Consider the following 72,089-nt stretch of genomic DNA (forward strand, 5'->3'; position numbering starts at 1 on the left):
ATTGACAACAGTTGAGGACCGGATTTACATGGAGCCCAGTCCCCCCTCCAAAAGCTTTGTATTATAGGTTTCCCCCATCAAGGGAGACATTTTACAATACAATTCTTTGTGTTCCTTCAATAACTAGCTAGTGCAATGAAGATGGAAACTTCAAGCGCTAAGCAAACGCTTATAAAACATAACATCAATTCCCTCACGGTCTCAGACCCAAGACCGCACACACCTTTGAAGATGGTGAGAGCTAGCGGGGTATGAGAGTAGATTGAGAGGAAGAAGGAGTAGTCTTACAAGAAAGAAGTATATCTCCTCACATAATTACTCATAATAGCTTAGCATAGCTTAGTAATTAGCATGGTAGAGGAGATGAGCATGCATTGAAGCTTGGATCTTGGTTGGATTTGCATCACAAAGCCAAGAGTTGTTGGTGTAGGCCTCCCTTCTCACAAGCTTGAGTAGATGACGAGCTTTCCATTAAAGCTTGAGAAGGAGAGAGAGAGTCTTCTTGCTTCACACATGAGGTTGTGTGAGTGTGTGATAATGCCTTGCCAAATCAGCCCCCTCTCCCTCTTGGTCAACCCCTCTTTCAATTTACTCTTGCTGGCACCCCATTGGACCCTGCAAAGCTTAGCCAATCATATTTGAGAAGCATAAGTGATGGCCTTGTGAAATGTGTCCCTCTTTCCCCTTTTGTAAGAGCTTTAGGTAATTAGATAATGCAACTAAACTCTCATTGGACCCCTTGTCTTCTGGCCAATAGGAATTCATTAGCAAAATCAAAGTTATCAACATTAATTTCACTCTCTTTGCTACTCCTCTTAACCCCTTTAGAAAAGCACTCAAGCTCCTGTACCCGTGGCTCGAATATCATTAATTGCAAGGAATAGAAGAGAGGGTCTTTCACCACCAAAACAGTACCGGCTCTGCTGTCAAGATTCTAATAGCTCAATAGTGGTTAAGGTGTAGGAAATCCTCGTAGGACTCCACTATTAAGACCATAGCTCTCAACTGTGATGCCCCATCATCTGCACAAAGCAGGCGCACTGCAAGGCTGAAAAATCCCTATTCTACTTATTCAACTGCAATTAATAATACCAACCATTCATAGTTAGCTTGAGGACCTCTCTTCTTGAGCAAGAAAAGAGAAACCTTGGGCTCTAATACCAATGTAAAATTTAATGGTCTAGTAACTTGTGTGTAGCGGAAAATAACATAGACATAGTGAGCATTTCATTAAAATAGATTCCTAATGAGCATAGCAATAGTGCTTGGATGGACAGAGCAACAAAATCATAACACTTGGTTAGATAGGCATGAACAATACTTCAAAAAGAGAGAGAAATTAAGCTATTGACAACACTTGAGGAACGGATTTACATGGAGCCAGTCCCCCCTCCAAAAGGCTTTGTATTATAGGTTGCCCCAATCAAGGGAGACATTTTAAAATACAATACTTTGTGTTCCTTTAATAACTTGCTGGTGCAATGAGATGGAAGCTTCAAGCACCATTGAAAACACATCATCAATTCCCTCACGGTCTCAGACCCACCAAGACCTCACACACCTTCAAACATGGTGAGATCTAGTGGGATATGAGAGTAGATCGAGAGGAAGAAAGAGTATTCTTATGGGAAATAAGTATGTCTCCTCACATAATCACTCATAATAGCTTAGCATAGCTTAGTAATTATGATGGTAGAGGAGATGAGTATGCATTGGAGCTTGGCTCTTGGTTGGATTTGCATCACAAAAGCCAAGAGTTGTTGGTTTAGGCCTCCCTTCTCACAAGCTTGGAGTAGATGATGAGCTTTCCATTAAAGCTTGAGAAGGAGAGATAGTCTTCTTTTCTTCACACATGAGCTTGTGTGAGTGTGTAAGTGATAATGCCTTGCAAAAATCAGCCCCCTCTCTCTCTTGGTTGACCCCTCTTGCTATTTGCACATGCTGGCATCCTATTGGACCCAACAAAGCTTAGCCAATGACAATTAAGAAGCATAAGTGATAGCCTTGTGACATGTGTCCCCCTTTCCCCTTTTGTGAAAGCTTTAGTTATTTAAATAATTCAATTAAACTCTCATTGGACCTCTTAGTCTTCTGGCCAATAGGAATCAGGCAAGCCATTCGGCTGCCGGATGCTCGTTGGACCCCTTGGGAGATTGTCCAATAGTCTTTTAGAGAGCTTAATTTCTATTGGTTATTTTATCAAGTGTTTTTAAATGAATTAAACTAAATTTACTCTAGCCTAATTCTCATTGGTCCACCTCTATGGCCATCCAATAGAATTTGAATGCACCTTGGGGGCAACTGGGCTAGGGAGCTGGCATGTGTCCACTATGCCCTTTGTGTAAAGGGAGCAAGAGTGTGTGTGTGTGTGTTTCTCTCTCATCCCCTACTAGTAAGGCTCACCCCCTCAAGGATAGGGATGTGGGAAGACTTGAATCTTCCCACAAGCATCCAATTTACCCTATAAGGACCATTGGACATTACCTTTGAATTTTTGAACCTTACTATTTTGGAAGTCTTAATGGGCTGAACATTAGGGTCTTTGAAGCCCATTAATGCACATTGCTCTTTTGAAAATGCCCCCCCCTTTGCATCCCTATTTTCCATCCTTTAAATCCCTACTGTGACCGGTCTGCCAGCCTAACCAATGTTCTGGATTTTTTCTCCCCTAGTACTTCCCTATATTCAATGATCAGTTTAACATGCCAAAAAATCATTTAGGAGAATTAGATATTAGTTATTATGACATAAATCATCTCAAAGGAGCTCCTTGGGAGCTCAATGTGTGGTCAGCCATGGCGTTCTGCCTACACTACGTGGGGCGGAGCTGCCGGCCTTTGTGGTTGTGGTCGGGTGCTGTTGATGTTATATTTCTAGTTGATTGACAACCGTTGACAGTGGGCTTGGTGATGAAACGGTGTGCTGTTGGGGGCCGTTCCCGCTCGCCTTCAAAAGGTGCTAACACTTTTATTGAACGGAGATGTCCAAAGGGGGTTTCTTGATTGTAATCAAGAAACCAGAGACCTTGAGTCATATTATCAATATTTCTTGACCTTTTTCAATTAGTCTCCAGCAAGAATGACTCAGGAAGTCAAAGTGGTACGATTTGTTCTAGTTTACATAATCCTATCAAGAGTATACTTCAAAGTCTTTGGCTTATAAACTTTGCAGCTGTTCTTGATGTGGGAAAGCCTATTGAAATGAAGTTATCAAATAGTGGAAAGCAAAAACAAGAGCCTACTCCTATTTGTGAAATTAAAAGACCTCGTCCTAAAGATGAGAAAATATCTAGGAACTCACAACAAAGAAGATAAAATTTATATCCTATGAAGGATAGGCTGGATCGTCTATGCTATAACTGCCTTGATCCTAATCATCAGTCTAGAGATTTCCCATTCAATAACTCAAGCTTTACAGGGTTGGTAGATAATTATGAGCCTAGAAGTCAAAACCCAAACCAAAAATTTAGGAAATTTAGACCAAGATCGACAAAAATTCATTTGGTAGAATTTCAATCAGAATCAGAGAATCCTGTCAGCACCCTATCGAATATGCTATGAATGAAGGGCCAAGTGTAAGCAATGTGGAAAAATACCAAAAGAATCCCCCTTTACCTCCTTTTCTTTTGTTTTTTTGGTAGAGTAGCTCCCTATAAGAGTCATTTTGGCAAAGTGTAAGCGGACTTTTGGAAGCCAAGGCTTTTGGGCCTTTCTTTTGGGAGGTCTTTGAATGTGAAGGAGAAGAAGAGTAGGATGAGTGTGCCTTGCATAGCATGGTGGTGCTTTTGTAATGGTCTTTTGAAGTCAAGCTCGCCATTGACCCCCCTTTTGTGTGTGGTTCCCTGCTCTCCTTTCCCTTTTCTTTTGTGCTTTGCTTAGTGTTGTCGGTGTTGGCGTTGTTGAGTGCAACCACAAACTGAGGTCTATGTGTACAAAGTGACTAAAATAGAGAGAGGATTGTGTGTGTTTGCAATGTGGAATAGAGGTGTTGGGTGTGTGGTATATGCGGGAGCTTTCTGAGAAGTGTATGCGTGTGTTGGTGTGTCAAAATGGTGGTTGTGCAAGTGAATCATTGTCATTTTGAAGGTGAAAACTAGTGGTTAGGGGTGTTGTGTTTACCCTAGGCTGTAGAGAGGCATACATTGTGTGTTCCAAGTGTGTATCCCCTTCCCCCTTTCCAATGTGTTCAATAGTACCATTTGGACAATGCGCAAAATTGGGGGAACAATGGAGCTTTTCTTGGATGGATTCTTGAAGAAATTTTCCAATTGGGTCACCAAAGAAGAAGAGAGGGAAGAATACAATAGGATATCTTGGATACCTATTTTGATTTGTTGCTTGATGATTTGAGACTAAAGATTTCTTAGAGATACATTAGTATAGGGTCATTCCTACACCATTTGGGATGTATAATGCTCCACAATGCCTTTCCTTTTATTGTTGTAGAAGATAGGTCATTCAATTCTTAAGGTTCCATAGAAGAATAAAAAGAGCAGGAGTGATTCAAGAGAGTAACCACCAATAACTACTTATGGCACTAGATTTCAAAAAAGAAGGTGGGATCTTCGCTTGATTCATTGCAGCAAAGATCAAATAGGAATTAAATTATGAGACTCTTCAAGTAGTAGTTTTCACAAGCTTCCCACCATTAGTTGAGGGGAAAAATTTAGGATGAAATAGCCATACAAGGAAAAGTACAAAATAGGAGAGAGGGGAGAGTTATTCACCCAAGCCAAAGGCCAAGGAAGAACCCCACAAGCTCTTGCAAGGGTGATCCACCAATTGGTTGGGGTCCAAGGAGTCCACCAACGTTTAGGGCAAGAAGATAGTTGTAGTTCACACCACTTTAAGTACCATTACCACCTTTGCCACCATTAAAATTTAGGCCATTAGGAGGTCCATTACTCCCTCAACTACCACACCCAAACCCTAAAATAAGGGCATCAAAATTCAATGGGAAAGAATCCGAAGATATTGATGACCATGTGGGCAATTTAAATCCAAGTGGTCTGCAAGTGGGTATGCTAGCATTGGTTAACAATGCTAGCAGGAAGAGCACTTTGCAACAACATTGCAGGGGAAAGCCATGGTATGGTTTATACAATATGATATAGTAACCTTTGCAAATTATGATAATCTAAAAATAAAATTTTATTTAGGGTAGAGAAGAAGATGTACTGAAGAAGATCAAGAGAATTAAACAAAAGAGTTAATGGTAGAAGACTATGCCCAACCATTTAGAAACCTAATGAAAAGATTGCAAGCAAACCAAAGACCCTCTTGGAAGTAGTTGGGTGATTACTTTTGTAGGGGAATGAGGAAGAAACTAAAGAGCATTGTTGCATGCCATGCACCTCTTACTTTACCCCAAGATTTTGGCAACTTGGTATATGCAGTCATGAGACTTGAGAGAAGGTATGGAACAAGTGAACAAAAGAGAAGGAAAAAGAAAAATCCAAGGAAAATTTAGATTTTGATGATGATGAAGAAAAAGATTCAAATACTGAATCTCATGAAGAATCACACTACAAGAGGTTCTTCACACTTGTGACGGCCTTAGGGATGAAAATACATGGGGACATTTTTATCCCCGGCGTTGCTATAAGCGTCGCTATACGCATTGCAAAGAAAACGTCTCTATCAGTGTCGTTACATGCGTTGCTATATAGCAACTCATGTAGCAATGCGTTTAGCGACCAGATAGTTCTAAATTTAGCAATGCCTATAGCAACGTTGTAGGTCCAAAAATAGCGACGTTTATAGCGGCGCCCGTATTTTTTGGTGACAGAACATACATTGCCCTGCCACCTTATCAACCATATTGAACATAAAGTTTCCAATATTTAGATGAAAATTTGACAAAATTATATCGAGAGGAAAGTGAATTGACAAAAGTAAACTGTCAAAATTATACACATCATAGGCAAAATCATTTGATTGTTAAGCTTTGATCAAAATGTATTAGTTATAACACAATTGTCATTATTGGAAAAATACATTGTTAACCAATAGTTACAAAATCGACGTACACACGTCATCTCCTAATACATGCTATGAAAAAATAAAACTAGTGCTAGCTAGCTACGGCTAGTCTGGCATCGACTAATATGACATCTCATCATGTCCCAACGACGTATCCGTCGAATTTTGCAAAAAAAACAATAAGACTTTTTATCATTATAAACATATAATTACAAAACAATCTAATTTCTAAATTATTATTAAAATACAACAAATGTAAGAGCATAAACTTAAATACTAACCAAGCCGGAGAGAGAACTCAAAATGTCCATAAGGACATTTAAGCCCTTTCAGTTTGCATACTCACCCTCGTACGGTGTGGGGCCACGTCCAATCATTGATCACTATTCAAAACATACAAAGAAATTGTTATGTTAGAATTTAAAATTAAAATATCCATACTTATCAAACCTAAAGGGCAATGCAATAACACTTACAAAGTTGGCCTCAAATGATGTCCATCCGTCGCTCTCCAAGTGGTATGAGCTCCCTGATTCTACTCGCGCTCTGACTGCCTCCTTTTGCTACTTCCACTTGTTGAGATTCTCACGTGCCGCATGCTTTACATTCTTCCAATATTCTTTGGCCAGCCAATTTGGCTTGCTCCACCCATGCTTTATTACTTTCTGCACTTCAGAGCGGTTGTGCTTGCAATACTCGCGCATCCGCACCTTCATCAAGTCTTCATTGAAGCGTTCATCCCAATTTGACACGAGAAACTCGTCATGCAACATGTTGAATACTTTGTCTTTTAATTCATTTGGCACTTCACTCCTTATGTTTAGTATGTAGTGTTGAAACACCTGAGAGCAAAGGCCAAGAATGCAGAAGATCACCTTCTTGCCACCGTCATCCAAGATGATATTGTTTCTCATGTCAACCAAGTACGGCAAGGTCTTTCCTGTGACACGTGAACATGGGTGTCACTGTAGGCGTCTCAAGTGGAATCTTGATGGGGGTACGGGCTACAAGTGTCTCCACTGGATTCTGGGTCCCAAAGGGAGGAGTGTCAAGTGGGGTGATTCTCAGAGGAGTAGCGAGTGGTGTGTAGCCAAGAACGGCCGATAGCTGCACAAAAGCTAGAGTAGAGGGTGATGCCGTGTTCAGTCTGGGGGAGGGCATAAAAGGGGGAGGTAAGGAGCTTTGATGACTACAAGGAAGTGTGGAAGCATCAGCGGCGCCTCCTCCACAGTAGCCACCACCACTAGAGCGTCGGTGTGTGTAGATCGTCTAGTTGACACTAAACTCTCGGAGTGCGCTGATCATTTCAAAGCATACGGAGACTCTGAAGGAGTGAAATGATGCGAATGTGAACCAGAGTTGTGGTGGCCCTCGTACCACCTCCTCTGCTTGGGTCCAAGGAAGCAAGATTGATCATCATCCATACTTGCACTTTAAAAAAAAGAACACATGTTAATGATGAATGGAGAAGAAAATCCGAATCAATTATAATTTGATTCACAATTTAAATTTTGCAAGTTTAGCATAGAGACAAGAATGGAAAAAACTGCACTTGAATATAATATATATGACAAAAGGGAGCAAAATTGCTCAGATACAATGTCTATGGCTTTAAGAGGTCTCTCTCTCATCCTCACATAACTCAACACAACTCCCTATGTCTATATAGAGCTCTTCATCTAGGAAAATATCCTCTGTTTCATTTAGGAGGTCCTCCGCATGCATCCCTATTTCAGGAGCAACGCTAGGCTCGTCTGGCACCAGATATGTGGCTTCCAAATCAGTTTCCTCTTCAATCTCATCCATAGATGCCAAGGTGATTGGCAAATTGTAGTCCTCATACACCTATGCACTCCAAGGGGCTACCTTTATGACATACCACCAGTTTGGTTGCAACTTTGTAGGATGGAATACCACCTACAAGAGCCACATAACTTACATAAGTGGTCAAGGTAGAAAGAAAGGGAGAACGAGAGAGATAGACATAAAGAGAGAGAGAAAGGTAGAGAAGATAGAGAGAAGAGAGTAGAAACTCATTTCTAAACTCCATCATTTTCCACATAAAGAAGCTCTTTTTCAAAGCACTCTACAGAAGTGGGAGCACACTCGCACTACAAACACCACAAAGCGGTGGCTTCACTTACAACCATTGCTCTTTACTTCCTCACCTCAAGACATGTGTAAAGTAACTCTCTCTCTCTCTCTCTCTCTCTCTCTCTCTCTCTCTCTCTCTCTCTCTCTCTCTCTCTCCTTACTTAAAACTTTACTTTCACCTGATCTACCATCAATAATGCTCTTTTTTGAGCCCACATCCATGACTCAAGCAGACAAAGAAGGCCCGCAATGTTTTGATATTCAAAAAAATCATAATCCTAATTTGTTAGCTTGTAAATTAGGATTCCTAATAATCTTAATGAGGGGTCTCTAACCTATAAATCGGCCCCTCTCCTTCTTGTAAAACAACCTCCAACATCTCACATAGCACCCCAACACTCTATGCGTGAGGAGAGACTTAGGTGTAGCAACCACTTGTGAGCTTCACTCTTGGTGTGAGAGAAGCCTTCAAGTTACACATTGCAAGTGAGAGAGCATGAGTTCCACAAATCTCAAAACCACTATTGTACATGCTCCTTCATCATCAATAAATTGAGGTTTGGTGCATCAAAGGCGTGATTCGACGTTCAAATCTTCGTCCTTCCATTTGTGCAATACGGTTTGGTGAATTTAAGGCGACTTGTGTATTTTGAGTTTTTATCGATTGATCTTGATTTTAGAAAGTGTTTTAGTGTGTTTTTCATTGCCAGTTTTGTGTCCATTGTAAGAGGGTATTGTGGTGAGAGGTCTCCCACACCCTAAGACAGTGTGTGTGTGTTTTGGCAATGTTTAGCAATCACTAAGCATTGAGTGAGTTTTGTGCAAGTTCTACGATAGCATCATAACAAACCATCTCCATTTGCAAGTCACAAATAAGGTGTTACACAAGATCCATTCCTCTCTCTCTTCCCTTTGCTCTAGATCTCTCTAGTCCATTTTGTGTGTGTCTTGGTGTGAGGTTATTTGTGTGTGTTTTTTTTTGTGGTGTATCTTCTTGGTTGTGACAAAATCTCTCTTGCGTCCTAGTTCGCATACCATAACTAAGTGGTGCCCCTATCTTGTTTGGGTTTGGCTATGGGTTTGTTGTTGTGTTGTGCTTGTGGTTGCCCCAGCCCCAATTGAGCAGCACGGGAGCCTTGAGGGGTGTTTAGAGGTCGCCTCTCCTGTTGCCCGCCCCGGACCGCCTCAATTTTGGTGCCCCCACTGAGGAGCGATTGTGTGCTTATTGTTGTTGTATTGCATGAATGCTTGAATTTCAGCATAATCAAGTAGATTATATGAATCATGAAAACATGTATGACCGAGTTTAATTTCAAGGAAACAAAATTGATCTAGAATATGGTTCGGATTATGCATAACATAAGAAAGGAAAAAAACATTTTCACATAAGAATCTAGAATTCATGCTGAAAGACCTTTCAAAACTTTGTGTAGTTAGTTGATGATTGTTTGGAACTAATCTTTGTGTGGTTCTAGCATTGAGAGACTATGACACGCTATACCTTTGAGGATATCCCAATCTTCTTCGGGAATCTAGAAGAAGATGTTCATGATTTTCTTGCTGATTTTAGAATGGTTTGCCGTATCCTTGGTAAAAGGGATGACATTGAAAAAGGGGATTTTCTATTGCTATGCCTTAGAGGCAACGCTGAGCAATGGTTTTGGAGTATGTCTTCTCAGATTGAAGATGGGTATACCCAAATTTCCAAAGCTTTGAAGACCAGATTCTCTAAAATTCCAACAACAGAGACAGCATGGGCTTCATTAGGGAGACTTCAACAACATGGTGAAGACTACTATGCTTATGAGGATTTTTTTTCTCGTCAATGGGGAGGATGTGGGTTTAGTTCTACATTTCGAGATTATGTAAAAATGGATCAATTTATTTCGGGTTTGTCTCCTTTCCTAAAGACTAAGGTTACTTGTAGTGGACCCTCTACCTTTGAAGAAGCGGTCACTATTGCCCGAAGGAAGTTTCACAAGTACTTCTATATCAAAAATGGTTTCCATCATGCTGGAAGAACCAACCATCATGAAAGTGTTTCTATCAAGGAGTCATCTCCTTTGCCATACTTGTCTCCTTCTACTCCAACAAATGTTGAAGAAGTTACTTACATGCCAACTGATTATTCAAGTGCTAAAGTGTGTGGCCAAGATTCAAATGTGGAATCTCTTTCTTCTACCTTTATCACAAGCATGCAAAAATCGACACAAGATATCTCAAATGGCATTGATGATTCAATAATGGATACATCCAACCTTTTGGTAGAGGATCAATTTCTAGTCTGTGCAGACGAAGCTTTTGTGCAACATGACTCTATGGAGAATGAAGACCTTGAAGGTAACCTTGATCTTATGGAATGTTCTGAGAGTGTATCTTGTCTAAAAGAAGAGAGTGAAGAAGAAGATGAAATCATAGGTGGAGAGATCATAGACCACATTGATCATAAAGAGATGATTGTGTACATGGAATACCAACTCCAAAACAAAGTAGAAGAGTGTGAGTTGAATCCATGTGAGGATAATCTTGAAGAAGTGTTTGAGGATATTGCAAAGCATTGGTATGACCCATGTATGTTAAGCATGGAGGAACCTATCATGCAAGAAGCCAAATGTTTCAGAAAATCAAACAGTAATCCATCAACCTTTGAAGTGGTACGATGTGAGGAGTTACAACCTTGCCAAAGGGGGGGCTTAGAAGGGGATGAAGAACATGGGAGAGTAGTAAAAGATAAAATCATAAAAGAAAACTATCAGAAGGGTATCATTCTCTCCAATGGTGTTTTAGTGGGTGGCTCTTCATTCATGGGACAATCTCTTAGCAAGGAAATCCAAGCTTTTGAAGCCCCAATCATCTTCATATTGGGTTTCACCTCTTCAAAGTCAACTTCTCCTCTCTTCACATATACCTTTCATCGGGGACACCGTACCTTCTTAAGCGGAAGAGGACATGAATACTTGGTGATAAACGGATGTTTCCAAATCTTCTTCATTTGGTTCTTTGGTGTATGGAGGTCTCACATTGTGATGCTTCTGGTCTTCATCATACATGAAAAACTTGTTGATTGCTACATGTGGATATTTCATCAATCAATACCAAAATCTATTCTCTTCCAATGTGTTGGAAGTAATAGAAACCTTCGTCTATTATCTACTTATGTGGTAAACTATTTGCAATATCTTCCAATAGCAGCTAGAAGCATGGATCAAGCTTTCCTAAATCATGAAGGTCATAGAATTTTTTACTTGTTGATGAGCCTACCCAGGTTGAATGAATTTTATGAGCTACAGTTCATGAATTTTCTCATACAAGCTCTTGAAGATCGTAGCAGATACATGAACTTTACACAGGAGGAAGAGCAACCAATCTTTTATATCACATTCATCGTGATAGATGCAATGATGGACAACATTAAAATCTACAAGTTTCTTCAACCGAAATCAGTAAGTGATTCCATACCATACATCTCGCTTTGGGAAAGATATTTCAAGATCTTTGATCCTGGGGGTGCTTATGGAAACTTTCTCAATGGAGGAGGTTTAGTCAGTCACTTCACTACATCCTGCTATTGGCTCTGAGAACCTTTCATATCACACAAGGTTTCTTAATCATACAAAGATGAAAGCAGACAAAGACAGACGTTACACAATCTACATGTGGTATGATCGGATAAATGGTACATGAATGTACCATTATCTAAGGGGGGGGCTAATGATAGCCGTTTTTCGGCTCTCCGTAATTGCTATAGCAAGATACCTCACCCTACCAAATTCACCCAAACACTATGGCTATCCCTACCATTTCACTGTACATAGGCGTGTGTGAGTTACGGGACTTTTTCCATATCTCCTTAAAAACCCTTAGCTAGCTAGTCACTGAGCTAGTTGAGCCAAATAAATAAATAAAATCAATAAAATAAAATATATTATGGTCCATTTGTGTGTAAATATTTCATTATATATATGGCCTAAATATAGGGATTTTTATAATTATTCTGGTAATTTATTTAAATATTTCTACTTAGGTGTGTGTTTTATTAAACCTATGTACACCTTCTTTCATCCTCTTACACCATAAGTATATTTTTTGCCAATATGTACATACTCTAACCTTATATTTTTCCTTTATACAAATCACTCCCACATTTTCACCCTCACCCTCGTGAAAACAAAAAATTGATTTCTACTCATTGGTCACGTTTATTATATTATTTACTTGCATACCTTTTCCTCTTTCACCCAAAATAATTCAAAGAGGGACCATATCATATGATTCCAATATCTTTCCATATCCATAACTCCTTCATATTTTTATTATTATTTTTACTCATTATTCTAACACCATGTGCTCATTGAGCTAAAGTCCATGAATAGTCCATACACTAGTCCCACCCTGTATATATTTCTTTATTCACCAATAATCCTCCTCCATGCATGTATCAAGGGCAACTTGGATGCTTTGTATTATGATATGACAAAGGAGGGGCTCACTCTTGGATGCATTGTACAAATTCAACAAAGGAGGGGGCCACTAAAAGACTTTTGCAAGCATAAAAACAGGCTTTTTGGTGAGAATTTTGGTACCTATCTCCACTCCGAATTTGGAGCGGTGGTCAAAAGTGAAAATGTAGCCCACGCTTTGAATAATCACCTCAAATTTTTTCATGATTTTTGGAGTAACCACCGGTGAGATATGAGTTTTTGAGTGGACCCCAGCCTGTCCACTTTTCTCAGAAGTAGCCCATAGTCTTGTCTCACCTCTTTCCACACTTCTACACACACACACACACACACATTCCTCTCAATCCCTCACTTCTCACTCAAACCTGCACCTTCAATGGTTTCTCTCACCTTCTTCACCATTAACCTCCCCTTTTACTTCCATAGCTCTCATATGAGCTCTCCATGTACATACACCATCTCTATGCCTCTCTCTATTATCTCCAAAGTACAATTCCATCTTACTCCTTATATATATACATACATTCAGCATGTGTAGCATGCTCTACCTCTGTAAATCAAGAGATCTCATCAACGGAATTACCATTTTCATCACGATAATCAACCTTGGCGGCGGTGGCGTAAAGAAGGGAAGACGAAGAAGAAGATCGATAGTCATTTTGAGAACCTATACAAGTAAGTCCAAAACTTCTTCAAGCTTCACCATCATAAGGATTTGCTCACTTCATTCAACCATCTTACTTCAACCATTCCCCCCATTCTACCCATTGTAAATATATCATTAACTTTCTAGTGATTACTAACACTAACCACTAACATACTAACACAAAATAGCCATTGACCTAACCATAAAAGACACCTCACCTCAAGACATGTGTAAAGTAACTCTCTCTCTCTCTCTCTCTCTCTCTCTCTCTCTCTCTCTCTCTCTCTCTCCTTACTTAAAACTTTACTTTCACCTAATCTACCATCAATAATGCTCTTTTTTGAGCCCACATCCATGACTCAAGCAGACAAAGAAGGCCCGCAATGTTTTGATATTCAAAAAAATCATAATCCTGATTTGTTAGCTTGTAAATTAGGATTCCTAATAATCTTAATGAGGGGTCTCCAATCGATAAATAGGCCCCTCTCCTTCTTGTAAAACAACCTCCAACATCTCACATAGCACCCCAACACTCTATGCGTGAGGAGAGACTTAGGTGTAGCAACCACTTGTGAGCTTCACTCTTGGTGTGAGAGAAGCCTTCAAGTTACACATTGCAAGTGAGAGAGCATGAGTTCCACAAATCTCAAAACCACTATTGTACATGCTCCTTCATCATCAATAAATTGAGGTTTGGTGCATCAAAGGCGTGATTCGACGTTCAAATCTTCGTCCTTCCATTTGTGCAATACGGTTTGGTGAATTCAAGGCGACTTGTGTATTTTGAGTTTTTATCGATTGATCTTGATTTTAGAAAGTGTTTTAGTGTGTTTTTCATTGCCAATTTTGTGTCCATTGTAAGAGGGTATTGTGGTGAGAGGTCTCCCACACCCTAAGACAGTGTGTGTGTGTTTTGGCAATGTTTAGCAATCACTAAGCATTGAGTGAGTTTTGTACAAGTTCTACGATAGCATCATAACAAACCATCTCTATTTGCAAGTCACAAATAAGGTATTACGCAAGATCCATTCCTCTCTCTCTTCCCTTTGCTCTAGATCTCTCTAGTCCATTTTGTGTGTGTCTTGGTGTGAGGTTGTTTGTGTGTGTTTTTTTTGTGGTGTATCTTCTTGGTTGTGACAAAATCTCTCTTGCGTCCTAGTTCGCATACCATAACTAGGTGGTGCCCCTATCTTGTTTGGGTTTGGATGTGGGTTTGTTGTTTTGTTGTGCTAGTGGTTGCCCCAGCCCCAATTGAGCAGCACGGGAGCCTTGAGGGGTGTTTAGAGGTCGCCTTTCTTGTTGCCTGCCCTGGACCGCCTCAACACACACACACACACACACACACACACACACACACACACTCCCAAGCTCTCCCCAAAGGAAAGAATGGACACATGGCAGGCTCCTAGGTCAGTTGCCCCCAATTTCCACTCAAATCCTATTGGATGGCCATAGAGGTGGACCAATGAGAATTAGGCTAGAGTAATATTATTCTAATCGATTTAAAAATGATTAATAAAAGAACCAATAGAAACTAAACTCGCCAGAAGACTATTGGACAACCTACGAAGGGGTCCAATGAGCATCCAGCAGTCCAATGGCTTGCATGATTCCTATTGGCCAGAAGACTAAAAGGTCCAATGAGAGTTTAAACGAATTATTAAAATACCTAAAGCTCTTACAAAAGGGTAAACGGGGGCTATCAATTATGCTTCTAATTGGCTAAGCTTTACAGGGGCCAATGGGAGGCCAACATAAGCAATTAGCAAGAGAAGTCGATCAACAAGAGAGAGAGAGGGCTTCACTTTAGTCAAACACTTTGCTACACACACACACACACACACACACACACAACTCATGTGTGCAAGAAGAAATCCATCTCCTTTTCCAAGCACCCAAGCTTCAATGGCATGCTCATCTCCTCTACCATGCCAATTACTAAGCTAAGCTATGCTATTAGAGTGATTATGTGAGGAGAATACTTCTTTCTCGTAAGATACATCTTCTTCCTCTCAATCATCCTCATTCCCTGCTAGCTCTCATCATTTTTGAAGGTGTGTGAGTGTCTTGTGAATGAGGTTAGGGACACTAGGTGTGTTTTTCAAGCATAATTTGGTGCATGACACTTCCATCTTCATTGCACCAACGACTTTTGTCAAGGAACACAAGAATTGTATTGTACAAAAGTCTCCTTTGATGGGAGAAGCTATAATACAAATCCTTTATGGAGGGGGGACCGGCTCCATGTAAATCCGATCCTCCACTGTTGTCAATTGTTCTATTTTTCTCTCTTTTCAAGTATTGTTAACGCCAAATTAGCTAGGTGTAAATTGCTATGTTGCTTTCTCAAATTAAGTACTCTCTCTATGCTCATTAGAAACTTGTTATTAATGAAATGCTCATTATGTTATCAATTTCCGCTACACATAAGTTACTAGTGCATTAAATGTTACATTGGTATCAGAGCTATTGGTTTCTCTTTTCTTGATCAAGAAGAGAGGTCCTCAAGCTTGCTACAAATGGTTGGTGTTATTAATTGCAAAAGAGTAAGTAGAATAGGGATTTCTCATCCTTGAAGCACACCTGCTTTATGCAGTTAACGGGGATACTGCCGAGAGATATGGTCTTAATAATAGAGTCCTATGGGTCTTGCCTATGGCTTAACCATTATTGAGCTATTAGAAGCTTGACAGGAACTGGCGCTGTCTTGGCTCTATTGAACCCTCTCTTCTTTCCTTGCAATTAATAATATTCGGGCCATGGGTATAGATGCTTGAGTGCTTATCTTTGATGGTAGAAAGAAGTAGCAACTAGGACTTGAAGTGACAAAGTACAAGTAAAAATGTACACCTAAAATTTGCTAATATGGTTGACAAGGGAAAAGACATTGAAATGAATGTTGATAGCTTTGATTTTGCTAATGAAAGAGAAATTAATGATGCCCCTATGCTTGTAAACTATCTTGTTTATAGGCTTCAACAAGCCCTGGGCAACCCATCCCTCCAAGGTGAAGTGCTACAGCAATTGCGCACTCATGGTATTCTCCAAACTCCCCACCAAGAAGAGAGAGTACCTAGGAAAGCTCCTGTGGTGAGACTTCCAAAAGAGGACTGTCTCCAATAAAGGAAGAAGAGGAGGATCCGTACGGAGGGCTCAAAAACTTACTACTTGATGAGGCATCTCCCTCCCAAAGAAGAAGCCAAGTTTAAACGGTACAGCCCCCACCGAAAGAACGAGAAAGAAGTGGGTCTCCTGCGATCGCGATGGAGATGGCTCCAGGAAGACGACAGACAACACCCCTAAATGGAGAAAACCGTCGCATACTTATCTACACCATAATTCAAAGAGGGAAGAGAGGAAACAAGAGAAGAAAAAGGCGAGAAAGAGGTCACCCTCTTCTCCATATTCTTTATCCTCTTCATCTTCTGAAGAAAGTGATGGTGCAAAAAAGGAGGAACAAGGGAAGAAAAAGGCGAGAAAGAGGTCACCCTCTTCTCCATCCTCCTCATACTGTTCCTCTTCTGAAGAAAGTGATGCTACAGCTCTCGAACCACCTAAAAGAAAAGGCCATAGGAAATCCTATGCCACTTGGAAAAGGTCATCCAAACTTAAAAAGTTCAAAGAGGGAGGAAAGAACATCTCTTTTCTTACCTACGATGGCACTTTTTGTGCAATGGACAAAGTCTTGGCCTTTATCTAACAATTCGATGCGACATTTGGAGATGAGGGCTTCACGAAGTCCTCTAAGCTACGTCATTTAGCCATGCATTTTCAAAAGTGCGCTAGGTAATGGTGGTCTAGCCTATGAGCAAACAATGAAGCTCCACAAACATGGAAAGCTTTAAGAGATTCCATTATGAAGCAGTTTTTGGCTACCGATGCCAAAAAAGTACTCACCGAATCGCGAACCTTGAAGCTCTCTCCCTATGAATCTATTCAAAAATATGTAGACAAGTTTTGGGATTTGCATCTCAAAGCCATTGTCTTCAAAAAGATGGATTTTGGAGAGAAAAAACAACAATTTTGTGCGGGTTTAAGTGAGGATATGGCGGAGTATGTTAACTCCCAAAGCCCATGCACCATATCTGCGGTCATACACCATACCATGGTGTCTTCCAGAATGAGCTTCCAACAAGGGGCTAAGAGAAATCTTATGTCCACTGAAACAACGAATGTAACAAGCCTAAGGGGAAGGACAACGTCCAAAAGTCTCCCAAAGGCAACGTCGACAACAACAAAGCTAAGGAAGAGGGAGTTCATAAAAGAAAAAATAAACTCTCTCCTGAAGAGCTAGAGCGTTATCGAAAAGATAACCGTTGTTTCAAGTGCGGGGAGCAAGGGCATGCCTATCGTGATTGTTCCCACAAGAATACACGTAATGAGTCTCCTAGATCTACCTTGGTCGAAATTCAAGAAGAGGATTCTCATCACAAATGATCTACTCTATGCCATGCTTGGGGAAAGGTAAGAGAACATGATGCTTTCATTCTCTTTGACCCTGGTTCTACTCACAATTTCATATCCACAGAGTTGGCCACCAAGCTAGACATCCAAGCCTATGAGATGGGAGATGTCATCCCTACCGATGGTGCTTTCAAGGGGCAAGAAGCCTCAGTCACTCCCTTAATTGGGAAATTGAGGCTCCATGTCCAAAGCTATGTGGACAAGAAGGATTTATTCATCTCTCCTCTCAAGCATGAGGATGTAATACTAGGGGCACCATGGTTTGATTGCATGGCTGCCAATGTTAAATTCCTTGAAAGGAAAATCTACTTTAGGTTCAGGGAAAACGATATATACATAGATGCTAAGGAGTTGGGTAGTACCATATTCATTGTACATAAGAAAGCTTTTAATAAGTCAATAAAGAGCTCTATTTTGGTGTACATGATTTTTGTTAAAGATTCTTAAAATGAACCTAATGCTTTAGCAAAAGAAAATATAAACAATCAAAAGAAATTAGAGTTATCCTTCCTTAAGGGGTTCCAAGATGTTTTTATTGACGGCATCCCTTGTGAACTACCTCCCAAACGAAGGGATGAAGACCATGCAATTGAACTTCGTCCAAGAAGCTAACCGCCTAATAAACCGCCTAATCAAGTTTCCCAAGCTCAACAAGAGGAGATTATGCGGCAAGTGCATGAGTTGGTTGAGAAAGGCATGGTTAGGCTTAGCTCACCTCCATTTTGTTCACCAGTGTTATTAGTGCAAAAGAAAGATGGCACATATCGTATGTGTGTCGACTATAGATCACTAAATAGGATCACTATCAAGAATATGTTTCCCGTTCCAGGGATAGAAGACCTATTTGATAAGCTACAGGGGCCGACCTACTTTAGTAGGCCTGACCTAAAACGTGGCTATCATCAAATAAGGATAGTTGATCAAGACATTGTAAAGACCTCATTTCGCACTACGTTTGGTCTTTACAAGTACATTGTCATACCTTTTGGCTTGACTGATGCAACAGCCACATTAAACTGCTTGATGGAGAAGCTATTCAGGCCTCACCGGACCTTTACTAGAGTGTTCTTTGATGATACAATCATCTACTCTAATTCATTAAACGAACACAAGCAACACCTCCAGGTAACATTTCAAGTTTTACGAGAGAATAAACTTTATATTAATCGAAAGAAAAGTGAATTTTTCTTACAAGAGATTCAGTATTTAGGTCACATTATCTCTCAAGATGGCATCCAAATGGATCCATCAAAGTTAGAAGTAATAAAAGGATGGCGTAATCCAAGGAATCTGCATGAACTAAGAAGCTTTATAGGAATGTGTGCATACTATAGATGCTTCATAGAAAAGTTCTCACAAATCGCGGGACCATTACATGACCTAACAAAGAAAAATGGTAGGTATATATGGTCCACCAAAGAAAAAAATTCTTTCGAAAAGCTTAAAGAAAAGCTTATTTCTCAATCTGTGCTTACATAGCTGGATCTCTGAAAGCCATTTGAGGTCCAATGTGACGCCTGTGGTGATTGCCTTGGAGCTGTTTTGCTTCAAGAAGGGCACACCATAGCCTATGAAAGTCAAAGTCTCGACCCTGTTGAGCAAGATCTAGGCATATATGAGAAGGAACTCTTAGCAGTTCTACATGCTCTAGATTCGTGGAAGCACTATTTATAGGGGACTCCTTTCATTCTGCGAACGAATCACCAAAGCCTTAACTACTTCATGATGCAAACCAAGCTCTCCGAAAAACAAATAAGGCGGGCAAATTTCCTTTCACAATTTCATTTTTATATTGCTCACATTGCTGGCAAGCATAATCAAGTGGCCGATGCACTCTCAAGATGACTGAGAGTGAATGCGGTATCCATAGCAACTCACAATGATCTATCTTCTATGATAGATGAGTATGCTATCGATCCCAATTTTAGAGATGTGATTTTAGTCCTTGTACTAGGGAAGAAGGAAGAACCATTTACCCTACAAGATGGTTATCTTCTCTATGGAAATAGACTGTGCGTTACTAACTCACTACGTGAGAAAGTAATGTATGAATCTCATGCTCCTCCTTATGCGGGGCATAAAGGGATTCTATCTACCCTAAAAGGGATAGAAACATATTTCTATTGGCCTGCCGTGAAAGCAAACATACAAAAGTATGTTTTAAAATGTGTGGTATGCCAAAGACGAAGTTTGATAGTGGGAAGCAACCTAATTGCTTCAACCTTTGCCAATCCCTAATTCACTTTGGGAGAGCATATCCATGGATTTTATCTTTGGATTGCCCAAGTTTATCCATGGGAATACAGGAATATGGATGATAGTAGACATGTTTAGAAAACAAGTACATTTCATACCTGTCAAAAAGACTATCAAGGCCCATCAAATTGCAACCCTCTTTATATCACAAATCTTCAAATACCATGGCTTGCCAATGTCTATAGTGTCGGATAGAGATCCTAAAATGACCAATAATTTCTAGAAGGGTCTCTTTGAGAATTTAGGTACAAGGCTAAACTTCTCTTCGGCCTATCATCCCCAAACGGATGGCCAAAGTGACTCTTGATCTACTAAAAGCTTATGTCACAGGAGTAGATCAAAAGTCCCAATGGGAGAAGTACTTACCCTTAGTGGGATATGCTTACAATAACACTGTACATACTTCCACGGGAAAAGCACCTTTTGAGATGATAGAGGGAAGATCAAAAAGTCCCCTGCTATTCAAGGTACATGAGAAGATCTTCATTGCAGATGAATATAGCCGATATCTGCAAGAATGTTTTCAAAACATTAAGGATGTTATATACATCTCTCAACACAAAGGCAAAAAGCTGTTGTTGATAAGCACAGAAGAGCCCTAGCCTTTAAACAAAATGACTGGGTCTTGCTTGAGTTTCCCAAGGCTCGACTAAGGCACACGACGAGCAAGAATCCTACGGGACATCAAAAGTATTATGCTCAGTTAGCAAAAGGTACTATGGTCCCTTTCAAATTCTTAGGCCAATCAATGAGATGACCTACCAACTCAATTTGCCCAACCATTGGCTCATACACAATGCTTTCCACGTGAGCCTATTAAAGACTTACAAAGGAGAGTCATCTCAAGAAGCAATGATTGAAGACCACCGGGGATCGAGGACCAAGAAGAGGTACTGAAGCCCGAGTCCATTCTTCGACACGAAGACAAGGTATTACGAGGCAGTAAGACTATCCGATGATATCTTATCAAGTTTACAAATTATCCTTTTGAAGATGCTAAATGGATGCAAGGTATACAATTAAGGATAACCTAAACCTTGTCAATGCTTACAATGATTCCCTAGAGTAATCAAATGTAAATATGTTTAAATGCACAAAGTTTTTGTCTTATAAGACCCTCTTTTTCTTTATTGTGCACAAATGTTAATAAGTATGCATGCTTAGGATCATGTTTGTGGAGACGACGTCTCCCGAACACCAAGTAGAGTTTTTCACTCTACTATGGAAGATTGATGCGGACTAATGTACAGACATGCTTGCGGGCAGCTAAGGCTCTCAAGCACCAAATGGACTAGTCACCCATTCTGGAATGGTGTCATAGGGTAAAATAGGGATCCTCTACCCGCTAGCAAATGGACTAATGATTAGGCTTTATCTTCTTTACCTCATAGTCGAGGACGACTATGATTTCAAGAGAGAGGTAATGTCATAAAAACTAATATCTAATTCTCCCAAATTATTTTCTCATGTTAAACTGATCATTTAATATGGAAAAGTACCAGGGGAGTAAAAGCTAGAATAATGGTAAGGTTACCAAACTGGTCTCTTCAGGGATCCAAAAGGAGAGAAAATAGGTATCCAAAGGGGGGCAATCTGCAAAAGAGCAATGTGCATCAGTGGAGCTTAAAAGTCCTAAGGTTCAACTCCATTAAGACTTCTATAGGCTAAGGTTACAAAACTTTAATTGAAAAGTCCAAATGGTCAAAGCTGGAAAAATTGGATGGTGGAGGAAAGACTCAAAAGTCTTCCAACATCCCTATCAAGGAGGGGGCGAGCCCTAAGAGTAAGAGATGAGAGAGAAACACACACACACACACACACACACACACAATCCCAAGCTCTTCCCAAAGGGAAGAATGGACACATGGCAGGCTCCTAGGCCAGTGCCCCCAATTTCCCCTCAAATCCTATTGGATGGCCATAGAGGTGGACCAATGAGAATTAGGCTAGAGTAAAATTAGTCTAATCAATTTAAAAATGTTTGATAAAAACCAATAGAAATTGAGCTCCCTAGAAGAGTATTGGATAGTCTACCAAGGGTCTAATGAGCATCCAGCAGCCTAATGGCTTGCCTGATTACTATTGGCCAGAAGACTAAAAGGTCCAATGAGAGTTTAAATGAATTATTTAAATACCTAAAGCTCTCACAAAAGGTGAAAGGGGGACACATGTCATAAGGCTATCAGTTATGCTTCTAATTTGTGATTGGCTAAGCTTTACAGGGGCCAATGGGAGGCCAGCATGAGGAATTAGCAAGAGGGGTCGACCAAGAAGAGAGAGAGGGCTGCATTTTAGTCTAGCACTTTGCTACACACACACACACACACACACACACACACACACACACACACCTCATGTGTGCAAGAAGAACTCCATCTCCTTCTCCAAGCATTGGGAAGTTGAGGCCTACACCAACAACTCTTGGCTATGGAATCCAAATCCAACCAAGAGCAAAGCTTCAATGGCATGCTCATCTCCTCTACCATGCTAATTACTAAACTAAGCTATGCTATTAGAGTGATTATGTTAGGAGAATACCATTCTCGTAAGATACATGTTCTTCCTCTCAATCATCCTCATTCCCTGCTAGCTCTCACCATTTTTGAAGGTGTGTGAGGTCTTGGGACTTAGGCTAGGGACACTAGGTGTGTTTTCAAGCATAGTTTGGTGCATGACGCTTCCATCTTCATTGCACCAACGAGTTTTGTCAAGGAACACAAGAATTGTATTGTACAAAAGTCTCCTTTGATGGGAGAAGCTATAATACAAAGCCTTTATGGAGGGGGGACCGGCTCCATGTAAATCCGGTCCTCAACTGTTGTTGATTGTTCTATTTCTCTCTCTTTTCAAGTATTGTCAATGCCAAATTAGCTAGGTGTAAATTGCTATGTTGCTTTCTCAAATTCTCTCTATGCTCATCAGGAACTTGTTCTTAATAAAATGCTCACTATGTTATCAATTTCCACTACACACAAGTTACTAGTGCATTAAATGTTACACAAATCCATTGAGCTCGAGAGAGCTAGACGTCCGACTACAACACTGACAAAGGCTCCACCAGAGGAGCAAGACTAATCTAGCGCAATATGGGAGACGCCCAGTATGTCTATGTACAAAGGCAGGCATTATCGAAGCTCTTCACTAAGCAATGCACTACTATTTTGGACAACGCCCAATGTCAGAGGTTGATGATGATAATGATGATGATGATGATTTTAGTCTTTCACTTTACTTTGTTTTTATGTTTGTACCCAGACATTGGATTAGATCCACAAGAAGTTTATTGGATTGGTCTCATAAGTCATTTTGGTAATTTGAAGACGTTTAATATAACATTTCGTTTCATTTCTCTCTCTCTTTCTCTATGTGGTGCAAAGAAAGGTGTAGAGAAAAGAAAGAATGAGTAGGAAAAATTTTGAAATTTGGACTAAAAGAGAAAAACGGTATATTGGGAGGGATAATTTTTGGAGAGGGACACATTTCCAAGAGATTTGAACTACACTACATGTGGGCCCCCGGAAAGTGACATTCCATGCACCCAATAAAATGGTGGAGTTTTTTCCCAAATTTTTTAATTTCTTGTTCACAGTTTCAAAAATAAAAAGTATTTTCTCTCTCTGCCATTTCTTATAGAGTGAATATGAGACCTTAAACTTTTCCTAATGATACATCGCAGATAATTTCCGCTCAAATTGAAGATCATATGTAAGAGTTATGGACGATCGAAAATCATGAAATTGTCCATCTCCTTTTGGAGAGAAAAATGCATGCTTTGACCACTCTTACACATCGCTTACACACCCACCATTCTTGCATACATGGCATGCATCTATTCGACAAAATGTTAATCACCTCCATAATTTCATGAAAAATAAAGAGGCCCTTCTAGATCCCATCCTCTTCCTAATGTGCCTTTTGATGAAATTTGTAGCTTCAGGTAACATTATTCTCATATCATCGAGTTCAATAGTTAGCTTTTAGATTCTCTCACATAGTTTGACATATATCTGATCTTGTTTATTTCTAGAACTTCTATCTAAGTTGAATGACCTCCCTTCTGAAAAACTGTCTTCGCAATGCCATGCCTCTACTGGCCTCCTACGACTCTTAGCTGATGGATCCTTTTGTGGAGATCCAGATTGTTGTTGTTTAACATCTTCTATCTCTAGATCTTGTTTATCAATTGCGAACAAGTCCACCTGCACTTGCCATACCTCTTTCTCAAGATTCTCCTTCGAGCCTTTTGCAGTTTCTCAGTCTCTATTGCAATACTATTCTTATCAAATTCAATAGCTAGGATTTCCTTCTTCAGAGATCTTGAAGCTTTTGGCAAAAGCATTTGAATGGTTTTGGCGTTTGAGCATGTTGGCCTTTTTGGCATCTTCTTCTCTAGATCTTGAGTGATATGCGCTACTAGTGTCTTTGCTCCTGCCCCCACTGATCTACTTCTTTGGCCTTTCCCTTGGCCTTCCAAACGAATCTCTATTTCTCCTACTTTTGAGCCTCTTTGCTTTGCCTCGTGTGATTAGATGGCTCATATGGTACTTCTTCTCGATGTGACAACTTCAACACTCCTAGTGATCACTCACACTAGAACTTGCTCTGCTGCCTTTCCCTTGGCCGCTTCACCTTTTGGATTATATGGGCATTGTGCTGCAAAGTGTTCGTATGTTTGACAGGTATAGCAGCTGAAATTAAATATGGTAAAGTAAGCTCTATCTCTAATAGAAAAAATATGATAGCGTCCTCTTCCAACCATATTGCTAGTTCCATTGTCCATGTTCTTAGGTAATCTCTCTTGCTTGAGTGGTTGTGGATTTATCAGAGCTATCATGGAAACATCTTTTCCTTGAAATGATGCATTTTGATTTTGCAATTATTTCATAGTTTCCCAGAAGCTTTGTAATAAGTGCATTGGTATTATTCATCATACCTATGCTCCTTTGACTTGCATTTTGTACACTAGGTCTCTACTTCCCTATTGAAGGTTTGGTCTTGGATATGTCAAATATTTGCTTGGATAGTGCCTCAATGTTTTTGGTTTAGACTCTCTTCTTCTTACTATTGGATATGTCCTTTGAACCACTATCCAAAGAACTAAAGCTGGTACTAGATCCTTGACTATATGACTCACTAGAACTGGAGCTCTTTTTCCCTTTTCGCCCCTTCTCTTTCTTAGCTTGTTGCTCTAACTTCAGAGCTCTTTTCCCAAGATCGTTAAACTTTCGAGTTGGTGCTAGTACCTCTTGTTCTCTTAATTTTTTGCTTCTGAACCCACTCTAAAACCATGCCTGTATACGCTTTTTGAATGGTGGTCAGTCAATTGCTTGGTCATTTCCTTGATTTTCTCCACATAAACTCCTAACAAATAGCATATCCTGTTTGATTTTATTCAATTCGCAAAGGATGTCTTTATCCCCACGTTTTTCATTATACTCCAACAGAAAAGCCTTCTTCAACTTACTGTAAGTTCTAAATTTACATGTTTGGGTAATGGTAGTACCATTTCCTTGCTGTGTCCTTTGAAGTTTGTGGGAAATACTCTACCCGCTCATCTTCATCAATGTCCTTCAAATTAGCATACTGCTCAAAGGTTTGTATATGGACAGCTAGATAATCTTTTTTTGTTGCCTTTGAAAGTGGAAAACACAATTTTTAAATCACTCAATTGTTCATCATATTTGGATATATGATCATATAATTCTTTTTCTCGGCGTCTGGATCTATCCTTGTGGTCTGGTTTCCTCTTCCGATGTCTGTGCTTGCTGTGATGGTTCATGTCTGCTTCCCATCTCTCATTGTAGTTATCATCAATCTCTGTAACCATGTCAGTCTCATTCCTTGTACCACCTTTTGTGTGTGATCGTGCTCGTTCGCTCGTTGACTATGCTCGATGGCATCACTGACGTCAGTTTGAACTTTTGCTTTGCCTTTTCCATATGAATGCCGAGATCCATGTCAAAAAGAGCATCTCGGAGCTCTCTCTACATGTTGTCTATTCAAATGTGCTGAGTATTGAGAGGCTCAATGCTCATCACCCCCTCTTCCCCTTAGATTGGCATCAGTTCCCTCATTCTAAGAGCATGATTCTCCATCAGAGCCTTGCTCCAATTCCTCAGTTATTGTGTTCATACGGTCTTAATCTTCACTAAACACTGTACTAGCTCTCCTCCCTCAAGCTGGACAACGTGACGGCATTGTGAATAGTTGATTGACCCTAAATTCTAAGTAGAAGATTGGTTCTTGTCAAGAGCTTTAGCTCACCACTGTGATCGCCAAAACGAAATGAGCAGATCACTTGACAACTATTTCGGGGTTAGAATTTCAGAGTCTTTCAGGGTCACTTCACAACTATTCCGGGGTTAGAATTTCAAAGTCAGATGCCACATATCAATAAAAGAAACAAAAACAGATTTTAAAAGACCGGACAAAAAAGCCAAACCAATGAATGAATTGAAATGGAAGACTTCAGATGACAAGAATTGATTCTTAACTGGTTCAAAAGTACAAGTCTAGAAGTACAATTGATACAACCCTTGGTACCCAAAAGCTCTACAATGCAGATAGCGACTAGTTATAAATGATACAAGAGTTCCAATCTACTGATAGACCTAAACATACGGACTCCCCTAAAATGAAAGTAATGGGTCGTATTATTAGGTGCCTGTACAAGGTTCTGACTGATGTACAGTCGTACAAAAGCTGTTAACTAATGGTGTAACTCGTCGAACCGACTTCTGTGGATAGGTTCCCACTATCTACACAATATTACTGGGAAAGGTCACTGAGCTGGCAAGTGCAGGTGCGCACGCGTGCGCCAATCTGGTGCCTTGTGATTGGAGGGCATGATCAGAATTCTGATTGTGAGAAGGTGTCAAGCATCTATCGGTTGCATGCACAATTTCTAGCTCAGAAAGTATAGTAGATGTATGGCCCTCTTGTGTGGCACATATAGGAAAGCTAAGACAACATTCTACCACATCAAAATTTGATTAAAGATCGTAAGATCTGCACCAAGGTCTGGGGTATGGCTCACAATAGAATAATGTCAATCAAGCTAACAAGTGAAATGACTGAAATTCTCCTTCAAAACTTAGTCTTGCTTCTGTAACCTTGAACTTTTTCCAATAAATCACAAACCTTTGAGCTATTTCAACTCCTCAAGTATTTATTTACCGCAACAGCCATGTGCTTTTTTCTAGTTGGAAGCTACAAAATGACAACTCCCTCCCAAGTCCATATTAGGTGTTTTCAGTCTCTTTCTTGCACAATGTAAAAACCCCCTTCTCCAATGGCTTTTCTTTACAGAAGATTAGGCACAATAGCCAATTGGCTATAGGGAAGCATATATAGAAAATTTGAAGACCAGCTCATGATCCTTGCATAAGAATTGTTTTGGGGGCGAGGGGCGGGGAAGGGGGGGGGGGGGGGGGCTCGTTTATAAGTGACACGGGGTGGGACTCATGGGATCTACGACAGAGGCGGGTTTTCGGGGGTGCGGGGGGCTTTGGGCCGTCGGATCAACACGACGGGGGGGGGGGGAGAAAATATACCTCTAGCATCGCATTGCTTGCAACGTGTCGCGATAGGTGGGCTGGATAGGGTTCGTGAGTCCAGTGCGAGAGGTGGGGAGCTCGAGTCGCAGCGCGAGCGGCGGGGACGAAAATCCTTTTGCATGGCAGAGATGGGATCAAAGGTGGATTAATTCTCCGCCGTAGATCCCATGACTCTCACCCGTGTTGTTTATAGACGAGTGGAGGGGGGGGGGGGGGGGGGGGCACGTCAGAATTTAAAGGCGTGAAACCAGGGAAGCATTTATTTCCCAATAGAACTCAATGCCATAACCAAGCAGAGAAGAGTAGAATTGCAACAGTAAGTGCCGGAGCTCACTTCAAGAGTAACAGCATGTGTGCTGAATGTCCACTAGCCTTTAGGACGTAGAATGCGCACAAATCGAACAGCTGTAATCGGCACTACATAGTTATCCTTGATTAGTCCCCCTGAATTGACTGCAGGGTGCACCTTTTCCTAAAGATGCCCCTTTAATTGCTTCCCTCGTAGGCACATAAGCCAGGTTGACCTCTCCTCCAGATAGTCTCTCCCTGACATAATGATATTACACCATGGCTTTTCGATGGAAGAAAATGCGCATCGCCTTCACAAGGGGCCACAGACTGAAGTTGCAAATGACATTGAAAAATACTTGGCTTCACCAAACGCTTGGTCGCTTCTCCAGCGCAAAAAGATAACAACCCCTTTCCTTCTCGTGCAAAATCGTTTGATGTAAGAAGCGCGGATATCTTTATTCTTGACAAAACCTTATCCGCTAGGCAGAGCAGAAAACAAGGAAGATATGATTTCATTTGAGAGAAGAAACCCTTCCGGATCTGCCAGTCGAATAAACATGATGTCTTTTTCCAAAAGAGAAGCTGAACCTCGTGAAATGGCCTCTGAAAGGACATCAGATGACATGGACTTCAAGTTTGAATCAAGGACCACAGCATGGCCACTCTTGATAAATGGCATGAGACCTTTGCATATACACGAACACCAGTCATACCCGAATGTCCGTGATATGTAATGAAGGTCTAAGCCACATGCTAGCCTGAGAGAAAGCATGATGGTATCGCATAGTGTGTCTACCACGTTTTCCATCGCATCCTCATTGGCGCATAACTCCGCACTCTTTTGCTGCTTCTGCTGAATGCAAAGGTCCACAAAGTCTGCATATTCCTTCCACTTTCTTGGCCTTGAGAGCCTCTTGCCATTTACATAGCTTGTGGCTCCCAACCCAAACCCATAGTAGGACTGATTTTTCCAGTAAACCAGATTATGTCTACATTGAAAACCGGGTTTCGCATAATTGCTTATCTCATAATGCTCATACCCAGCTTCTTTAAGCAGGGAGGACGCCAACCTGTAGAATGCAGCCGAATTGTCCTCATTAGGCAAGGGATGCTGCCCCGGTTTATACCAAGTACCAAACTTGGTGCCTTCTTCAATTTGAAGATCATATACTGATACATGTGCTGGTGCAAGCTCAATAGTTTTGCGCAGAGACTCTTCCCAAAGCTCGACGGTCTGATGCGGTAGCGACGAAATGAGGTCAAGGCTCCAATTGCGCACACCCAAATCATGTATGATATCTATGGCTTCATAAACATCTTGCAAGCCATGTGATCTACCACATGCCTTCAAGAAATCATCGTTGAATGCTTGCACGCCAAGAGAAATTCTGTTCACCCCACAGTTTAAGAACTCCTTCATTTTAACCCTGTCAAAAGTGCCCGGATCCATCTCTATAGAGACCTCCGCATTGCTGTGGAAGCCACAAATGCGGTCAAAAATCTCTATGATTCTTGACAAGTGATGTGCAGGAAGAAGAGAAGGCGTTCCCCCACCAAAAAACAGGGTTTTGAGAGGGCTTGGCTGAGGCAATTTTTCAAGGGTCGCGACTACCTCTGCACAAAGAGAGTTGACATACGAATCCATTGTCGAATCAATATGTGCAGCACTTGTTGTATTTCTCTCACCCACCGCAACAATGGCAAAATCGCAGTAGAAGCAACGCCGCTTGCAGAAAGGAAGGTGCACATAGCCAGATGATGGTAGCTCATTTCTGCGCACATGGGCATCATCCCTGAACAACCCTAACGGTGGCTTCTTGTCTTCCAAACCCAGTTCACTGTGAGCAGAAGAATGCACATACACAATTCTTTCATGCAGCTTGCTATCTCGAGAAGAAGCGAACAACAAACCTGGTCGGTGCTGATTATGCTGCCTGTTTACATCTGAAAAGCTCGACCTCTGCGTGCACAATTGAGCTCGCAATGTCGAGTTGAAATGGGAGCGACGGGTCTGCTTGCAGAAGGCCGCGCATTTAGAAGACGCAGAAGCAGAGGCCATCGCCACTACGCTGATCGCTGTCTTCATCGTGACTTGAGGCTGGTTACAGACCGCCCTTGAGTGCCCATAGAGTCGCCTTTAAAAAAAGTTGTCCACCAATATTGGGCCCCAAGACATGCACGCAATACCAACACCAAGCTCATCACCAGCAAAATCAGCTATCAACTCCGGCAACAAGACATGAGTATGTGCTGACGATTACGGAACTGATTTGTTAAGAGGAATCTTCTAGGATTCTTTTGGGGCTAAGGAGGAAAAGGGAAGGCTTGTTAGACATGGCGAACGAAAAGAGGAGATGGTATCTAGGCTAGGGCATATTTTTTGGATGTCCTGCTTTTCCAACAATTTGGCATAATTATTTGGAGAAGCTAGAAACAAGATTAATACGCCATGTTCATGTCTTAAGTCAGTTATGAAGTGAAGAACATATTCAAATTTTTAATTTTGCCAAAACTAATACCATATTAGATTATGGTGATAAGTTTTGAGATGAAAAAGTCATAAAAATTTAGTGTAGTTTTAACAATTTTTTCATAAATTGAATATAACTTCTTGTCAAAGTTAGATTTTTTATAGATTCAAACATTTATGTATATGAAAAAATTATCATAACAAAAACTCGAGCTTCATAACTCAGCTCTTAAACATGTCTTTTGTTATAACAACCCAAATCTTGAAAACGCAGACAAAGAGAAAAAGTTTGGTTTTTTAAAGCCTTTTTCATTAACATGATGAGGTTATGGGGTAAAACTTGAGGTGTATAATGTATCTATAGGCCAACACCATTTTTCAGAGTTTCAAACTCACAAGAATCTTGTAATTTAAGCTCATTTAACAAAATTTATAGTACGCAATTTTTTGAAAAACAACATTGCTATGAAAAACCAATGGAAGTGTAGATATATATTCCTCAATTGTATCCAGATGAGGTATTCCTTTACAAATCAATCAGATGAATGAACAAACCCAAAAGTGGACTTTATTTTTCAAGCTAATCTTTGATAAATAAAAATAAGAATTTCAACATGCGTAATTCTTGGGATATGACATAAATCACCAAATGTGGCTTACATAACCATCATATAATATCATCTTAAGTAATGGAGTGGTAGATCTAGTATATATGCTGCATAAGACACTGCAAATTGAGATGAGCTAAATGGTTTATGTGATTGTCAATTGAATTCACAAATATTTCATATTTGACCCACATAAATTTCTATATTTAACTCTAGTCACAACAATTTTTTTTCCACATGAGATTTGCAAATAAGTCAAGCACATATATAAGTAGTTACCATGGATTAGTACATGCACCGTACTCATTTTTTTCTAGGGTATGCATTTTAGTGAAAAATCAATTGTTGTTTTGCATAGGTGCTTTTTATGAGTGTGATTACTACTTATTTGTGTACAAAAATGGAGGATTATAATTTTAATCAGTACTTCGGCTAACATTTTATAAGTTTATAAAACCATTTCTTGAGATCTTTTCTAGATTTCATGTACATTTTATTTAAACTTGTGGAAAAAGGACAGAAGTGTCCTTTTTGGTACCAAACTAGTGTTGAATGCTTGATACATCAAAACACTAACAATCCATACTTATTTAAAGAGTGGAACCACTTGCAAACCATATTTGTTCAGAGACTTAATCGTGCAGAAAACAAAAATGCGTACATTCGACTAATCGACATATTGATTTGTACTTGAGGATCTGCAAGACAATCATTGTTGCTTGACATGGGATCATAAGTAACAGAATTGCCTTAACAAACATAAAAATCAAGCTTCAACTTTAGAGAAAACCCTACTTATATGAAGACATAACCTTGCAAAACATGAGTACATGGATTTCTACAACAAACCATACTTCTTTAAAATCTTGATACGACAAAACACCAACAACTCATACTTAATTGAAGACTGAAACCTAAAAAACACCAAAAAACCGTACATATTTAGAGACTTAATCGTGCACAAAACAAATTCATATATTCAACTCATGACATATCAATTTGTACTTGATGGTATGCAAGACAACCATTGTCGCTTAAGATGGGATCATAAGTAACAGAATTGCATTAAAAATCAAGCTTTGACTCTCCATTACAAAGAAGTTACGACTCTCCAATACATAGAAGCGATTTGCTCCAATATATAAAAGACGATTGAGCTATTCGCTCTCAAAACTCTCATTAGAGCAGAATTGTTGTCTCCAAAAATTGCACTGGCATATCATAAAATATAATATCTAACTTTACCAAATGATTTTCTCATATTAAACTGATCATTTAATATGGGAAGAAATAAGGGAAACAAGAGTTAGGATATAGATATGTGCTTCTAAACCTATCTCAACAGGGGATCAAAAGGAGAAATGGTTGCATCTCAATAGGGGTCCAAAAGGAGACAGTCTACCAAAGAGCAATGTGCAATAAGTGCTTCTAGATTAACCTCAGCAAGGCACCAAGAGGAGAGATGGTTGCATCTCAATAGGGGTCCAAAAGGAGGTAGTCTATCAAAGAGCAACGTGCATCTAATGGAGGTTAAAAGACCTTAGGGTTAGCTTCATTAAAGACCTCGAAAATTTAGCGTTAAAAAGTCCTTTGACCTTAGGCAATTGACCTTAGGCAAGCTAGGGTTGACCTTGAGGTGGGAATCTCACCCAAGCATGAGGTGCTTGTCGACTTGCTAACTAAACTGCTTAAAGTGTTTGTGGGAACCTTGCCCAAACTTGTTAACTAAAGTGTTTAAAATGTTTGTAAGAACCTTGCCCAAAGCTTGAGGTGATTTTTATGCTTAAAATGACTTAGGCTCTTCAAGTGTTCACTTCATTCATAAACTCTCAATAGGCATAAAAGGTTTCCATGCTTGATTGACTAAGTGCTTGAAGTATTCAATTCAAACCAAATGACTTAATAAGCATAAAAAAAACATGTTCAAATGATCCTCCACATGTGGCCCTTATGATGTGCTTGAATCCTATTGGGGATAGGTTTTTTGGGGGTCCAATGAGAATTTAGTTACATATAAATAAATTAATTAAGTTCTTTCTGTCAAAGAAGAAAAACAGGATACATGTCCAAATGAAATAATTGAATAATAAGAGAGAGAGAGAGAGAGAGAGAGAGAGAGAGAGAGAGGTGGACCAAGCATGAGAGGGCACTCTCTCTCTCTCTCTCTCTCTCTCTCTCTTTCACACACACACACACACACACATTCTCTCATTGTGTGGAGTGCAAAGTGCAAGAGCTCCATCTCCTTCTCAAAGCTTGTTGAGAAGTGAAGGGCCTACACCAACACTCTTGTCTATGGAATGCAAATCCAACCAAGAGCCATGCTTCAATGCTTAAGCTTGTCATCTTCTTCATCTTCATTACTATGCTATTATGCTATGCTAATCAAGAAGAGTAATGATAAGTGAGGAACTATTTCTTTCTCCTATGAATGATTCTTCTTCCTCTTCCCTACCCTCATTCCTCACTAGCTCTCTCCACCTTAGAAGGTGTTTGAGGCCTTGGGACTGAGGCTTGGGACAGTTAATGCTTTTTGCAAAGTTTATGTTATGTTCTTGATGCATGAAGCTTTACATCTTCATAGCATCACCAAGGTCACAAGGAACATAAAGATTGTATTGTACCAAGTCTCTCTTGATGGGAGAATCTATAATACAAACGCCTTTTGGAGGGGGTCCGGATCCAAGTAAATCCGTTCCTCAACTATTGTCATGTTCTCTAATACTCTCTCTCTTGCAAAAGTATTGTTCATGCCAAGTTAATCAAGTACTATGTTCATGTTGCTACCATCAATTAAGTTCACCCTCTATGTTCTCAAAGTAATCTCACAAAAATGCTCACTCTATTTCTCTTGATTCTGCTATTCTCAAAGTTCATATGCCATTCCCATTACATGGCATTCTACGCTCTCTCCTTAAACATAACTCTAGCAATGTTATCTCATATATGTGCCCAATTGACTGCAACATCAGAAGAAACATTGCCTCCATTATGTGCCCTCTATTACTTGTGAGGTTAGAGTCAATCAAGCAAGAGACTTCTGCAAAGAGCTTCATTTAATCCATTACGAACTATTGTGTTCAAGCTTGTGGCATCCATTTGAGCTTGTTCCCATTGCAGCTCGCCCTAGGCTTCTTGAATCCACCCTTCATAAAATGAAACTACATGAACAATATACATGTAATGAAGGACCAAGCATGTCCGGATCATCTTTGGCACATTTTGTAAAAGCATGTCGCAATGCTTCTGAACCACGCTTAGAGCATTCCAAAAGAGCGCTCCATGGGCATTCTTTACTTGGATTGGATGTAGTTCCAAAAGTACCGCTTGAAAGATAAGCCATCTTTGCTGCCTTTGAGGGGTGGAAGCATTCAAAGTCTTTTCAGATACACACAATCTCTATAAGGTCTACACCTTTCTAGCTGTCGGGAATGAACTCAAAGCTTTAGGAGAAATCATTGGTCATACAATCATGTAAAAACACTATCTCAAAAGCAATAAAAAATGGTATTTTTAGAATTTTAAGCACAACAAATCCCGGGCTAGAAATTTTCAAAATTAAACTCGGACAAAAATTGACCCCTCTAGTCCTTCCAAAAGATTCAATGTAAATTAAATTATTAAGAAAAATTGAATGGTTGCAGTAATCATTTAAGCATAGACTTTACTAAAGGCCTCCCAGATATTTACCAATTAAGTAAAAATAGGTCAAAATATAGTAAATTTGATTTTTAAAGTTGGCAGGTACTGGGAGGAGTCATCACTGACCTGCCAGGGATAGGAAAAATAGTAGGGGGTGCTAGGGGAGCTATCGGGCTGCCTTGGGATGCAAGCTACTGCCATTTCTAGCATGTGAGTGCCCGAAAACCTATAAATAGGACCCCTTGCTTCACAATTTAACTCAGACTCGGAGTCCTAGCCATTTCTATCTCACATAGAGAGAACTCTACTAAAAAATCACTATAGAGAAAAAACTCTAGCTGATTATCCATGATAATTAGCCTAATCCTTTTTAAATAGTAAAATTATGATAATTTACCTCTATTTTCTTAATTAATTTAATTAATTCAAAAAATTAAACTTATTTACAATCTAAATTACTCTCTTAATTCTTAATATTCTACTGACTACTTAGATTAAGATTAAAGATATTAATCTAATTAACTATTAAGCCTTTTTAGTCTTAAAGTAAGGGTAATTATACTAGTTAAACTTAAATTAGTATAAGATAATTATCAAAGCTGGATTAGACTGTCAAAAAGATAAAAAAATATATATCATAATCTTTTGATTACTTTTTGTAATTAATTAGGTAAAAATTAGCTATTTTTAATCAAAAACCTGATGGGAAATCTACTTAATTAACTCAAATATCCTTAAGTTAATTCTCACAATTAGAAAATACTATTAGGAACACGGGGTAAATTACTCATTAACAAATAACTAATCTAAGTATTTGATTAAGCTAAAATTAGCTATTTTTAGCTAAGAATTAAAGGGGGAAATTAGTAAATCATGTTAGATAATTAGGTGCTATTTATCAAAGTTAGTTTACATGATAGAAAAGCTGTGATAATTATCTTAAGGTTAGAAATTTAAAATTGCTATTTATCTAAGTCAAATGAAATTGATTCTAGCTGAAAATTAAAGGAAAAAATTAGTAAATCATGTTAGATAATTAAGTTCTATTTATCAAAGTTAGTTTACATGATAAAGAATCTGTGAAAACTATATTAAGGTTAGAAAATCAATATAGCTATTTATCTAAGTCAAATTAAACTAATTCTAGCTAAAACTTAAAGGGGGAAATTAGTAAATCATGTTAGATAACTAAATTCTATTTATCAAAGTTAGTTTACATTATTAAAAAGCCGTGATAATTATCTTAAGGTTAGAAAATTAATATATCTATTTATTTAAGTCAAATTAGACTAATTTTAGTTGAGATTAAAGGGGAGAATTAGTAAATCGTGTTAGATAATTAGGTGCTATTTATCAGAGTTATTTTACATAATAAAAAGTTGAGATAATTATCTTAAAGTTAAAAAATTAATATAGCTATTTATTAGTCTAATTCTAGCTAAAAATTAAAGGGCATGTTAGATAATCAGATACTATTTATGAGAGTTAGTATACACACTAAAAAAGTTGTGATAATTATCTTAAGGTTAGAAAATTGATATTGATAATTATCTAAGTCAAACTAGACTAATTCTAGCTGAAAAAGAAAGGGGAAAAATAGATAAGTAGGTTATAAAAATAAAAAATAATTATTAGAGGTCAAAATATCATTATCTACTTGTGATAATTATACCATAGTTAATTAGTCAGTTAGAAAATTATAATTGACCAAAAGCCTTATTTTTAGCTAAAAATTAATTAAAATAAATAGATTTTGTGATCAAAAGTTTTTAGGAAAATTACACTGAGTATAAACCAATGATATAAAGTTGAGAAAATGAAATCCTTAAGAGAAAATAAATAGAATAAATATTAAGCTTAAAATAAGCAGATTCTAAGCTTAAAAATTCGTTGGGGAGATTAGAAAAAAGTGGAATTGGAGCTGATCTCTTGAGACAGCTAATTCTAGTGTTGAAGGATTTCAGCTACTTGTGTGGAAAGATTTCAGACAGCAGACTAGACAGAAATCAGAGACTAGACTGAAATGTGGATACTGGAATGAGAATCAGACTTATAGACTGGAATAAAGTTCAGATTCAGATTCAGATTCAGAAGAATGTTGGGAAGTAAGTATCACTGAATATATACCATGATTGAGATTACAACGAATATGATTACAGAGAAACAGTATAGCCAACAACACTGCCACTGATGCTCAAGTGCAATTATAGCCCAAAGCGCTAATACAAGTGATTACAATTGCCAACCCGATATCAATGTAATGGGCCCTATTTATATGCTTCGGGTTTACTGTAGTAATTACTCTAGTAATTACTAAGTGATTCGCTGCCCATCTTCTAAGAACACGTTCCCACATGGTGACTTTCCAGCCGTCTACATCCTTCTCTTCTTTCTTGAATTTTGGAAAGATACCAAAATTTCTGAAAAATTCTCCTGTGAGACTGAAAAATCCATCGTCTGGTTCTGATGTGGAACTGAAATATCCATTGTCTGATTCTGATGTGGAACTGAAAAATCCATTGTCTGGTTCTGATGTTGACAAGCCATCTTCTAGTGGATGGTCAGAGTCTGACATTGAGAAGATGGTGAAGGATGCAGAGCTCTAGAAAGGCCACGGTGGACCTGTCATCTCTCCCTGCCTGCTGAGAAGAAAAGTCGCCCCTGAATTCTGAGATAGAACTACCCAGTATCCTTCCATTGGACTGTCTTCCTTTTTCCCTTGCTCTTTGACCGTGTTGGTGCTTCAGAAGTCCCAGCATTAGCATTCTCCTTTTGAATCAGTCGGTAAATGGCCTCCTGCTCAAGCTGATCCCGCCAGTCTGTAGTCATCTCTTGCTCATAAGGTGTGAGAGAATGATAAGTTTTTATGTCAGGATCATAGAGTGTACGCCTGCCCTTGCTCAGTCGGGTTCTGGCCAGTTTATGACAATGCGAAGCAGTATGGATCCATCCTTCTGGAAGAGGCTGATTTGTTTTGACGCGGGCTTCGAAAAGAATCTCAGCCATTTCCCTGTACTGCGGTGCTAAACCCGGCTTTGCTACAATGTCTTTCTCAAGCAGTTTGGAAGATTCGACTGTGAGCTGTAGTAGCTGATTAGTAATCTTAGTCAATCCTCTGACCTGAATCTTCCACTGGCCCATACACAGCTGAATCCTGTGTGGTTCTTCCTTCATTGCCTTGATGTCATTGATTTGAAGAGCATCATTGAGCAAATGTTTGCCAAGTCTTCCATTGCACAGTTGATCGCTCATACCAATCCCTAAGGTCATCAATGATTTTGAAATATGTGAGTCGATCAACTAGTTCTTGATGTTGAGGATACAGCGCTGAAAAAAATCTTGGCAACTCAGTTTCTCTTGCTGGAACAACATACAAGAGAACTGGAGAATCAGGCACAAATTCCAAGAAATTTAGAACTGCCTGGTTCTCTTGTTGCATCATCTTCCTAGTAATTCTTACTAGCTGGAATAGAGTTCGGAGAGCAGTTGCCTGTGCTCCGACTGACATTTGTGTTTGAGGTCCTTTGCTAGTGGTTGTCTGGTCCTCCAGGATGGCTTTTACGCGCTGGTCCAAAACTCCTATGGCAGTTTACAGTTGTACCAGAACATCCTTAAGTTGGACCCTAGCGTCCTTCAACGGTAAGTTGGTTTGTTACCCAGCAGAAGTTCCAGTTCTAAAGCTAACGAACTGACAATCTACAGTAGACTGTCTTTGCCAGTGCGGGTTTACCACTTTCTCATCAGCATTGAGTATCCATTCCGGAACTCGTTCCAACAGCTGAACTGTACTAGGATGTGCAGGTAGTCTACAGGCTTCTTTATCATGGAAAGCAACAGATTTCCAATGTTCTACCATTTCCCTGGCTCCCACATATAATCTTTGGAACCTTTCTAAATCAGTCTAGAGAGCATCATCCTCCAGATACTGTCTGGTGATGGAGGCCTGTTGATGTCTCAGCTGCTTATTCAGGGTAATAAGCTGCAGTGAATGTTGATGATCATTCACTGGTCCTTCATCCTGAACCTTCATTTTCCCTTTAGCCTCTCTGCTGTGATGGGACTGATCCGTGGGCTGATTCCCAATGTTACTGGGCTGCTGTTCTTCAGTCTGCTGATGACCCGACTGGTGTTCTGTTTCTTGTCCTTCCTATTGTCCCTCAGTCTGGTCTGGTTGGTCGGGCTGTGACTGGCCTCCTTCATCTGGCCCTGTCCCACGAGTACCAGGTCCTGGGGGTGGAGATGGTGGTGGGGCATCATCATCATCCTTTGTATGCCCAGTCTCTTCATCATCCTCCTCCTGATCAGGTTCATCTTCTTCTTCCTCATCCGGGGAAGTCTGTTGCTCAATGTAATCCATTATGGCTTGGTTCATCAGTGCACTATTGAACTCACCCACCTTGTCCTGAAAATCACTGTGCAGACTTTCCATTAAGGACTTTAAATTGTCTAGGTCAAAAACAGCATTGCCTGCGGGGTTTAAAATTTTAGACAAGCTATTGTAGATGTATCTGTCAGTCAGCGAACGCTTCAGAGCTGTATGGTGCATTAGCAGCTTCCTGAATTCTGCTCGCTTCATTCTGAGCCCTGCCTCAGCTCGCTCTGCAGCTCTCAATGCTTCATTCCTTTGACTCTTCAGGAGCATAATTTCAGACTCAGCCTTGGCTAGCTTTTTGTTCAACAACTCCTAAGCTCTTTGTGATTGGGCTTCCAGTACCCTGTGTTGTATGTTTTGCACTTCTTAGGCTTTCTGGAGTGTGGCAATCTGATGCTGTGCTTCTGCCAAGTCAGCCTTAAGCTTATTGATCTCGTCTTTTGATCCAGCAGCCTCCACCAATTGTCCCATACAACTGACAATGGTATTCCAAGAAGACTGTATTAGTACTGAACATCTGTCTTTGACCGTGGTTGGATCAGAATCGACAGGTTCATATATTGCCACAGGAGCCACATAAGGTAGAGATGCATAATCAGTTTTGGTGAGTAAGAGATGCCCTCTCAATTTCTGAGTTTGCATTTGCTGCAACTTATCCTTTTTAACCAGTTGCAGAGGGTTTTGAGAAATGGCAGGAACTGTTTCAGACATAGTTGAGGACGCTGGACCTTTCCCTTTATCCAGTTGATTCTTGCCTTTGTCCCTTGACTGGTCTGGTACCTTTGCCTCAGTGATTGGCTTTACCTGATCTTTCCCAGAGCCAGTAGCCACTGTAAGTTTGACAATTGACTGATCAGGTACAGTTGTCTCAGTGCTTGCTGCCTTAACCTGGCTTTCGATATTTTGCTTCAAGAATTCACTGCTTTTGGTTAGTGTAATTCTTGGTTTCTTTGAACTGCTAGCTTCCTCTGCAGTGGCTTTCCTTTTCAGGTCCTTGGAAAGTGTTTGACTGTCCCTTTCCTCATTGTCTAAGGACAGTTCAATCTTCTTTGGTTTAGAAATGGGCTGCTCATTCCATGCCTGCTTTACCTGCTCATTAACATCTGCAGCAGTAGCCCAATACAGAAATTGCCAAACATACCATGCCTTGAAAACAGTTTGAGATTTCAGCTTGGCAGTCTGTTGGAGTACATTATGCGAGAGTACTTGACACAGGTTGATATGGACTTGTGGATCCAGTATCTTGGCCAACATCATAGCAAATAACTTCTTTGATACATACATTGGGTTATTCTTAAGACTGACTGCTTCTGCTAGAAACCTGTAAGCACCAGAGGCTTCCAGTCCTGCTACCGGAACTCCTTGAGCACTTGCCTTGCGCATCTTTCTAGCTGTTTTGTCCTCCTTTAGAGCAGTACTTATTTGTTGTGCAGTTGCCACGGACGGTTTGGGCTCATTAGGCATCCAAAATGCAAATGCAATGGCCTCTGGTGTCACTGACACCTTCCTATTATTTATCACAGCACTGCTAGTTTCAGCATCAAAGGAATCAAGAACTTGCTTAATAATATCTGTCTGAAAATCAATCCGTGTGGCTTGCAACACAACTCGCAAATCCCAAAGTTGTAGCAGAGTCATTGCGTGATCAGTAAAGACATATATTTGGATTTTACTGTATGAGAGAACAGGAAGGCTTGCCTTTGCCTCAACAACTATAGCATGGGTTTCTTCAAGAGTTTCCTGCATCTTCTCTGAGCGTTTCCTTGTACCCATACACTGTGAGGTCGACAACGATGAAACAGGCGAAGGCGAAGAGGACTTACTTGTGTTAAAGCCATTGCCTGGTGTCGCTGGTAAGGCTATCTGACCGTCAACTATCTTGTCAGAGGTCGAAGTTTGTGGCTGTAGTGAAGAAACCTCGGAGCTCGGCGATGGTGAATGGTTGACAGGAGGAAAGCGTCGCGCAGGAGATTTATGAGGAAAAATACTAAATCTCCTGACTCTTATACGTGTTCGCGCCATAAAAGCTCCACTACTCGCCGCTCCTAGACTTTTGTGCATCGTCGTTGTCGTGGCAAACATGCATTGGACAAGACTGCAACCCATCCTTGTAATAATTATCACTGGCATACCACTTGACCGTTGGCCACTTAAAATTTGGAAAGTGTGTTCGTACTAGTTCTGAATGTTCCCACTCTGGCTGGACCATACTGGTACTGGTTCTGAAATCAGCCTGATCTGATTCTTCAGGTACTGGTTCTGAATCTGGAACTGGTTGCACATGGAAAATACCAAAAATATCTGATTCTGGTATCTCTGGATCATCAACCTCCAGTTCCTTAGTGACTTCTGCTAACCCAATTTCTCTGGTCTCTGAATAATAAAGCTTGATCTTGGCTCCATTATATACTCCCGACAACATTAGTCTAGATAAGTCTTTTAATCTAACTGTGCCATTGGAGAAGACCCAATCAACCTCAAAATGTCCTGCCCAGGGCAATCTTCAAATTCGGCTTCTTTGGACCCAGTCTTGACTGATAGAGAAGCACTAAGTCTCCTTTCTGGAATTTTCGGACTTTGATTCGGCGATCATGCCAGTGCTTCCTTCTTTGTTGAACAATTTCCTGCTCCAATATAGCTCTTTGCCTGAGTTCATCTAACTGCACCAGTTCATCCAGTCTTTTCTTAAGATTATGGTTGAAGTCTAGTCCATACTTTACAGCCATTCTCAGACTGGGGATTACGAACTCCATAGGAACCACAGCTTCAGTACCATACACCATTCTGAATGGTGTCATTCCAGTAGTTACCTTATAAGCTGTTCTATAAGCCCAGAGAGTAGTCTGAGGCTTCAAATCCCACTGGTCTGGTTTCTTTTGCACTACCTTAGTGAGAATAGTCTTAATTGTCTTATTGCTACTTTCACCCTGTCCATTGCATCTGGGATAGTAAGGAGTAGATTTCCGATGCTTGACTGAAAGCATATCCAATAGGATTTCCATAGTATCATTGATGAAATGTGTCCCTTGATCGGTCACAATTTCCACTGGACATCCATATCGGTAGACAATATTCTCAAACAGAAACCTTGCAGTTGACTTGGCTGTATTGTCAGGAAGAGCTTTAGCTTCAACCCACTTGGTAACATAACAAGTAGCCATCACAATGTACTTGTTCTTCCTGGGAGTCACCTTCTTAAAAGGTCCCATAAAATCCAGTCCCCATTTCATGAATACTCCCAATGGTTGTATTGGCATTAAGGGAGTCATGTCTGCAGCTGTTGGTCGGCCCATTCTTTGGCATATGTCACAAGTTTTACAAAAGCTTCTGACATCAGCAATCATTGTTTGCCACCACAGACCTGCTTGCAGAATCTTCTTATAGGTCACTTCATTGGAAAAGTGTCCCCCTGACTCTCCATTATGCGCTTCTGAGATAACTTGCATTCTGCCCTCCATAGGGACACATCTCCGAAGTATACCATCCACACCCAATCGATAAAGTACTCCCCCAATGATGGTAAATTTCAGGCTTTTTATGATCAGAGCCTTCTTCTGATTCTATTTCCAATCTTCTGGAAAGGCACCTTGGGAAAGGAATTGATAAATATCATTCCATTATGGATCCACTGATTCTTCTGCTTCTAACTGAAATAAATCAGCATCCACTGGTTCATCTCTCAGAGGTGATTATGAGTATCCTTCTGTACTTTTGGAAAGAAAGTCAGCTCCACAGTGGTTTCGGCCAGGCTTATGGAAAATTCTAAATTCAAATTCCATAAGGAACATCATCCATCTTATCAGCCTGCCTTGAATAATGACTTTGTTAATCAGAAACAGAAGAGCTTGATGATCCACATAAAAATGGAATAACTTCCCCAATAGGTAATGCCTAAACTTTGTAGCGCTAAAAACCATTCCGAGGGCTTCTCTTTCAGTAGTCGTATAGCCTTGTTCAGCCTGACTCGATCTCCGACTAGCAAAATAGACCGGATAGTCTGTTCTGCCATCTGGCTGAGCTAATATTGCCCCCATTGCCAATCCTGAAGCATCGACGTGTACATGAAAAATAATATCCCAATTCGATTGCCTGAGGGCTGGTTTACTGGTAATGACTTTTTTCAAATTCTGGAAACTCTCCTCACACTCAGCAGTCCAATTGAACTTATTGGTCTTCTTTGTAAGCTCATATAGTGGTACTGCTTGAGAAGCAAACTTGTGTACAAATCTTTTATAAAAATTCACATACCCCAAGAAAGAACTCAACTTAGAAGCAGTTCTAGGTGCTTTAGCTTGCTGGACACATTGTATTTTGTCATTGGCCATTTCTATTCCATTGCCGGAAACCACATGTCCCAGTAGCTGTCTCTTCCAAACCAGAAATACTGATTTAAATGGATTCAAGAAAATCCTTTTCTCCTGACAGCGTTTAAAAACCATCTCTAGGAATAGAAGGTGTTGTTCCTCAGCTGAATAGACAGTGAAGTCATCCATAAAAATGGCGAGGAACCGATGAAGAAATTCATTAAACATCTCCATCATACACCTCTGAAAAGTAGTTGGTGCATTGCACAGGCCAAAAGGCATCACCAGATACATGAATGCTCCCCACTCAGTGATGAAAGTGGTCTTGGTACTATCTTCAGGAGCAATCTGTAACTGGTTATAGCCGCTATAACCATCCATGAAGCTATACATCTCATATCCTGCAATCTCATCAAGCAACATATCAGTAAAAGGTAAGGGAAACGGATCCTTAATGGTCTGGGCATTTAGTTTCCTATAGTCGACACAAACCCTTAATTTCCCATTCTTCTTAGGAACGACGACTATTGGAAATAACCAATCACTACTTGCTACCGCCGTAATGAACCCAGCCTTGAGAAGATTATCAATTTCCTCCTTGACCTTCTTTGCATAGTTGGGGTTCATCCGGTATCTTTGCAATCTGACCGGCCTAGCTTCTAGTTTCAGTGGTATTCGGTGCTGACAAACTTCAGGATCTACTCCGTTCAAATCTGTATGTTCCCAGGAAAATACATCTTTATAGTTCTAGAACATTTCCTTGCCTTTTCCTTCATTGCCGGTTTCAGGTGCTTGTTGACTTTGATCATTCTGGGATTTTCCTCTGATCCCAGGTTCCGCTCCTCTACTTCCTGATCATCTGGAAGCAACCAATTTGGTCCTCCTCCTTTTTGTTTGGTCGAGTCTTCAGCATAGTCCCAAGAAGGTCCATTCATCTCTGAATCATTATTCTGATTCAGTGGATACTCTTCAGAATATACTGATTCTTCTATTTTACCAGTATCAGCTGGTTCCTCCATTCTTCCAGTTAGCTGAACGGTTCTTTCCCCTGTATTGTCTTTAGTAAACTTATCAGGGAATTGTCTCTTCTGCTTGTCAGCTTGTTCTTTGTTTAGTAGGACTGCATTCAAATCAATTTCTGCCAAAGGAAAGATGTTCATTGCTGCTAGCATTCGCTCAATTTTCTTAGCTCGGTATTTCTGACACAATTCCTTCGGCCTCAGTTCCTTTTTCCAGCTCCTGGTGTTGTTGGTCTGGATTTTAATTCTGCCACTAGCCCCTTCTATGGTTAAGGTCTGGTTTGCGTAGTCATGAATAGCATGTACTGTTCTTAACCATGGGCGGCCTAATAGCATTCCATATGCTCCCTGTACATCCAAAACTAGGAAACTAGTTTTGAATTTTTTCCTCCCAACTCTTATCTGCATGTTCTCAATCATGCCCGTTGCTTGTACGACTCGATGATGCGCCATTCTTATTTTGAATGGTGCTGGTTTCATGTTAGTGATACCCATTCTTTGCTGAAGATGGGCTCCCATTATGTTGACTCCTGCTCCCCCATCCAGTATGACGCTTGAGAGAGGTTCCCACTGCTTCTTGACCTTGTAATCTACCTGAATAAGTGGAACTTCATCATCCCGGACAGCCGTCAGGTCCACTGTTCTGGCCTCTGCCTCAGTCTTCCTGCGTTGTCTGATAAAGTTGGCCACCTCAGGTAAGGTCTTTCTTATATCATCCAGCTCTACAGTCAGCTTTTGGATTCTATCACAAATTTTCACCTGAATTTCCTCTCGCTCTTGGTCAGACTTATTGTCAGAGCTTGAAGAACTAGTGTCTTCACACTTCCATTTTTCTTTATCAGTACTACTCTTTCCTTCCACTCCCATTTCATCAGCTAGTCCATGTACTACAGCCAGCATGGTCTTTGTCATGGCCGGTACTGACTGATCTTTATCAGTCGATTGGGCTGGTATCTTCTAAATGACTCTAGCCTCGGAACTTTCTGGCTGCTCTGGAAACTTCTTAGCTAAATCCTTTGTGATTTTAGCTGCTAGTTCCCGCTGCTCTTGCCACTCATCTACCACCTTTTCTTTACCTTTGGCCTTCCAAAATTCCCTTTGCTGGGCCCACTTGCTGCTGTTAGGATTAGCTGGTACTTCTGAAATGTCTAGAATTTCTTCAATGATCACTCCCTTGCTCTTGGTAACTACTCTGATTGGGACTGGCTCTGGTGCCTTAGCCTTAGTAGCAGTCGTTACTGGTGCATTTGGACATTGGGCTGCAAAATGACCATACTTTCCACATGTGTAGCAATTCATTCTCCTGGTCTGGAAGTTGCTTCTTCCTCTTCCTCTGCCCATTCCTTGTTGGTATCTGCCACGTCCTTGACCAGGCAACCACTGATAGATCTTTTCCTTTCTTAAAATGGTGAATTCGGATGCCACAATTATTCCATAGGTGACCAACGGCCTTGTAGTAGGTACATTGTGGGCATTCCATGGAGATGTGGTCCTTGGATTTACATCTTGAACACCAAGTCTCCATCTTCCGGACCGGCTATCTTATGTGGCTAATCTCTGCAATCTGCCTAGCCATTTCTTCAATTTTCTTGGTCCATGATCCTTTCTTTGATTTTTCCTTTGTCCATTCATTGGAGGTGCTCTCGAAGCTACTGGATGTTGCACTGGAATCAGATGCTTCAATAGCCGAACTACTGCTACTGGTCCTTCTCTTCTTGTGGATCTTTTCTTTCTTAGCCTGCTGTTCCAGTTTTAATGCTCGCTGGACCAGATCATTGAATTTCTTTGTAGGGGCTGGTACTTCTTGTTCTCTCAGCTTCTTGCTTCTGAACCCATTCAGAAACCATGCCCTCAATCTCTTCTCAGACGGTGGTTCTTGCAACTGTCTGGTCAGTTCTTTGATCTTTTTGACATAGCTGCGGACTAACAAATTCCTCTGTTTGATCTGATCCAATTTACAGAGAATATCCTCATCTCCTCGATTGTCGAAATATTCCAACCTGAAGGCCTTAATTAATTTATTATATGATCTCAGCTGGCATGCAGGGTAATGGTAATACCATTTCCTTGCTGCTTCCTTCAAGGTTTGTGGAAAGTATTCCCCCGAATCATCTTCATCAATATTTTTTAGTTCAGCATACTGCTCAAAAGCTTGTATGTGAACATCAGGATCATCCTTTTTCCCTCCTTTGAACATGGGAAAGGAAATTTTCAGGGAGGCGGTGCAATCATTTCGATTACTGCTGATCCCGCCAGTTCTCTTCTTGGCTTCAGACTGACACTTGGGAGCCTTCTTGCAATTATCAGTGTCAGCATCCCAATCAATCTCTGTCTCTGTCGCAGTATCAGTATCTTCTCTGTTTTGTCTGCTAGAAGTATGGTGACTTCCCTTTCTGCCTTTGATATGCTCATCTTTCTAACGAGACTGAGAACTCTTGGAACTCTTTGCCTTTCGTGCTTCCCGTTCTGCCTGTCTGCGTCGAGAATGACTGGAGTGCTGTGAGTCCTGCGCCTCATCAGCCTGACTATGCTCCTCCTGAGCCTCAGTGTCAGTCATTTTCTCTTGCTTGGGGTCAGACTCTCCTCCTGACTCCTCAGGAATGGGGTCCACACGATTGGTAGATTTCCGGCCACGATTGGATTTTGGTGCCATCGCTGAAAACTTCAAATGGGAGAAGAGTCTTTCAGTCCACGAGCTTCAGCTCGAGCCACCGTGATCGCCAAAATGGAATTGGAGCTAATCTCTTGAGATAGCTAATTCCAGTGTTGAAGGATTTCAGCCACTCGTGTGGAAAGATTTCAGACAGCAGACTAGACAGAAATCAGAGACTAGACTGAAATGTGGAACTGGAATGAGATTCAGACTTATAGACTAGAATAAAGTACAAATTCAAATTCAAATTCAAAGTGCACGGAATGGATAGTTACCTAACTAATCAGGTCCACCCGTCCATGATTGACAATCTTAGTCAATCCCCACTTACCACCCCGCACTCACACATGATTCTTTTGATTTCTAATTACTATCACATTGTTTTAACATTTAAAATAATGGTTTCTTTTAACCTTCCGTCATAGTGATTCCTTCAATCAAGTATTAAAGGCAGCATTGAAAACCATTCTTTTAGCAAAGAGACATCTTTAAACTTAAGACATGGTACTGTCAATCAAAAACATTGACCATTATAAACATGACCAGTATTCTTCTTGTCTCAAGACCACCTAAGTGTGAAAAACGACACCCATTTCTTGTTCACAATCCAGGGTGGATAAACCCCCACCCAAGGTTTGAGGTGCCCATCCAACCGGGCAGCTCCCCTAGGATAAAAATGGTATCCTAACTTATGTAGAAACATCAAGACATGACACGGAGTAGAAACTCATCGTTTATGGGGGTAACCGACTTATCCGTGGCTGGAAAGCCATCATTATTCATCAAAATATACCAAGGAGTCGGAGGTGTCTTGAGACAAGTTGTCTTAAGGATGATCAATCATACCTTTCCTAATTCGACCAGTTTTAACCCAAACAATTCGTTCCTAATTTACAAACAACTTGAATTATTTAAAACCTAAATTATAATGAAGACCCACCTGGGACTGATTGGGTACTAGTTGTATTACTGAGGCCACTCGTGTGGAAAGATTTCAGACAGCAGACTAGACAGAAATCAGAGACTAGACTGAAATGTGGAACTGGAATGAGAATCAGACTTATAGACTAGAATAAAGTACAGATTCAAATTCAGATTCCTAATTGGAAGGGACAATGATTGGCACATGGCTGCCATGCACTGCACCTATCGCAAAAGGAATATTGTGGATTGCCTCAAAATCCTTGGCGAGGCTCTACATTCTTTCAGTCGAAGGCCATTTGACAAAAAGATCATGCAAGACCCATCGCAAAATTGAATGACAATCTCTTGAGATGCAACTGCGGAGATTGAGTACATGTCTAAAATAATTTAGAGTTTCTACCTAGAAGCCAAGTGATGCAAAGCTATGCAGACTCTTTTGTTGACGAGGATTTCCCTACAAAAATTCATGTCAGAGCATGGAGCTAACTATGCTATCAAGAAATTAAAGGTTTCTCTGTCTACATGAAGCTTGCTATTACGCATCTTGTTGGAGTAGCTACCATTCAAGCACTGTTCCATGAATGTGTGTGACCGAGGATATGCCCAACATGCTCTATTCCCATGCCTTCTTCTCCCTATGCAAGCCACTTTGACCGGCATTGCTCAACCAATGAAACAAGTAAGAACATGAACTTGGTCAACCAGATTCCCTTTTCAAACGATGAACAAGCTGAATAAGCTCGCAAACGCAATAAGCAGGAAAGTAGAACTTACCAATGATTGGTCCTTCTATTGCGTGCCCATCCTTGGATGGCTATGGATAGCTACCTAAATTCATTTTCAAGTTGGGCATGCATTGGTAACTGACTGGAATTCTGTGAGAAAACCATCAGCTGGTGTGTAAGCGATTCTTTGAAGGCACACAACGTTGTTGGTCACGCATTAAAAAAATGAGTTTTTCCACTTTCATTATGTAAGCAGCTTGATTTAGGCTGAGGTAGTGAGCTCTTGTAATGAGTATCCCAACACTGACCAATCGCTAAAAAATTAGAACTTCAAGGGGAGCCATTGAATTACATGCAATGTAGATAGCTATGCCCAAATCATTTTGTACGCGATACATTGTTTTGAGTTAGTGGAAATGCTAAGGCTTTCAGTGCCTTAAAAGTTTCATATTTGCAACACACTGTCCTCGCGAGAAATATCCTTTCAAGATTTATCCAAGTATACAAGTCGCCACCAAATAATAATCAAGTGGCAATTTACTTTGTGCAACAATGCTATTGTTATTATGTATTGCGGCTCAAAGTAGACTGGAATTATCATCCCACTACAAGAGGCGTTGGCAAAGGACGTCGGATCGAGAAGATTCATGCACGGGAAGCCAATCTAGAAGACCCTCCTCGCAAAAGGGGTTACACATATTTGCTCGAAGAAACCGTAGTCATTGAGCAGCTCGCAACCCAAGGCGTGGATTTGGCAATTCAAGGAGAGACCCAGCCATGCTGCGCGCTCGTATAGTAGAGCTAGAAAGAAGTTGGCATGGTACGAGGCAAGATATGGCCCTGTAATCGAAGAAGCGATAGGCAATGCGTGTCCAAGAGATTCATTCGGCAATTCACAATTTTGTGTATCTGATCTTTTAAGGGATCCAGCCCATGATCTAAATTAAATCTCCCAAATAATAATGAGCTCTTTTTGTATCTTAATTCTCAAGATTTGCAAATAAAACCTCTTTTTGACATATAAATCTCTATTTGTTAGAACAAAGACATGTAAATCTCTATTTGTTAGAATAAATGAACATGTCGGATATTGTGCAATTGTGTAAGTTTTATTCTCTCTCCCTCCCTCTTTCCGACGATGATAGAAAGAAGATGGAGAGAAAGAGAGACAATGAGAGAGGGAGGAAGAAGAGAGAGAGAGAGAGAGAGAGAGAGAGAGAGAGAGAGAGAGAGAGAGAGAGAGAGAGAGATTGTGAAGCTAAACTCCACACAGCTTTTGCATTACAAAATTAATTGAGAATATAGTACAAACTTTATAGCTCATCCATCCCCTCAATCACATGCGCCATGTCATCAATTTCTTCAACATCTGAACATTTTGGATCAATATCTTTCGGGTCCCATTCCATTTCATCATTGGAGTTGAGCTCATTTGCAACTGCTTCATGTGTTTGAAAGTGTTCAAAGATTTCTTCAGTGGCATGTGTGGCTATCTTTGCTGGCTTATGCATAAGTCGCATGTTACAAAATACATACATCAAGTCCGTAGCTCGTTTATGACTTAATTGATTTTGTTTTTTAGTATGTATAAAAGCGAATGATGACCAATTTCTTTCACAACTACCACTTGAGACGGAAAAACAGACAATACTCTCATAGCCACATGTTAAAGTTCCACTTTTTCTCCACCATCCTCTTTCCACCAGAATGGTGCGCTCATCATCTTGATAGCGTCTATATGCCAAGGATCCCCAAACATTCCTTCTCTGCTAGTATAGGCCATCTTCTGTGTGTATGCCACATGTCCATCCACATTCCCTAATAGTTGGGCACACACTTTCTTATAATCACTGATCACTTCATTGTTTGAAGATTGATCGTCCATGTGGAACTTGGGATTTAAGACGAAAAGGAGTATGCAGCTACTCCCATCATCTTTTGACAAATGGCATCATCATGGATTTCTCTTTTCCTGCATACATTGTACAGTCTTTTAACTTGCGACAGGATTCATGCATGTACCAGTAAACCCGTCCAAAGATAGAGGCTTCTTTGTCCACTGATTGTATTAAATGAGTGAAGGGTTCTATGACAAAACAATTCTGTCTACATTTCTCCAAAAAATAGGAGAGTTTACAAGCTGCTAGCATTTGGAAGCAGCAGGTTCATACTTGGGATATTTACCAAGCCAAATGTCCCATCTACTATCTACCACTATTTCAACAAGGGCTGCTTTAACCTGCTGCAGTGAAGAGAGAACATAATACGCTGTCGCAAAACGGGTCACACAAAAAATCTGTAATTTTTTTTTGAGGACTTTGTTCTAAACAGAACGTAAGAAAATGAATTCTCTCTTATAAACTTCACCAAGTGGTTTGCATCTACAAAGAGTTTTCTTAATAGAAGGAACTTTTCCAAAGTCCTCTAAGAGCAGATTCAAAGTATGGGCAGCACATGGAACCCATGTAATCTTTGAATACTTTGCTTGAATTACTTTTCCAACTGCTCTGTAGTAGATTCATTCTCTGTGACAATGGCTGTCACATTTTTAGGTCCCCCTGCTCTTCCAATCGAACGCTCATATACACCAACAAGATATCCACTGGTTTTCTCTTTCAGGGATGTGTCGATCACTTCAAGAAAGATGGATCCTCTTGGACGAATTAACATCACATTAATCAATGGTTTTTTTAATACAATTTGGCCAACCATCTATAGCGATCGTGCAGCCATACTGTGGCACATAATCAAGAGTTGTGCGCTTTAAAATATTCTCTGATGTAGCTTTCACTTTATCTAAATAATCTGTGTGCATCTTATTATAATCAGGTACCACAAAACCCTTCTTCGATGTGCTCATTAAAGCATCTTTGAAGATAGGATTTCGAATGACATTAAAAGGAATTCCAAATTCAGCAAATGCTTACGTCCACTTAAGATGGAGTTCAAACAACCATGATGCAAAGTAGAACCACTTGGTGCAGGTTCTCCTCGAGTCCACGCTTCCCTTCGGCTAATGTTAGCAGAGCTTGTGGTAGGATTGGAGCTACAAGCCCCAACAAAGGATGAATGACACCCTCCTTGATTATAAAAAGGGGTCGAGGGAGGGTTTTGATCATTCTCGAGTGTCATCTCCATGTCCCTAGCCATAGATGGATCCATCATTTTGGGATCACCCTTTTTTTTGCCCTCAAGATGTGCTCTCTTTGCCCTAAGCGCCCACTCAGGAAATTTTTCTTCAATACCTCATAGGGGGTTTTTGCAAGCTGTCACATTTCCAGGAATTTTGAACACATGTTCTTTTATTATGTGAGCATTTTTGCTAAAATTATGGCCGCAGCTCTTACACCTCAACTTTGATGTAGTCTTTCCACTGACCAAATTATCTACGTAGTTCCACTCATATCCTTTCACCATCTTCTTAAGATCTGCAAACCCAAACAACACTACTTAATAAATACACATCTAAAATCAAACTCTCATACCATTTACATTACTTTATTTGCCATCATTTTCATAAAAACATAAATTTTCAACCTCTTTAAATTTTAAACACCAAAAATGATTTTTTTTTCAAGTGTGAGCTTTCACTCAATACCTGAATCATGATAAATAAATCACTTAATCTATCTCAATAGCTTCCAAGTGTGAGTAAACTCTACACAAAGCAAGATATCTTTAAAAATCCTACCTAAATTACCTCCAAGTGTGAGTGTAATTTATACATAGCAAGCAATCAAAATTCACTACTTAGCTCTCTTCTAGGTGTGAGAATACCTCTACACAAAGCAAGAGATTATTATTTAATCTACCTAAATTGTTTGTAGTGTGAGTATTACTCTACACATGATAGAAAATCATTAGATAAATCTAACTTAAGTTAGTTCCAGGTGTGAACATAGTTCAACACACAACAAGTAACTCGTAACTTAAGTTACTTCTAAGTGTGAACATAGTTTAGCACAAAGCAAATAACTGCTAACTTTAACTATCTTAAATCACTTCCAAGTGTGAGTTTCCTCTACACAAGGCAAGTAATCACTAACCACTTTACTTAATGTACCTCCGAGTGTAAGATATACTTCACACAGAGTAGATAAATTTTTAGCTGAAAACTCCATAGCCTTAAAAAAACTACATTTAACTAATTTAACTTTTTAATATTTTTTTAATGTTGTAAAGCTCACCTATACATGAGATGGGGGGGAAGAGAGATCAATAGAATGAGGAAAACAGTCCATTTTCACAGTATATAAATGACTATATTTCGATCAAAATTCTAAGAAATTATATGATACGGTGTTTTTGCGCCTGATGTGGCACCGTATAATATAGCCGAATAAAGATAGGTGTCGTATAATATGCCCATGTAAAGCATATTATACGTACACTGTATAATGTACAATGCAACTTGAACTCACAATGTGTATGTGACATTGTAGCAAGACTTTTATGTTCCTACTGCCCACATTTTCATCATATTGTTGAATTTCGAAAGGAGCATAGACTGACAATTTTACTAGCAATGTTGTTCCTCATTAATTAGTTGAGTCGACTCTTGGTGACAACCATGTTACTAACATGAATAAAACTTTTGTGCCTTTAAGATGTGAGCATAGTAGATTTCCTCGGATTAGACATGTTTCCCTTTGCATCTAAGGGAAAACAGCCAAGATCTTCTTTCCCTACCAAGTTGCTAGTAATGAAAAGACTCTACAATGAGTACTGTCCAAGAATTGGCATCGTGTGCACAGATTTTAGTCACCTTCACTACACATTTGTTGCAATCTTTGTAGCATATACCCTCATTGGGCAATCAATACATTTCAAGAGACCACATTCCAAATATAAAGCTTCTTTGTGATCTTGTTGGGCACTCCTCACCCTTACAACCCATGAATCCCTCTTTCACTTTGAACAACAAATGCCATGCATACAACACTATTATCATAGACAACTTGTGTCTTGATAGTTGGTCAAATACTTCCATTAAGCAAAAGAGAGCTTAGGCAACTTTGTGCCAACGTTGTAAGGTGAGAATTTGAAGGTAGCCTATGGGGTGGTGTTAATGCCTTGATCCTTTAGGCTTGTGTACTCTTAGTAGCATGCCTAGTTTAGCAAGACATAATAAATGCAACCAATGCCCTTGAGCTACCCTTCTCTCGCTTGCTACTCAAAATGTTTCTCACATTTTTTGGCTAGCTAGCCAATGGAATTGAAGTGGATGACATATTTACACCTAGTATCAGTATATCCCGCTCTTCCATCTTCAACAAACATACATTTTTGTAAATGGCCACGCAGGCAAACCATACCATCATGCATTTGGTTTCCCTTCATTCTAGTCTCCATTTGCATGTATTACCTAAGAAAAGTCCCTATAGGGCTAGACAAAAGGGAATCAATATCTCCAAGGCAAAACATCGTGGGGTAGTAAGACTCGGACAAACATAAACATGGGTATTTTGAGTGAAAAAGTAAAAGCTCCATAATTATTTTGTTCATCGTAAACTTGGCTTGGTAATCATGTTGGAATGATTTTAGCACATAAACTTCTGTATAAAAGGTACAAGAACAATTGCTCTCATGAAGAAATGAGGAGAACAATGAGTGAAAATCCCATCTCTCACATGGAGCTTTGGATTCACTTCAACTGAATTCGTCATGAGTCCGACTGAGGTAGATGGGATTCTCTCTCTCTCTCTCTCTCTCTCTCTCTCTCTCTCTCTCTCTCTCTCTCTCTCTCTCTCTCTCTCTCTCTCTCTCTCTCTCTCTCTCTCACCCTCACCATTTATATACATGCTAATATTTAATCCCATAACTAAAGTTATCTCCCCCTTTGTTTGTTTGAGGTCTTAGAGTAGATTCGTACAAGGAAGGGTTCTACCCCTACCATGTGTCAAAATTTTTGGAATGTTGTTGTAAACTTGCGATGGGCGGGTGGTTCAAATAATGAGAGGGCGAGGGTAGAACAAGGAGTTTCCTAAGATTGGATTTAGACGGAGCAGTAGAAGAGTAAAAGATAGAGGCGTGCATCTTGGTTGACATGCAAATATTGGGCCGAGAAAAAAAATTCTTTTTTGGACCCACCCAAAGTTGGGTAAGCCTCCCCCTAGAAGAGTGAAGATGCCTCCATTTTTTCAGCGAAAAGTGGGGGTAGCCCGACTTGAACTGCTCTGCACAGGCTAGCAGCCAATAAGCTTCATTGCTCAACTACACTCTATTGGTTGTTTCGTCTGCACGCTTTTTAGCGAAGATTGTTGCCGCCGTTCCGTGTGAACTAGGGAGATGGAGGAAGTAAAAACATGAAACATTGCCGACAAGCTCGTCTGAACCCGTCTAACTGTGCCAATTTTGACAGAGTTGAGAAGCGAGGGCATGGGTTGATGATGCTAGCGGGTAGGGTCTTAACCTTGCCCATGCAGATGCACCCTTATGAGAATATTGCTATAGCATTTCATTAGGAAAACATTGAGCTCATTTTTGGGCCTTTTAAGGGTGCCACATCATCAAATCTACACAAAAGAGACCAACTCGATAAACCCCTCTAAATATTTCTAAGAACCCCATGATATGACCTATCATTGGAAAGCTCTTGAAAACCAGATTCCAAAGAGCCAAGGTTCAAACAGTTTTGATGTGTTCTATCAAAGTTATGCCTTTTTTTTTTCAATCAACTAGTCTTTGTTACAATTACAGCAATAAAAAGTTCACCTTTTTCTAGATCTATATGAAGACAATGTCGGATATATACATGCTATATATCAATAGATAGCATTGAGTAGTTTCAAAATATTTAACCCGTGACAAATCTGGATCTTATTTGCAAAAAAATTATCAATCCCCACTTTTTGAAAGCTTGCCACATCAGCAATTTCTTACAAGGCCCAAAACTAAGCTGAAAATTTCCTAATGAAACTTCTCTCTCCATGTTTCTCTTACTACTACTCCTCTTCCTCCTCTCCCTCCCCCCCCCCCCCCCCCCCCCCCTCTCTCTCTCTCTCTCTCTCTCTCTCTCTCTCTCTCTCTCTCTCATGCTTCAAGTACAAAGACTATGAAAACCTTTTATCTACGCAGCAGCCTGTTGTTTGCATGCACGAGTAGATACGAAATCTCAGTGCCCCGATCATCTACCTTTTCAAGCTATGGATTGCAGTTCGTCCCTCACGTTCAAGAAGACGTTCAAAACTACGGATTGAAAGGGGAAAGCGCACACTACTTAGGTAGTGAGCCCATGGATGATCAAGGGAGCCTGTAGGTCAAGGACAACACCATTTGAGAGAGAGAGAGAGAGAGAGAGAGAGAGAGAGAGAGAGAGAGAGAGAGAGAGAGAGAGAGAGGTGCGGGGCCAATGCCATTTGAAATCAACAGCTAGCCCTTATGTGCTTTGAAGTAGAGCATGAGAGTGGACTATGCCACTAAATCCATCCCCACCCCACACCTCCATGCTCCGATGATGGCACCCTCGGGACTAAGTGAAATGGGCATGGGATGGTGGGATCTACAGTGAGGGGATTACGGACCGTAGATCTTGGCAACAACATCAAAAGTAATCTCGGGTACCTGAAATTATTTTTGATGCCATCACCTTGCAGAAATGTTTTAAGTAAACCCGAGCCCGCATTCTTTTGAAGCGCATGTAAGGCGAAGTGGTTAGGACACATGCCTCACAAGGGTGAAATCACCTGTTGAAATTCCACGGATGAAAAAGGGATTACTTTCGAAATGTGGGTATCCAAGATTACTTTTTGTAATCTCAGGTACCAAAGATTATAAAAAGTAATCTTGGGTACCCACATCCAAGATGTACGGCCCGTAATCCCCTCACCGTAGATCCCACCCTCCCATGCCCATGTCACTTAGTCCCGACATCACCTCTACCACTCATTGTTCAGTATGCCAGCTTGTATCTTGGTGATTGGAGAAGCCACTTGGTATCCCTTTCTCTGCATTCCTTTTGTCATATAATTTAGGGAAAATTACCAAAATTCCTTTTGTCATTAAATATAGAGAAAATTACCAAAATACCCCTGTAATTTGTGGAAATTCTCAAAATACCCCTCAAATAACAAAAATTCCCAATGTACCCTTGCATCACTTTGGGATGGATTCGCCCCCATTTTTTGCATTTTTGAGTACCTTTCTTTTCCCTTTCTAGAGCCTGTTTTTCCACTCGTAAGTTGTTGTTTGAATTGATCTTCTTTTCTAGATCCTTATATATGTTTTTCACATCTCTTTTTTCTTTCTCTAGAGCCGTTCGTAGTATGTCTTTGTCCTTAAATAGACTACCCACTAGATATTGATGATTTTCTCTCTCTTGGTTTTCTCTTTCCATGGTAGCTTTAACTTCTTCCGTTTCTTTGATCAAAATGCTCGTCACCATCTTGTGACTATTGAACTATAGCTCAATCATGTCTTATGTTTCTTTGAGATCAAAATTTTCTTCAATCTGCATAGCCATTGTCTCATCTATTGGTTGCAAACAAAGAACATCTCTTCTTACTTGCTCCTCTTGTCTTTGGGACATGTCATTGTTCCCTTCAGCCCTTGGATGATTTTTTTGAGTGTTGGAAGCTTCATTGTGTGCTTGGTGCTGCTCTTCCAAATGTAGTTGTTCTACATCCAGTCAAACTTCAGCTTCTTGTTCACCTTGAGATTCTAGATTTTGTTGTTCAGTGAGCACTTTAGACTAAGAGAGGGGTAGTGTTGATCCTTGTACTTTTTCAATTTCATTGAGAGGATGTGGAGAAGGTGTCTTTGGGGAGTTGTCTCCCTGATTCTTTGCCTACATTTGTTGCAGTTGTCTCTAGCATTATCTCCTCATGCTATGTTGGTGGACTGCAAGGGGAGTCCAAAATAGAATTCAATTCTAGTGTCTATCTCTTGGACTCCTCCTCTTCTCTCTGTTTTGCTTTCTAGTTTAGCACATGGTGTATTCTTTGTTTGGTAGCACTAGCTAACTTGAGGTTGTCTTTAGCATCCTGTTTTCTTTCTCCTTTGAGTCACTCGAGTTTGCATCTAACTATGCATCATCAAAGTTGGAGGAGGACATTTGTTGTGCTTCCACAACTCTCTTATGTTCCTCAACTCTCTTTGCTATCTATTCTTCTCGTAAATTTTGAGCTTCTTTGTTTGACCTATGGACTTGTGTCTTGGGAAAATGTTCCTCCTATTATGGCTTTTTCTTAATCAGAGGAGTATCTACCTCTTCTTCTTCCTCTATTGATTGGTTCTCAGATGGTATGTCCTCTTTTCTTTTACTTGTGAAACTCAATATCCAATTTGAGTGCTTCACTATCCATGGTTGGTGATCTTGATCTTGGTCTACGTGTTTTTCTCTTGGTCAATGTTGTTGAAGCACTTTCAATAGATTTGATAGTATGCTTTGACTTGTAGAGGAGATCCTATTCAGACTCTATCTTTGGTAGATCTTCAATCATGCATGAACCTTGGTAGGCAATGCTTGTAAGCATGGGTCTTGTATTCATATAACACTTTTTCTTTTCATTACTTGTTAGATTGGCTTTGAAAAGGTTCTCTAGGATGTAGCTACTAAGGTCACTTTTTATGACTCAATGCTTTGACAAGCCAATTGCCATTACCATCACCAAATGTAATAGTAGTTTAGTGCATCGGGGCAAATTTTCAACTTTGAGATTCTATGAAATCAATCGGAGTGGCAACTCCATCTCTTTGTAGATCAGGTCCTTGTATGTCAACGTGTGACCCCACTACTTTGTCATTGTTGATTGTTGATGTTGATTTCTTTGGTCTTTAATAGCCAGTAGAGGGAGTGCCTGTAAAATAATGTCACTTGTGATCTTGACGTGTATAATGGCTTCATCTTTGTCAATGAGTGTTGCTTCTCTGTTGTAATGATTTCTTGTCATAAGCTCATATGCTCTTTGGAAATCATTCCCCCATCACAATAGATGGAAGAAGCTATCTAACTATAAGCACTCGGCACAATCCATCAACTCTAGATTCTTATGGAGTGTTCACAGCTCCTTGGAGAAGATAGCTGCCTTTACTTTAGTTCCATCTTCTACCTAGAGCGTTCTTATTAAAACGTTTGTAGGAATTTGCTCCAATTCTTCATCTGTGACATGGGCTTTCTCATTGGATAAGATGTCAACAATCTTGTATGGAGCCGCTCCCCATTCCTTCTATGCACAACAAGGAATCATTTCATATCAGTGGAGAATAGTAGCCCCAATGGCCTGTAGAAAACAAGAATCTGGTGTGTGCTCTAGGTTGCAAGGAAGCTATGCTCTCTCTCTCTCTCTCTCTCTCTCTCTCTCTCTCTCTCTCTCTCTCTCTCTCTCTCTCTCTCTCTGGCAAAATACAAGTGAGACCTATTTTTCCATATTTGGATATATGTATCGGACTTACCCGGAACCCCAAGTGCAATCTTACCTCCTTTGCTTGATTGCTCATGGTATATATATCACTCGTGGCTCAAATGGCTCATTATTTGGACATCCTATCGTTGTTTTTCCTCAATTCTATGAATTTGATTCGTCCTAGGTTGACCAAAAGTTTAATTTGTACCAAATCTTTCAAACTTGACATGCTTGAAGCTCTTGCTTTGTTGATCTAGCGTTTTCTTTCAAAACTTGATTTTGGCTCTCGCGTAATCTTATACATTTTTATCCTTATTATCTAAAAATTAAAGAACATTAGTGAAAACAATTATTATTTGGTCAAAAACTAGCCAAAATTATTTCTCACACTCATATAAACATACTCTCACTCTAGGCATCAAAATTGTCAAAATTTTGTCAGTATGATTGATAAGAGATAAAAACCAAATAGAAAGAAAAAAAGAAAAAAACACACATTATACACTACACACATGAAGTCTCATCATCTTGCAATAGGCTACTACTCCCTCCGTCCCATTTTGAATCGTCCTGGATAAACGGTCATGCTATGTGCATGGGTGATAATACTATGTCTCTGCAAGACTGTGTAATGTGACCCTATTATTCTAATGGAATAAATGCATAGGGTAACACTATGCTATGCAAGATGTGGGTATCAAATTGGTTGTTGATTTGTTGTTAATGGTACATCTATTACCTTCATGTACGTGAATACTTGATGACATTTTCTCTAGCTCCAGTCTCCACAAGTGCCACTCTATCGGCCCATTTGGAAGCTTTATTTTGATATGTACATCCATACCTGCAATATGAGCTCAAGGTGTTGGAGTCAGCGGCCCTTCTCGCTTCCGATGTAGTGGAAAAAAACCTCGGGCATGAGATGATCGCACTGCCACTGATGAGGCAAGAGGCTCTATTATGGAAACGAAAAATGCTACCTGCCCTTGAGCCAAACCAAAGAGGAGATCACAGAGATGTTCATGTCACTACCATACAAATTCAGACTATCATCGACAATCAACCACTTTGGCAAAAGAAATTGTTTGAGCAGCTCCCAATTGATGAAACATATTATAGAAATGCTCCACAGCATCTCAGGATTGACCCAACTTATTGTCCCATCAACATACGGTGATCTTGGGAAAGCTTTTATTCATGGCAAAGCAAAAGACCAGCATTTATGAACTATCCAGTTATAACAAATCCAAGCAATACCATTCTTCCATCAGAATAGTATATGGTTCAGACGCTCAAAGGAGTCATCAACATGATGAAGGAAATACCAGATATTGCATGCCGGATGCTAGTGAAGATTGCAAAGATGCTAATCACCTACATTACGACATTCAATAATATAGAAGAAGCGAAGCATCCATGGCAAGTTTTTGTGGAAGTCACCAGAGGGCTGTGTTGGAATATGGAAACAAAAATTCCCAGCAAAAACGTCATCATGGGATTGTATGCAAGGGTCATGTTCTTGCCCTCCCACTATATGCAAAACTTTGAGGAGGAATTCATGAAACGGGATTTTTTTGAAGTCGACTCCTCAATATTTAATCCCCTGACAAAAGATCTACCATCTCAACATATAGCATATCAGAGAACTCTCAGCAATAACCCTTTCAGAGAGCTGGCGACAAAGATGGAGGTCGAGACAAGGGCACAAAAATTCAGGCAACTCATTGGGACACTGGAAAAAAGGATGAGCAATTACTAAGGTGACAATCAACGGCAAATTACACGAGGACGTGCAATGAATAGGAAGGGGGAATGTTTGGTGGACACAATGAAATGTCATTTAAAAGGCGGATATACACAAAAAATTGTTGTACTCAATCATTTTTTCAAAAGAAGTGATGTAATTCTGCTAATGAGGATTATCAAGTTGTAATACAATCTATCATTCCCTCTTAGCCTCTCTGAGCCTACAAACCATGTAAGTGGCCGAATGGCCGTGGGAAAGAGTCCCAAGCTCTTAAGTCAAAATCCTTAGTTTTGTAAAAAAGACAATCATTATCTTTGCAAGGAATTGGACGTCGACAGAGAGCTTCTTTGCTGCTACAAACTGTATTCAATCTTTCTCCTTGTATGGTAATCAGAATTCAATTCCAAATAGCACATTATGTTCCTTGTCTCTTGCTCTACAATTTAAGTGTAATCATTCTCAATTCTATTGTGGTTCACGAAATCTTGTTGGTGAGCTAAATGCATTGATTTGAGGTATTAAATGGTTGCTTTTTGATGTTTTGACCTTGGAAGAGTGTTTCTATGCTAAAGGGGGGGCTTTCAGTGTAGTTCTATTTCAATATTTTGTACATTTTTTTTGGGATGGATAGTGATTTATGTACCTTCTCAGATGGCTATAGAACTTGGTAGGAATGTGCTCTTAGGTGTTGTAATACCTCTCCTTAAGTTTCATTGCATTCCAAATTTGTTTGGATGCCAAAAAGGCGTGATGACCTAGAGCAATGAGATTGGACATAGACTTATTTTCTGACTAGGAAGTGGTTGATTTGCTTTTGTAATAGTACAAATAGCCCTTTCGGTTCACTTTGGTAAGATTGTCGATCTCATTAAGTCTCTGTGCCCCATCCCGAGTCACTTCCTTGCATATTGACATTATGTTAGTAGCAAAAAGCTATGCTGCAGACGTTCATCGTGACGACCTGCTAACGTACCATTAGACCTATTGTATTGGAGATAGACCATAGATGGAAAGATTGAGTCAGGATAGAATGAGAATTGTTGACTCAATGAATCAACAATAGTTTTTAGTGCTTAGAGAGATTGGATACATGGGTTCAAGTGTTCCAATGATTACAAATAGGGGCAAAAAATCTTCTAGCATAGTGCCTGTGATGAGAAATTCAGTTCGCTTGACAGAAACTAGAGATGTGAACCTTGAGTGGAGAGCCACAAAAAAGAACTCCCGCTAGAGTTCCTAGTGGGGGTTATGAGGCTAGAGATGTCCTAGTAGGAGATCCAAGAGTTGTGAGACTGGTTGCAAAAGCACATTGTTACACAACAAAAGTGACTATCATAGGTAGCTAAGTGTGTTGCAAAGAAGTAAAATGATAAACATGTAATCAATAAGGAGTTTACAAAGAGAGATGATGTGTTGTTCTACACCCTAATACAACACTCCAAGAAGTTAAAGAAACAAGGTAATGGCCCATTGGTGATTCAAGACACATCATCAAGTGGAGACATAAATCCTTGCTACATCAGAGGGAGAAGAGATGCCCAATTGGATTAGTGTATGTAGGTATCCAATTTACCACTAACAACTAAAATGCTAGAAAAGATCCACAAAGTAGCTAAAAGGAAGAAGAAAGACATTCTAATCAAGCATAGGCTCATGAGGAAGCTAAGTTGTGGATTTTAAAGTGCAAGGAACGACAAAACAATGTACAAACTCCATCATCTGCAATGAAACCTCCTCAATTTACAGAAATTGAGACGGAGCAAACTTGGCTTGGAGAGATACTCCTTGTGTGAAGGGTCTTTTACTTCTGAGATCCACCGCCGAATTTCTTCTTTTGCAGTATCCGAGATGGACGTCGTGGCTGGATCTTTAGATTCTTGCATTGCCATTCTTGTGCTTGTACCTGGCATATCCATGTGGTGAGTTTTGAAGGTGAATTGTTCAAGTCCTTTGGTTTGTGCAGCTTCCATGGGTACTGTTTGTACTGGCTTCACCTGTTTTGCTTTTAGATCATCCAACTCTTCCTTTGCCTGTGCCAGCTGCTTTCTTAGATTTTCAATTTCTTCATCTTTAGCTGTTTGCAATGGTCTATGCCCTGCTGTCATAATTTTTCTGTTATATTTTTCTTGAGCAAGGGCCTCCTTTACATCCTGGACCTCTTTGGTCAACGAGATCGGTTTAGCTGTCATGCTTGTGGAGCTTGGCGTCTCCTGCAAGGCTAAAAGTTGGGTTAGAGTCTTGATGACCACCGCATAAGACTCTTGCAACTTTGCATTATGTTTTCTTTCCCTGGTTAGCTCCTCCTCTAGTCTTTGTTGCTCAATCTGCAGAGTAGTGTTGGATTCATTGAACTGCTTGACTTCATTGGAGTAATGTGCAGCATTCTCTTGTTCCCTTTGTAGTTTAGATTGGAGTTGCAGCTGAACTATTTGATACTTGTCGATTTTGTTTTGCAGCTGCATTGTGCTTTTGGCTGATTTCATGGCCTCTTTCCTTGTCTCCTCCAGCTCTAGTTCATGCAAGTTGTAGAGAGCTCTTTGACATTGAAATTGGAGCTTGATCTGGTCTAAATGTGCATCAATGTCAAATGACTTGATCATTTCTACTCCCTTCTCTACCACAGCTTGCTTGGTTTTTTAAAACTCTTTTGGCCCTGATACGAGTACCAACATCATTCGTCGTTCTTTCTTTTGTTTTCAGTACTTCAAGAGTAGTCGGAGCTGTAATTGTTTCTGGCGGGGCTATCTCTTTTTCTTGATTTGCCTGCTTTTGTTACAGCACTTTATCTGCCATTTGTTCTGGAAGATCTAAAGCTTCTTCTCTTCTTTCTATTTTAGCCTCCTTTGAAGGTAGCTTTTTGTATTTTGGGGATTCATAATTATATTCTTGCTGGTCAATGGTGTCCTGATCATCTTTCTCTTCTTTGTTTTTTGTTTTTTTGCTTGCCTTGGTAGATTCATCGGATGATTTGAGATGCGTGGCTGCTTTGCATCCTCCCTTTCTCTTTGTTCCATTTTTTGCTTGAGCTCATTTTGAATCTGTTGCCGCATTTCGTTGGCAATGTTCAAATTCTCCTCTTCTTCCTTTCTTTTGTGTTGTTTGATCCTTTCTAGAGCTGCTGATTTTTTGTGTTGTAGAGGCACATCTTCTTCTTCTTCTTATTTTTCATCATCCGCTTCCGTTCCCTTACTTCTTTTTTCCCCATGTTTCTGTTGGTGGATTCTTTCTTGTTGTGCTTGTGCTTCTTTCATTATCCTTCGGGCTTGGGTGGTTGGGATTGCCTCTGCCGCCCGAGTTGTCCTCTTCTTCAGTCTTGTGTGTCTAAGTGAAAATTCACTTCCATGTTCCTCATCTGAAGACTGATATTCAGAAGGAGTTTCTCTTTCTCTTGATCCTACTTCCTTGTTGCTTGGTGCATTAATTTCCGTCTTCTCGCTATCAGTATCATGTTTCCTTGAGCTCTACCTCATTTGTTTGATTTTTGTTGTAGCCTTGTTGATGGTCCTGCAACTACTACTGCTCTTTTAGATTTGTGGATCAAATCTAGTTGTGCTTTTGTAGGTGGAAGATCATCAATCATTCCCAATAATTGGTAAGCAATTTGAGTGAGCATTGGTCCAGCATTCATGTAAGTCTTGCTCCTTTGGCTACCTTTGATATTTGCTTCCACTATGTTGTCAAGTAGGTAGTTTCCAAAGTCATAGCTGACTAGTCTTCCTTCCACTAATCCCATTGCCATCACCACTACCATGTGCGGAAGTGGTTCAATGTACCGCGGTGGCTTTTGTACCTTGAAAAATTGCAAAATGAGGTGAAACGGCAATTATGTCTCTGAGTAGATCAATTCTTGATAGGTCAATTTGTGTCCTCTTTGATTTAGAAATGCTTTGTCATTATCTATTGCTTTGGTCTTTTGCAATAGATTGTGTGTTCCCTGCTCTGCAGGTGGAGAGCCTTGTTGATTATTGTTGTAGTGATTTTAACTTTGGGTGGCTTCTCCATTGTATTGAATAGAGCTGATGAGTTCATGTGCTCTTCTAAAATTTGTTCCTCATGGCGGTAGTCGTAGAAAACTGTCTAATTGTAGACTCTTGGGCCCCTTCTTGCACTTCGAACTTCTGGTGTAATGTCCACAATTCCCTTGAAAAAATTGTGTCCTTTACTATCTCTTCGTCTGGTGCTTGAAACCTTCCAATGAAGATATTGGCAGGTATTGTTTCTAGCACCTATTCTATGATATGGCTTTCTCATTTGAGGATATGTTTGTGATCTCATATGGAGCCCATACTCCCTTTGTGCTTTTCTTTGGGGCATCCTGAGGCCAGTTCTTGATTGAAAATAGAGTTTAGCAAATGATAAAAAACTATCAAAAAGTTGAAGAAAACGCAAACTTGACCATAAAATGAAAAATGAGCATAACTTTGTCAAAACTACCCCAAATTTGACCAAATTTCAATAGTGCATCTAGGATTACTACAGTCACAAGGAGATGAGGTCACATATGAAATTTGCCTGAAGGTACATGTATTGTGATCCATGTTGGGACACCTTTTAAAGATCTGGTGATACCAGCTGGTAGGGCTCATCAACATGGTGCTTTGGTCCAAAACTTTTAGGATTTGGATCATTGGTTTGGTAATTAGGTCAATTTTTGGTAATTATCCTCAGACTTAGAGAAATTTGGCATTTTGATGGGGATTTTGGAATCCAAATGACTTGATACTTCATGGCTAGACCTTGTTGGATGTTCTGAGCCAGATGATGTGAATTTTTCTCTGATTGGGCAGAAAGGTACATGGATCACGATCCATGTTGGAAAGGATTTGGGAACAACCTTTTGCACACATGTGAAATTTTTGGGAACAGTCTTCTTAGCGTACTGGTGAATTTTTTTCAAATTTGGACTTGTTTTTTCCTTTGTTTACTCAATTTCCCAGTTTATGGCCAAGTTTTGCCCGTCTTGACCACTTTTGGGTACTTCTTTTGATTGACATCTGATAATGCCTTGACTTTGGATGATTTGTGCCTCAAAACCACGGTCTTGCCTATCTCCCCACCAACTTCCATCAGTTTTTGAGTTCATCTGAAGGGGAAAATTGATCCAAGCAATTTGCATGACTTTGTAGGTACTGTTTTGCTTTGCTTTGCCCTTTATTAGATCTTTAGTGTTATTTCTCCTTGATGCTTGTATTTCACCTCTTCCGGACTCCTTCTTGTTTTGAGTTCTTTGGAACAAAGCCTCAGAATGTTTCAATTGCTGCTCTGGCTAGTGGGGTAGCTTCATGTCCTTCTCCTAACCCTACTCCATAATGTTTTTGTTGAAAACTAACCTTTCTCCTTGATTACTTCAAAATGACCATTTGTTGATTGATAGTAACAAATCACTAGGTTTTAAAGATTTTAAAACCCCTTTTTGTGATTATTTTTGCATGGTCAGTTATACTTTTACATCCTCCAGCTAGTGATCAACTCCTGCCCTGATTTTGTCATCAAGGTACATGGATCGCGATCCATGTTGGGAAGGATCTTGCAATTCCAACTAGTGGAGGTTTTTCCTAGGCTTATGGGGAGCCTACTGTGCAAATCTCTCTAATTTTAGGGTTTGGGGAACATGGATCGTGATCCATGTTCCAACCTCTTTTGCATATGTTTTTGCATACAGTGGTTCTGCCAGTTGCCAGGGGTCTACTGACAAAAAGGTTTTTGTTTTGGGTAAGTTTTGAACTCCCCCATTGGGCTTGATAACTTGCAAAATTTATGAATTTGATTTGTTCTCATCTGTTGTTTTGGTAATGTTGGTGCAGTGTGTGGAGCACACATAGGTGTTCTTGTAGGGTTAATGATCATACCTATTAAATTTGGTGGAGAGGCAAAAACAAAGCAAAAAACTCTATGCTTCTATGTGTGTGTGTGTGTGTGTGTGTGTGTGTGTGTGTGTGTGTGTGTGTGTGTGTGTGTGTGTGTGTGAATGCAAATGAGCTTATTTTGCCCCTTGTGACTATATGTTCCCAATCTACCCAAAATGCCCCGTTCATACCTACCTCCAATGATCATATCTTGCTTTCCATATCACCTGCAGTTTGTCCGTTTCTTGATTCTGATATTCGGTCGACAAATGGCCTTTAATCTGCAGTTTTGATCCGTAGAAGTTGGCTCAAAAACCGTCCTATGCCAAACCTTTCCATATTTGCCATGTTTGAAGCCCTTGCTTTGAAGTCAATTTTGACTTTCTTGGCTCAACATTTTAATTTTTGTTGATGATTTGTCCTTTTTAGCTTTCTAGTGCTAAAATTAAATGAAAATACTTACAATTATTATTAATTGGCAAAAACTTCACCAAAATTATTGTAATCATTCACACATACATATTATTCACTCAACATTTAGAGTCTGTCAATATGGCTCATGTGTATGCCTGCTAAGAGTTAGAAAGCTCTAAAAACTGTTAAAGGAAAAGAAAAAGATAAAGAAAAGAAGATAATATATACAAAATGATGAGTATCTATCTTGCTGCGTTTTCCCTCCTTCCTATAGTGAGTCATCCCAGATGAACATGTGTCAAAGTGAATGAGTATGAAGTAAGTGTCTATGCATAGCCGTATATTGTGGCTCTATGATGCAAATTGAGGATATGCATGGGGTAACAAAGTGTTGTGCAAGATTTGGGTTTTGAACAATAAGTTCAGTGGTTTTTGATGATGAGGTTAGGTTGAAGCTACATGGTCCAAAAAAAAGTAATTGCAGAAGACTTGCTCGTTCTTTGATAGTGGCATCGAGAAGTTATGACTAGGTAGGACATCTCCCATCTCATAGGCTTGGATGCCTAGCTTGGTGGCCAACTCTTTGGATATAAAATTGTGAGTAGAACCAGGGTCAAAGAGAATAAAAACATCATGTTCTCTTACCTTTCTCCAAGCATGGCATAGAGGAGATCCTTTGTGATGAGAATCCTCTTCTTGAATTTCAACCAAGGTAGCTCTAGGAGGCTCATTACTTGTATTCTTGTGGGGGCAAGCATGATAGGCATACCCTTGCTCCCCGGACTTGAAACAACGGTTATCTTTCCAATAACCCTCTAGCTCTTCATGAGAGAGTTTATTTTTGCCTTTATAAACTCCCTTCTCCTTAGCTTTGTTGTTGTTGGTGTTGCCTTTGGGAGACTTTTGGACGTTGTCCTTCCCCTTAGGCTCATTACAGTCCTTGTTTTTTGTGGGCTTAAGATTTCTCTTAGCCCCATGTTGGAAGTTGATTGGTGAAGCGACCATGGTATGGTGTATAACCGCAGATATGGTCCATGACCTTTGGGAGTTAACATATTCCCCCATATCCTCAGTTTACCCTGCACAAAATTGTTGTTTTTTCTCTCCAAAATCCATCTTTTTGAAGACAATGGCTTTGAGATGTAAATCCCAAAACTTGTCTACATATTTGTGAATAGATTTGTAGGGAGATTACTTTGCCATTCGGTGAGTACTTTGTCTTTGGCATCGGTAGCCAAGAACTCCTTCATGATGAAAGCTCTAAAAGCTTTCCATGTTCTTCGAGCTTCACCGTTTGTCCGTAGGCTAGACCACCATTGCCTGGCGGACCTTTTTAAGTGCATGGCTACATGATGTAGCTTTGAGGATGAAGGAGTACGAGCGGAAGTGTGACGCGAGAGAGAGTGCGAGAAGAAGAGGACGACGATATGGTGAACTCGCTCTACTGTAATGTGTAGAGCATAGTGAGTTCTTATTAGTTTTTTACAAAAGAATATGTGTACATACCTGGCGGCCCGCCCACTTACCTGGGCGACCACTTTGGGCTTTATACCCCAACAACCTCCCACTTAAAGTCCAATGTGGTACTTTAAGTGTGAGAGAAGCTACTCTACAAGCTAATATACAAGAGATGTAGAGAAGTGATGTACTACCCTACACCTAACTGCTTGCGAAAATGCGCAAAGCTCTCTGAGGGAAGTCCTTTTGTAAGTAGATCAGCAGGATTTTCTGTGGTGTGAACTTTGACAAGCTGAAGTTGCTTATCCTCGAGCATTTCCCTGATGAAATGATACTTCACATCCACATGCTTTGTCTTTGAGTGATAAACTGGATTGCGAGCCAATTGTATAGCACTTTGACTATCACAATATAACACAAGCATCTCTTCTTTGATTCCCAAATCTGTTACTAGTCGATTAAGCCAAATTGATTCTTTGCATGCCTCTAATGCTGCAACATATTCAGCCTCTGTAGTAGACTGAGTAACACAATCTTGTAATCTAGAACGCCATGATACTGCTCCACCAGCCAATGTAAAGACATACCCTGACGTAGACCCTCGGTTGTCTAAGTCACCTGCATAATCTGAGTCTGTAAAACCCTTTACACTTAGCTCCTGACTCCCATAGCATATACGCATACTCTTTGTAGCTTTCAGGTATCTCAATATTCCTCTCACTACCTCCCAATGTTTCTTGCCTGGGTTTGACATGTATCGACTTACTACTCCCACTGCAAATGCAATGTCTGGGCGAGTAGCAATCATTGCATATATCAAACTACCCACTGCAGACGCATATGGAATCTTATCCATTTCAGCCTGTTCTTCCTCAGACACAGGACAATCTTGTTTGCTAAGTTTCACATATGGTGGCAATGGAACACTCAGTGCCTTTCCCTTCTCCATATTGAAACGTTGCAAAACCTTGTCAATATACTCTATTTGAGATAACCAAATCAACTTCTTTGATCTGTCTCTCTCAATGCGCATACCAAGTATATGACTTGCCTCACCCATGTCTTTCATGTCAAACGATTTTGCCATCTTTGACTTCAAAGCTGAAATTTCTTCCAAGTGCTTGCCAGCAATCAACATGTCATCCACATACAAAATAAGGATCAGCCAACTGCCATCCTTAGCCTTCTTTGTATATAGACAGTGATCGAACTCACTACGTTTGTAGCCTTGAGAAAGCATAAACTTGTGGAATTTATGGTACCATGCCCTCGGTGATTGTTTTAAGCCATAAAGACTCTTTAACAACTGGCATACCCAATCTTCCTTGCCTTTCTCAACAAACCCTTCTGGCTGGTGCATGTAAATTTCCACATCTAAATCACCATGCAAGAACGCTGTCTTGACATCCATTTGGTGCAACACCAAATCTAATATGGCAACCAATGCAAGAAAGCATCTCAATGTAGTCATCTTGACCACCGGAGAGAAGACTTCATCAAAGTCAATGCCTTGTTCTTGCTTAAAGCCCTTGGCAACAAGCCTTGCTTTGTACTTTGACTGACTATCATGAGCGGTGATCTTATACCTGTAAACCCATTTACAAGGTAGAGCCTTTTTGCCCCGTGGTAATTTAACTAGCTTCCATGTCTGGTTTTTATGCAGAGCTGTCATCTCTGACTGCATGGCCAATTGCCAATTCTCGGAGTCCTTCATTTGCACTGCTTCCTTGTAACATGAAGGCTCATTGCAATCAGTCAACATGACATAGTTCATAGATGGAACAAACCTATCAAGAGGTCGCGTGACACGTCCAGATCTACGCACAATAGGTGGCTCAGGCTCAGCCACAACCTGTGGTTCCAATCTATCATGTCCTTGCTCCTCTTGAGCCCTGACATTTTGTCTTGCACGTGCAGGTACATCTTCTTGGAAGACAACTCTTCTAATCTCCTCAACCCTCTCTGGTTTAGAATGATATTTGGATTCATTAAAGTGAACATCATTGCTGCGGACAACCTTTCTGGATTCGGGATCCCAAAGTCTGTACCCCATCTCACCAGAATTACCATAGCCTAGAAAGATGCACTTTCTACTCTTTGGCTCAAGTTTGTTCCTAAATTCCTTTGGAACGTGAGTATATGCCTCACAGCCAAAGACTCTGAGATGCTTGTATGAGGGTATTTTGCCTGACCATACCATCTCTGGCACTGAATCCTTCTGCAAAACCGTGCTAGGAGATCTATTTACAAGATGAATAGTTGTTGATACAGCTTCAGCCCAAAACCCATTTGGTAGTTGTGCATTAGACAACATACTTCTGACCTTCTCTTGTATGGTCCTATTCATCCTCTCAGCAACACCATTTTGAGGAGGATTGTAAGGAGCAGTAATTTCACGTTTTATACCTTTTGACTCACAAAAGTCCTGAAAGGCCTTTGAAACATACTCTCCACCATTGTCAGTGCGTAAGCATTTAAGCTTCTTGCCACTCTGATTCTCCACAAGTGTCACAAACGTTTTGAAAACACTAAACGCTTCATCCTTGTGCTTGAGAAAGTAAACCCATACTTTCCTCGAGTAATCATCTATAAATGTCATAAAGTAAGAAGCTCCCCCTAGAGATAGGTTAGGCATAGGTCCACACAAATCATTATGAACAAGTGCCAACTGTGTATCTCTTCTACTGCTTCTATGCTTATGTGGCTGCTGTGTTTGCTTACCATACAGACAATGTTCACAGAATTCAAAATCATTAAATGAAAAGCCAAGCAAATAACCAGAACGAGACAAGATTTCCATTCCCTTCTTGGACATATGTCCTAACCGGCTATGCCACAAAGAAACGTTCGGCTGCTCGGTTACATTGATTACATTTTTAGAGACATTTGATACATAAATCATGTAAAGTCCTCCAGACTTTACTCCATGTGCTACTGTCATAGAACCCTTGGATATCTTCCACATGTTCTGTCCAAAAGTGGTGACGTAGCCAGCATCGTCAAGTAAACATGTGCTGATCAAGCTCTTTGTAATTGCGGGAACATGTCTCACATTCTTCAGGGTGAAAGAAGAGCCATTCTGAAACTTCAATTGAACATCTCCAACACCTAAGATCTCACATGTGTGCCCATTGCCTAGCCGAACATGATCTTTAGTGGTCACATAAGAGGTAAACCACTCCTTGTTTGGAGACACATGAAGTGATGCCCCTATGTCTATAATCCAGTCACTCAGTGCATTTCCATCAGATGCTGTAAGAAGAGCTGAGTCCATTGTATTCTTCAAGAAGTAGATGTCTCCTGACACTAGACTGTCATCCTCTGCAACAGTGTTTGTCACATTTATTTCTTGAATCTTCACTGAGGACTTGTTCTTCTCACTATGGTCTTCAGCTTTCTCTTTGCCTTTTTCTGCTTTCCATTCTCTGCAGTCTCTTTTCATGTGACCCTTCTTGCCACAATGGTAGCATTCTATGTCACTCTTGCCTTTAGCACTGCGGGACTTGCTACGAGACTGATTCCTGTTTCCACCTTTGTACTTTTCTTTGGTCTTTCCCCTGACAACTAAGGCTGTTCCTTTGCCTTTGTCCATTGTCTTTCTATTGGTTTCTTCAGTAAGCAGATTTCCTTCTGCACCTGCTATGTTCAAACCATCTGGAGGTGCAGAATTACTCAAAGCTGTGCGAAAAGTGTCCCAACTTTCCGGCAATGTGATCAACAGGAACATAGCTCTAACAGGTTCATCAAACTTGACACCTTGAGCTGACAACTGACTATAGATTGTGTTGAATTCATTCAGATGATTGGACATAGGTG

At 40.1% G+C, this 72,089-nt stretch overlaps 1 protein-coding gene across 1 annotated transcript; it reads right to left on the minus strand.

Annotated features, from left to right (window-relative positions):
* Nucleotides 1-26,374: 26,374 nt before the first annotated feature.
* Nucleotides 26,375-29,901, minus strand: LOC147427945 (Radical SAM superfamily protein). Its single transcript, XM_086497428.1, has one exon. It carries the CDS (start codon nucleotides 29,832-29,834, stop codon nucleotides 28,221-28,223), a length of 1,614 nt encoding a protein of 537 aa, XP_086353554.1. The 5' UTR covers nucleotides 29,835-29,901; the 3' UTR covers nucleotides 26,375-28,220.
* Nucleotides 29,902-72,089: the final 42,188 nt, after the last annotated feature.

This window comes from Adiantum capillus-veneris, chromosome 23 (genome assembly GCF_014529385.1).
Source record: "Adiantum capillus-veneris isolate H3 chromosome 23, ASM1452938v2, whole genome shotgun sequence".
Classification (NCBI taxonomy): domain Eukaryota; kingdom Viridiplantae; phylum Streptophyta; class Polypodiopsida; order Polypodiales; family Pteridaceae; genus Adiantum; species Adiantum capillus-veneris.

Bases quoted from the DNA above. Each gene is read 5' to 3' on its own strand.
- LOC147427945 (XM_086497428.1), bottom strand. From the start codon at position 29,834: ATGAAGACAGCGATCAGCGTAGTGGCGATGGCCTCTGCTTCTGCGTCT.